This window comes from Melitaea cinxia, chromosome 5, assembly GCF_905220565.1.
Source record: "Melitaea cinxia chromosome 5, ilMelCinx1.1, whole genome shotgun sequence".
NCBI lineage: Eukaryota > Metazoa > Arthropoda > Insecta > Lepidoptera > Nymphalidae > Melitaea > Melitaea cinxia.
The window spans coordinates 13,188,116-13,249,271 of NC_059398.1; the positions used below are offsets into that span (position 1 = coordinate 13,188,116).

Here is a 61,156-nt window from a genome sequence, read left to right on the forward strand (position 1 = left end):
CAGAATATGCAGCAGCCTGACTTGGGTAGAATAAACAGACAACAAAAACATTTCCATCTATCATTAATTCATTATATTATATTCCCAAAGCGCTATATAAGTCTAATTGTGAACTTCCTTCTATTTTGAGTCGGTTATAACACAAAAAAATAACTTTTAAAATAAACATCTTTCACAAAATAATTTAAAGTCGAGATAAATTGTAAAAGAAGCTGTTATAAACTCAAGAGTTTTGCGCGTCTGGAGATAATTTACCCAGAGGGCTATAAAAGTCATTCGCTTAGAACGCCAATTTCGTTACTGATTCCATATCTATCCAGACGTGAACATCGTTTAAGATCAAATAAGTAAATCTTATTACGTATTTCGATGTAGGAAGGTACATAAACATATATAGACACGAGCATTAAATTTAGGTTATGTCTGAGTGTATTGGCAGTTCTTACCATCACGAGCCATGAAAGCATAGATCTTGCCAGTCATTTAAGAAAAAAGAGAGCGTTTGGATTAGATGTTAAAACAAACAAACTTTTCAGCTTTTTGATGCTCCACAACCTCCTCTATCTTCTAGCGATAGATAATCATATCATAAAAATCGGTTTAGCTGCTCTTGAAGATTAGCTCGGGCAAACAAAAAGACATACAGATAAAAATTTAAAAATTCATTGTTTCTATTGTGGCGTATCCAGACATATACAAACGTTTTATATCAGAATAATAATAAAATCTCGTTTAATGTTTTTATATTTTTTTATTAAATATTTAGGAGAGATGTCAAGAATTTATATTTTAAATTTTTCTTTATAATTAGTATTTTGCAATCTGTTCATTCTATTATATATTTTGCTTCGTAAAAATTGTTTTTGCTATTTTTATTCTTTAATAAAAAATTAATGGAAATGTCATAGATTTTATCATCAGCTAAATATGTCTTAGCTAAACCGTTCTAGTATCGTGTAAATAACTATATTATACTTCAATTTTATTTAAATGTTATGAACATAAGTTTTAAAATAATAATAACATAGATAAGTACAATCGAAAGTACAAACTTAGTTAAATAAAAAAAAAATCAATAATTATTATGAAATATTCTAATTAATACAGAGTGCAGTATCATGCATGAACTTTTAATCAATTGCTAAAATAGTTTGCAAATGTTCCACAACAGGACAAAAACTTCTACTCCATATAATCCGACATAAAAGGGCTGAAGATCAATTCGCCACACTTTTTCGCTGGGGGTTTTCGGGTAATTTCCCTACTAAGAGGGTGTTAGGAGTTTAAGATAACGACTGGGACAAACGGTTTTATGAGCTCTTTGAAGAACAATGGTAAGAGTGATAGCGCAACTCATCGTCATGATCAGTGTTAGGGGAACCGTTTTTCGCCATTTTATCACCAGAAACATTAATCATTTTTGGACTGCCTAATTCGTCAAGTCTTATAAAACATCGTTGAATTTTTTCATCCTAATATAGGTGGCTTAATTGAGTGATTTAGGTCCGTGAAAATAGAGGATTATGTTATTATATATCTTTCTTAACGTCAACGATCGCTATAAGGTGTGTCTCCAGACATTCTTCAACTTTAAACAAATGCATAGAACACGTCACATATAAACATGACAAATTCGCTACGCTCAACACCCTAACCTAAAGCCGTTAAATTCACAAAGATGCAGCAAGAGAGGGTGAAACCGCGAACGACGTGATTAATCTTAAATCCGCTAAAATCACATTTCATTGTTTCATTCACGTTGTTTCATGTGCGCCTGTTTACGCTTACCGTGACGTCATCATTATATCTCTTCGTGTCAAAGCGGAGCTAATTAGGTCGCGGATACCAGGTGGTTAACTTTGTTTTAATAAACCGCTAAATTCCGGTGTTCGGTTCACTGAGCTTGTACTGCACGTTGATATAATGTAGCCTGAAAAATATGTAGCTATATCCGTTAGATGTTATCTATAACACAAGCATTAAGTTGCTTAAATGAACAAATGAACGTATGTATATGTTGAAGACATTTAGTACAATTGACTCCCTGAGAAACGATAGGTATAAGGCGCGCGGCTTGTAAAAATGTGGGGAGTGAAACCGTGTGAAAGAACAATGAGTGTTAGCTGGCAATGATACTTTACAGCGCTGTTTGCTGTTTATGCAAGATATGGATAAATAATAAACATGAATTTAGACTCGATCCACATTACAGTGTTGACAGGGCCGGATTTAGAGGTCTGGAGACCTCGGGGCAACAAAGGAGTGGAGACCCCTTGGTTCTAAATTATTTTCGAAAAAATGTACATTATTTTTAAAGACAAAAAAAAATATGAAAGGAAAACTTGTTTACTAATGTTCATTAGTCTGAATTTGATTTTTTTTCCAAAGTCTCTATTGTGGGGGCCCCGGAGTTGTAGCCCTGGTAACCTTCCCCTAAATCCGACCTTGAGTGTTGATCTTAGATCGTTCTCGTTCCGGTCTCGATCCGGTTAAATTTTATTATATTCACAACACAGACGACAGAAATACTACCGTGGTTCACATTATACAATCTGATTCTATTTACGATACAGTTACCAACCACCTTCGATTGTAAAAATCGTGTTTATTTTGCTGATAATTAATTACTAATAAATTTAACGTAATTCAAGCATTTAATTATTAATTGTAATTAATAATAAATTAATTGACAAGCAATTTATCTGAAAATTATTTAAGTAATATTTTATTATATTAACAAAATAATAATTTAGGTAATGTAAGGTATACATTCAACAGTTCCACTACTCACAAGTATATCCGTTGAGCAGTGATATTTATGTGCTATATTTATGTTTAATCAGTGATTGGATGTATAAATAAATTTCGTTTGATTAAAGTGAAACATATCAATAATTAATTTTTAAATCATAATTAACTTTTTTTTAAATTGAACGTTTTTTGAGACCTCGTTTGTACTTGAAACTATATATCTATACAAAATAAGTAAAATTGGAGTGTCTGCTTGTAATATTAAAATAACCGCTTTTTACTAAATGCATATGGACGTATACACGGTACATATACCAAAATAACATTTTTTACAATTTTGGTCTGTCTGTCTGTCTGTCTGTTTATTCCGGCTAATCTTTGAAGCGGCTGCACCGATTTTGACGGGACTTTCACTGGCAGATAGCTGACGTAGTAACTTAGGCTACCTTTATTCTAGAAATTTATTTATTTTATAACTCTGCGAACTGAACAATTTTTTTTTTTGTTAAATTCCACGCGTACGAAGTCACGGGCATAGCTAGTTAAGTAATAATTTCTATTTAAATTTAATGATGCACTTGTTTTGACGTCGATCAAGTTTGATTTCGTTCAGTCAAATATCATCGTTACTAGATGATGTTGTGGTTTGATCGGAACTTGATTGTTAGGGATTGTATGAATACACTTATTGTTTCTTTAGCGGATCGACATAAAAAAAGCAAGCGTCAATTTGTGTTTTAATTTTGGAGATTTATACACACGTAAATGATGATAATGTTTTAGTTAATTATAATTTGATTAATTTGATAAAACATTTTAATTTCTTAATAAACCGGTTATCATTCTAAACTGACAAGGACGCTTTATTTATTAATTTAGCTTACAAATTTTTAAATCGTTTAGATGATACGAATGCATTACAAATATTAGCACTAAAATATTTCTTTATAATCCGTGTCCATCTCTGAGTTTACCTGTCTAAACTAATAATAAATTTCCAACACTGGACTTCCAACTTGGACCGATTTCGACAAATTTTGTTTTAATCGAAAGGTGGTGTGTGCCAATTGGTCCCATTTAAATTTATTTGAGATCTGACAACTACTTTTCGAGTTATATCTAATAATGCGTTTTTACTTGACGCTTTTTTCGTCGACCTACGTTGTATTATACCGCATAACTTTCTACTGGATGTACCGATTTTGATAATTCTTTTTTTGTTGGAAAGAAGACATCCCTAGTTTAGTACCGTGATAAGGAAACCAGGATCTGATGATGGGATCCCAGAGAAATCGAGGGAAACTCTCGAAAATCCGTAATAACTTTTTACTGGGTGTACCGACTTTGATAATTTTTAATTTAATCGAAAGCTGATGTTTATCATGTGGTCACATATAAATTTTATCGATATCTAATAACTACTTTTTGAGTAATCTTTGATAACGCGTAGTTGCTTGACTATTTTTTCGTCGATCTACGTTGTATTATTTTTCGACAATTTTTGTTTTATGTATTAATTATTTATAATTTTATGTATTAACTAAGAACTTTTTACGAGGTAGACAATTTCCGATACTTAATTGTTTTTTTAATCGATAATTCGAATTTAGGAATGAAATCAGATCTGACACATTTAATTTTTGATTGACGTATTTACTTGAACATTTAAAAAAAAAATTGAAGTCGTTTTTTTCGTTTGCGAGCAAACACAACTATGTAACTAATGTTTCTAAATTATATATTTCTTTTTGTGTGCAATAAAATTAAAATAAATAAATGATTTTTGCGCAATAGTAAGAGATTCGTTTTTAAAGTAGGTTATATACGATTTCAACTGGAATAAAGTCGTAGGCGCAATTCTTTGTATTTCCTTGCATTTTCAGACAGAAAGTAAAAAGACTTATCTTGAAAAATCAGTAAATAAGGTTTTCGGTCTAATTCACAAGCAAATTTATTTTCTCTTTCTAATTTATTTGTTATAGGTATGTAGTTGTTTGAAAGAGATACGCTATTGGAAAACAACCTCTTAATACTTAATAAACTCTATTATTAATTATTAAGAGTATATGATATTCTCATATAGGTTACCTATACGTTATACTTGAGTTCTTACATTTTGACAACGATGGCTAATAAAACGTCGAGTCACAAAAAAAACTGTTCGAAATTGTACTTCATAAAAAAAACTACTACTAATTAACAATAATGTTTTATTTTACTCTACAATACAATTTAATTAATTCTAAAAATACAAAACGGTTAGAACTTTCGCTCTAATTGTTTAACATGCATAAACTTTCACCTTCCAACTTTTTCCCGGGCAGCTCGTTCGTTAGAAGTGTCAGCCGGAACTAATTCGTAACTATGGAGCGAGTTAGTTTGTACGAAATTGGTGTGCACTTTACGAGCTAACGATAAAATTTCGTGCCTTTTTTGTTTGTGTTGACAGCAGTTTGTTTTTTGACTATACGTATTTGTGTAGTCTGTACATGTTTGACATGGTCTGGTTATTTGTATTTTTTTTTTAATTTTTACACAGATTACAAAAGTTTATTAAACATTATACATATTTACAATTCACAACTTAAGCACTAAATATTTATAGATAGTTTTGATACAAATCATGTCAGCGTGGAATCGTGCTAATAATGCTGGCAGTATATCCCCGTTGAAATTATCTGGCCAAAAAAAACACCAGCCCTCTCACCATCGGAGGCAATAAGGCGAGGCGAGTTATCTCATTTAAAAAAAATTTTAGCACTGCTTATTTATTTATTCATTTTTTATTAGGTAAGCATACAGTGATAGGTACATTTTGCTATCTCTCATTTGCTTGCTACTCCAAGGTCCAAGTATTTCGACTGCAAACGGCACAAAGATGTAATTTTTTAATAATTAATAACTTGTAATTGTGTTGTAATGTTTTCGTACGTGTGAAATAGGATTCTTCTCTTATAGAATAAGGTTGTGAAAATTTTATAGTCAAAATTTAAATAAAAATCTTCTTAATTCCATTTTTAAATCGTCATTTTACAGAGTAAAATTTGCATTCATCTTCATTAAAATAATATTAGTTATTGTTTTCTAATGTTTACGCGAATTTTACTCATTTAATGAAACAACTTTTTTCGGATTTTATCGCGGTTTATTATTAACTTTTGATTCCCGACGTTTCGGATACTTTACAGCAACCATGGTCACGGGAGTCCTCCGCGATAAAATCCGAAAAAAGTTGTTTCATTAAATAATATTAGTTAATATCGCGTGATACGTGAATAAAGCGCCACACAACAGGATTACCCATATATTTTTAATTCGGGATATTGATATGAAATTGTAAAATCTATACTAATATTATAAAGCTGATGAGTTTGTGTGCTCCGATTTGAAAAATTCGTTCAGTGTTAGATATTCAATTTATCGAGGAAACCTATAATAGGCTATCACGCTAAGATCAATAGGAGCGGAGGACCAATGAAGAATGTTTCAAAATCGAGATTTTTTTCTTTTGAGAGCTTCCGCTGCGTGCGCTGCGTAAACAGTTAATATTTCGCAAAAATCATGTATGACAGAATTGTTCCTCCACGCGAACGAAGTCGCTGGCAAAATCTAGTATAGAAAATAAATACACAAGCTTCCGCAATACAATACCATACAATGGCAAAATTAATGATAAAGCTCAAGGCCGTAAGACAATATAATTAAGTTGAATTCCAAAAACGTTCCGCCGCTGAAAGAAATAAACAAACCATTTTTGGTTATATTCCACATCAAAGGGAAATCAACCTTCGTTACAATAATCCCTTAACAAAGAAATGTAGATCCGCATAATGATTTCGAATACAATATATAGAAGAGTATTTTATCTGCACCTAATTTGTGACTCGTTTTGTTATGTTACCTTTTTTCTTTTAGTCTGGATTAAGTAGACAAAAATATATACCAACATAATTACATCAACGTTATGCATGTTTCACAGTCTGACAATATATAAAAAGTACTTTAGTTTTCAGAAAAAGAAGAATTTTTTTTTTCTAGAAAGAATATTAAAAAAATTCTGAATTCAAAATCTTGAGTCATAAGACCGGTCCGATAGTGACGACAGCCGACGAACGACCTCTGGTTAAAAATAAGCCACCCTCGCCCTTTAGTCGAAAATCCCTATCGGTTTCGGCCTGATCACTCGTCTGGAATTGGCAGGCTTCAACTCTCGTGCAATTGTTGTCTTTCCTTTCATAAAACTCCATTCAAATTCTTACGCCTGTTACACGTGTAGAGATTTTAATATGTTTTTGAACACACATTATCACAAAATAACGTCTTTTTTTAGTATAGATTAATTATAAATTTTAATTTCTGACGGTTCTTAATAAATAGATAAATAGAGTGTGTAACAATGTGTGTATAATTTTCCTAAATCATGATAATTGAATAAATCATGATCTTTACTCCTTAATTTGTGCACACCTTAACCGCTGCTACTGTATCGTGTCCTGTACCCAAATGTTATCTGGAAGAGATCGCTATTTGGCGATAAGATCGCCTTTGTACATCTTCTATTGTGTCTTTCTTTATATGTGTTTGTATTTCGGTGTACATTAAGAATAAATAAATAAATAAATAAAAATAATTGATTCCGAGATTAACGCATTTATAATTATTAAAATAATTATTAATCAATCACGTTATTGTTACTATTTAAACCGAATCTTCAGCCTTACAATAACATATACGTATTGTATTATTAAAAATCATGTTACGATTTCCTAAAGACATTTATTTCGAATTTTGATTACAGGTGTGTACTCATATTTACCTACAATAACACTGTGAATTGCCAACTAAATGCAGTTACTTAAAATTTAAAACAAAATTACAACAAGTCATAAAGTTAATAATCTAGTTTAGTGAACGCAGTCAATTGTTAAAGTTACTCGTCTCACCTTTAAACACTCCATACAACCTAATAACAAACGTTTAACTATCATGTCCCAAATCCCACAATGGTTAGTTGAGAAACTAATTAATACATGAATCCCGTTAAATTCCTACAGAACTGTGGTACATCGATTTCTGATAGAACACGGTATACACGCGAAGCCGAATAAGCTCACGGTTCACAAAACATTGAATGACATTTGATCATTATTCGTTTTAAACTATGTCTATGTAAAATATAAAAAACGAATTACGAAAGATAGACGAAGATAACTTCGTCAGCGTGGAATTTAACAAAAAAAGTTATTATTCAGTACGCAGAGCTATAAATAATTAATTTCTAAAATAAAAGTAGCCTAAGTTACTCCTTATTACTTTAGCTATCTGCCAGTGGAAGTCCCGTCAAAATCGGTCCAGCCATTTCAGAGATTAGCCGCAACAAAATGCTTTTTTAGTATATGTACCGTGTATACATCCACACGCATTTAGTAAAAAGCGGTTATTTTAATATAACAAACAGACACTGCTATTTTATTTATTTGTATAGATATTTTAACGTGCTTAAATGAAAATAAAAATAAATTAAAAGTAAAAAACCTTTTTAAAAACAAGCTTTTATTTGAATGTGTTAACACGAAAAAAATAAATTTGTACTTTAAAACTTTTTCTATCTACTTATACAGTCATTGCATAATTTATATGATAGAAAAGCTTGTCGCCGTATCTATCTTGAGTTTCTATGGTGTATTTCCAGTTTTGGGCCATTTGCCGATTGCGGGCAGCAACGTCATCGGTGCGATAAAGCTAACCCTGTGGTCACCAATACGCCTGCCCAGCGTGTGACTATGTACAAAACCCTTTAAGTTCGCGGCAGAATATCGGCCCTCAGTTTCCGATAACTCCACTATTTTCGGCTACGGTAGCGGTCGTGGTTCATTTTATTCATGTTAATGAGTTTTGAACACTTTATGTAATATATTATATAATATCTATATCTACATTCATAAATGGTTAAGTAAAGTACTGTTACGCTTTACTTCTTATTGAAGTAAAACTTCTTGACGCACGCTTGACTTGGGAAGTAATCTGGTGAATGCGTGACGAGAGCGTTACAAAAAGTGTGATAGGGTGAGGCGAACGCAAGTTGAGAGGGACATATAAATTAGTGAAGATAGAGAGAGAGAGAGTTACGTTTTTTTATTTTTATTTTTTATTTTAGTGATATATCCACAGGCTTATTATGCCCGTGCTTTTGTTATTCCATATATAGGTATATCTTTTTTTTTAACATGCATCGGTATAATCACCGCAACTTTAGAATCCTAGAAGCCTTAATAACTAGTCTTAAAATTTCTAAAACTCAACTCGAGTCCACTGATCAAGACTATTCTACATATTGCTTTTTTATATTTTTATATAGTAATTATTTTTATTATATTTACACTTATTTGCTAACTACAATATATGTACACTTATTTTCTAGCTACAATATATAACTTATTTACTTCTTACAATGTACACTTAACCTATGTTATTGTTAGTAGTTAGGTACTTTTTTTGTGTGCTTAGGTATCGTTTTATCCATTTAACTTTCTTTTTAACCGACTTCCAAAAAAGGAGGAGGTTCTCAATTTGACTGTATATATATTTTTTATTTTTTTATGTAGGTATGTTACTTCAGAACTTTTGACTGGGTGGAGCGATTTCGACAAATTTTCTTTTTATCGAAAGGTAGTGTGTGTCATTTGGTCCCATTTAAATTTATTTGAGATCTAACGACTACTTTTCGAGTTATATCTAATAATGCGTTTTTACTTGACACTTTTTTCGTCGACCTACGTTGTATTATACCGCATAACTTTCTACTGGATGTACCAATTTTGATAATTCTTTTTTTGTTGGAAAGGAGATATTCCAAGTTTAGTACCATGATAAGGAAACCAGGAGCTGATGGTGGGATCCTAGAGAAATCGAGGGAATCTCTTGAAAATCCGCAATAACTTTTTACTAGGTGTACCGATTTTGATAATTCTTTTTTTGTTTGAAAGAAGATATCCCTAGTTTAGTACCATGATGAAAAGGAAGAAGAGGAAATGATGAAGAGGAAACCAGTGGAAATAAAGGATGGATATAAAGTGGAAAATACATCACTAACTACAATTTTATAAGTTATACTAATTAGAGGGGTGCTCAGCCCGTTTGCAGATACAAACAGACAGACACAAAGTATATCTTTACAGACGTAAGAATGGGTTCCCTAAAAATGTGCTCATTGGTATGATTAATTATTGTTGCATTATACTGTATAAAAATGTTCCTATTTTACTATGACTTCAAAGCAAAGCTTCGCAAGCTTACTAAACAAGTTATAAATAAAATATAAATTCTAAATTATATAAAACCATTTTAGTTATTTCCAGTCATTACGGTAGGAACCTATTTTTTTTTTGTCATATGTAAATAATTAATCGCACACGTTCGTCAGTAAAAATCGATGAAGTAAGAATTTAAACTGAAATATAAAATTTTCTCTACCTTTATTCAATATGTCATACTTACATTATACAATACCTTGTTCGTTAATAATCTTTAGTCTGGAAAGTTTGGATTTACGCAAAATTTAAATTTGTCTAAATATTGACGACTTGATTGACGTTCTCAACAGAAATTTATTACTTTAGAAATCTCATAAAACTGTTAAGATTCAATTATAGAATATTTTATTTTATTTTATTAAAATACTTAATTCAAAATTAATAATATTTTGAATAAAAAAGTTTTTATATGCTATTTAGTTTACACTTTCAATATTTTGTTTGTTCCAATATAAAACGAAAACCGATACACATAAATGGGTCCCGTCTATCTCATATTACGATTCTTCCTCATCTCCGACACGCTGTTTGCTCAACAACCACACCTGTACGCGAAATAAAATTATATTTGCGAACATCTCAATATCCACTGACAAATATAAGCTTACTTCTTTAGAATATATGAGTTAAAATTATGTAAAGTTTGTTCATTTATTTGTCTGGAAAGTTAGTGTTTCACTCTTTAACTATTATTGTAATGAAACCTAATCGTAGTTAATTTAAGATCAAACTTTTAGATAGGTTTTTAATTCTAAACTATCCATGGGTCTGAACTTACTCGGACTCGATAGAAACATGTAGTTCATATGCAAAAATGAGTGTTATACCTAGGACAAACTGTAACATTCCACTACTGGGCTTAGGCCTCTTTCTCCATATAGGAGAAGGATTGGAGCTTAAACCACCACGCTGTTCCACTGCGGAATGGCGGATATGTTGCCTACTATGAGTAACGATCGCTGTCAGGTGTTCACGATAACAAACGGATCGACGGCTTAGCGTGCTCTCGAGGCACGGTGGGGAGACCCACAAGGACAGGCATCCAAACCGGAAAGAAATATTTGTACAAGTACAAATATCCACCCAGAACGGGAGTCGAAGCCGCAAACCGTTGGTGTTTCAGGCGACTACGCGCACCACTTCACCAGAGCGGTTGTTTGAAAAAAGTTTTATTACATATTATTATGTCAACGAGTATGTCAACAAAATTTATGTCATATGTCAAAAAAATTGCAACTTTTAAGTTTCGTGCATTATTGTTCTCATTAAATAACAATTTGTTATGCCAGTTTCAATAATATTTTTACAGCCGATGATTTATTGATTATACTTTTTGGGTATATTTCTGTGATCAAATAAAAACTTGTACTAAATTCGAGGTAAAGTACTATATTACAATCGTTAATAGTACCACATAGCAGCACTCAATCTAGGTTTTAAAATATGCAAATTGAGAGTCTGTCATTTATTAATCTGTCTGGTATAAACTTTGCGGTCTCATGAAGACTGGTGTCTTATTTCATATGTTTATATAACCTCTTTAAACTTGAGAGATTTGTCTAGACATTTTTGATATATGTAATATAACGTTGAGTTACAGCAATATGTAGTACCTGGAAAATATAAAGTAAAAGTATTCTAGAAAGTTCTATTCTCTTACATATTAATGATCCAATTTTATACAAAGAGTTCATTTTAACCAAACTAACAATATTTTTATGAAATAGAGTAGAAAAAGCTATTTCGGAGTGTGTATACTTTTATTATATGAAAAGTTGTAATTTGCGAAATGTTTACTCGACTATGATATGAAAAATTTCAAGTTCTCGTGAATTTTATAAAATACAAGAGCCGTCGTAGCTTTACAAACGATATGTCTCATTTTTGTAATTTTATATAGAAATAATTATTATATAAAATTTTATATCGAAAATTAGTGAAGGTAAAATGTACTTAGTACCTAGATAGGTACCTAATTATTAAGCACATTATTCGGTTCAAAATTATATTAAAGATAGAAATGTGTGAAATCACAAGAGTTACTTTTGAGTTTCGTGCCAATTCTTCTCAGCAGAATCCACTTCAGTCAGATATCCATTGCTGGACATAGCCTCCCCAAGTTTGCACCAGACATCCCTGTAGTTTTTAATTCAGGTGAAACCAACACTAATGGCCTATTTTACCTATATTATCAGCAATTCACCCTAAACAAGGCCCTCAAAGTCTTTGTAGTGTCGTTTATTTGTATAGGAATAGGTACCTACATACTAAGCACTCTATAAGGGATGGAGTATAAATTGTATATGAACGAAGATGCGGTACACTATAATATGATTTTAAAATAAAAAGAAGATCCTTCATCGCAAAATAATGTAAACATTATTTAACTATGCTAAATTGTAGCCTTAGTAATATTCTTTACGTACGTTTAGTAAATGTAATAAACGCATGTAAAAATGTTAGAAATAGCATATTTGCTAGCTGACCGATATTTGCAAATGCTTTAAAACTGAGTAATTTGATTGTTATTGCCTTAATCGATTCACTATAAAAAGTTAAAATGTGATCTAATAATTTAAAAATTTATTAATGAATCTTACATTCGAACGTTCTTTCGAAAATTTTGATACAGATACTGAAACCTATTTTATGACTATGTGTACCTATTTAATACTTATTTTAATGTTCTACTAACTTTAACGTTTTGTTGACTTCTGTTCGTAGCTTGTCTAAATTCATATAACAACATAACAATACACTTTATTGTTCACCAAAACAGAAATAATACATAATATGAGATTGATTGTAACAAAGTATCATGAGGTATAAAGGGCGGCCTTATCACTGAAAAGCGTTCTCTTTCAGACAACAGAGGGGCAGAGGAGATGGTATTGTGTTGGCGTAGGTGTACAAATTGTGATATACCATTTAAAGTGAGACATAAACGTGTAAATATATTTACATAATACTATATATATTACGTAAATATATTTACGCATATATAGGTATGTTAGTTTCAACTTGATGGAAGATAAGGATTTCAAAAAATAAAGTTTGAAAACCAGAACCGTACGCCAACATGGCGAATGATTATTAAAGAAATTAAAATCTGTGCCATTTTTTTAACATTAGAACCCGTTAAACCAAATGACTGATCGAGTTTAGGATTTTTTTATTTTAGATAAAAAAAACACGATACGATAACCTTAATATATTGTATTACAACAGAGACATTATTACTCGTGCATGCTTGGTCACGGGATAAGCCATTGGTTCGAACTAGGGTGTCCCTATTAGGGTCCTGTCTCTACTAGGGTGCGCTATCTTTTATTTTAAGCAAACAAATCAAATATTAAAAATAAAAAAACTATGGAGTAGAGAAAAATAAGTATTCAACGTTTTAATTTACTAAACGATGCCTTCTGTTTCTTCCTTATTCATAATTTGTGATAACAACCTGGACCAACAACTTAACGTCTTTTCCGAAGCATGGTGGGGAACCACAAGGACAGACATCCAAACCGGAAAGAACCGAGAATAGTGGAAATCGAACCCGCAAACTGTCGCAGTTTTGGGTGATTACGCGCGCCACTACACCAGAACGGTTGTATATGTAATACATTGTATTAACTTACTAACACTATACCGTAGGTAGTTCAATTTTCCTTTATAATCCGCCTAAGTGTATAAGCCTTAATGACTAATGCATTGAGTTTACCCTTACTACGTTTACCAAACTAACTTTAAATAAACAAAAATAGGAATAACTGAATAGATAATTGGTATATGAAGGTAAGAAGACATCTTAACTAGTAATTAATTAAATACTTTTTTGACCAACAAAGTTGTAATAAAAAGTTGAACTTATTGCCAGTCGGTACCCTCTATCCTTCGAGCTTTAGTTGAATTTTTATAGGCAAAAAATACAGCCTGTGACAATAAAAGTTCTATCCATTCAAACATATATAAATAGATGTTTTCATACGGAACACTTTATTTACATATACAGAGTAAATATGTTTCAAAGAAAAATAGTAGATAATATAATTACCTATATGTGTATTGATGCGTTATATTTGACGGCACCTGCGCCGCCGTACACAATTAGCAAGGACTTTATAAACAACAGATGCACCGATCACGCTACCTAGCACATCGTTCGATACTCACCTACCCTCACTCATGCTATTATTCGAGTCATTCTGACCTGGATAAAAGAACCGGAGCAACCGCGGCTAAGGCAGTCTTGGCTCCGGATTAGCACGGTCCACGTGTTGTATTCTGCTAGTACTTTTGATAATTACTTTGTGTAAACGCACAAAACGAAACAAGACGAACGAATTAATTGTTACATATTATATTACGATCTATAATTGTTAACTATGAACTATCTTGTGTTACCTTACATTGTAATTAACTAGTGTGACCTCCTTCCTACATATTCAATATTATTCCATATAAGTTTTCATATTATCATATAATATACTCCCGCATTTTCATTTTAGGTATTTACGTTGAACTTTCGGTACTCGTATGATTAGAGATAGTGGGGATCCATCTCAAATATATATAATAATAATAATAATAATAACAACAATAATATTTTTTATTATATTATAATATATTATATGATTATATTTAATATATTTAAATATTTTGATTAATTTAAATACACGCAAAAGTCAAGATCAGAAACAACTCAATTGTATGTTATGGTATATTCTGTTTCATAAGTTTTGCTAATTATAAGACTTAAAGTTTCATTAATTATCATGTGTATGTTAATTAAAAGTTGTTCGGATATTGAGAACTCATTATTAATTTATATAACGCAAATTAATTAGTATAATGTAATTTCAAAATTACTTAAGTCCGTTACTACCAGTTATAATGATAAATTAATAAAATCATGTTAAATAAATCAATAACAACCTTCTTATTAGATAAATAATAATAATTATGTACAAGTATTTAAAAATATATTTATGGAGTGAAACTTTTTTAGGCGCATGAGGATAAATTTTTTACGGATGAAACGCAATAATAATAATAACATTAGCATCACGAAGGTGTGCAACGTTTTTGTCGAACCATAGCCACCTAGCTTGTACTATAGAAACAACGAAGGTTGTTACATTAATATCGATAGTATTACATTGCAAACTAACTAGATGGCGCTGGAAAGGAAATCTAAGGCTTTTGATTTGTATAAATATAAACGAAACTTAAAAATTTAGTTTGCCAAAGAAGTTTCACTTCTGATATGGGTACTTTGTACGCACGTACTTTTTTACATATTGTCTACAAAACGATATTTATTTTGATTTAAAATTAATCTGCAACATTTCACTAGCATTATAAAACATCTATATTATATTTGTGTACATGCATTTTTCTTACAGTCAGTGCAAATACCAACTTTTATTATTATCCATCACATCTAAAGTTCCTTTGAATATTAAAAGGCTCGATTATTTGTCTAGATTTTTTCATAATTAAAATCAAGTCTTTGCCTCCAGTATCAAGTGATACATTCGAAAATCATTATGTTACAGGAGAGTAAAAACAAGGTTTAAAAAATTCCTGTTCGTGAATCAAGTAGGTTCAATTTGAGTATTTTCTTTTGTAGAGCAAAGCACTCGCTTTCATTACCATTTAAGTTTTTGTGGTAAGTACCTAATTTTGAAGTGTGCTTAAATTACTTTAAACCAATGAATGTTACTTAAAACAATACTGTATGGTACCATTTAAAATGTTCAGATCCTTAAAATCCTGCAAACTCTAGACGTGAACAAGGCCAGCGGACCGGACGGTATACCAGCGATAGTCCTGCGTACCTGTGCCCCTGAGTTGTCTCCACCTCTTACACGCCTGTACCGCCTGTCAATTAAGACTGGCAAAGTGCCGAAGTCTTGGAAGTTTGCCAACGTGCAGCCTGTGCCCAAAAAAGGTAGTCGTGCAGACCCTGTCAATTACCGTCCCATCTCGGTCACGTCCATACTCTGTAAGACTATGGAACGTGCACTAAACAACAAACTCTTAGCCCACTTGGAAAGTAACGATCTCCTCAGCGACCGGCAGTACAGTTTCCGCCAGCACCGTTCGACTGGGGACCTTCTAGTGTATGCCACACATATATGGAGTGAGGCCATTGACAAACACGGCGAAGCACTTGCCGTGTCTCTCGATATCTCGAAGGCCTTTGACAGGGTTAGGCACGCGAGCCTTATAAGCAAGCTTCCTTCATATGGTATTCCACCTGGCCTTTGCACTTGGATTTCTGACTTCCTGAGCGAACGTTCAATACAAGTTGTCCTTGACGGGTACTCGTCTTGTCCGCTACCCTCTTCCTGCTGCATATTAACGATCTGCTCGTCCCCGGTACCTTTGGGTATGCTGACGACTGCACAGTGACAGACAGATACTTTTCGAGTGCAAGGGCTAGTAAGGATGTTATCCAGTCTTGTCGAGAGGATATGGTCAGCCGCTTGAACGTCACCCTCCAGGCAGTCTCCGAATGGGGCGATGCCAATCTGGTCACGTTCAACGCTACAAAAACACAGGCGTGTGTGTTCTCCTCTAAACGGAGCCCTTTACACCTGGCTCCGACTTTCCGGGATGTTTCTGTGGAAATTACCGACTCCCTACAACTCCTCGGTGTAGAACTATCGTCCAATCTGAACTTTGGGCAACACATCGAGTCCAAAGCAAAAACTACAGCAAAAAAACTAGGTATTCTCTCTAAGGTCAGGCGATACTTCACTCCAGAACAGCTTCTTCAACTATAACAAGCACAAGTTCGGTCTTGTATGGAGTGTTGCTGCCATCTTTGGGATGGATCCGCCAAATACCAACTGGCAACTTTGGACTCGGTGGAAAAACGAGCTAAGAGACTCATAGGTGACCCTACTCTGACAGACACTAAGTTGCAGAGTCTCGATCATCGGCGTAGGGTAGCTCGTCTGTCGGTGTTCTACAAAATATATTTCGGTGAGTGTGCGAAGGAATTACACGATCTAATTCCCCCAACAACCTTCCGCCATCGGGACACTAGGCGCGATCGATCGTTCCATCCTTATATCATTGATATGCCACCTACGTGCACAAAACGCTTTGGCACTACTTTCCTGATGCGCACAGCTAAGGAATGGAACTCGTTGCCCGCGTCTGTGTTTCCCGAACGATTCAATCTCAAGGCCAGAGTGAATACTTAGGCTGTTATTAGGCAGGCATGTTCCACCTTCGACCGCATCGTCACTTAACATCAGGTGAGATTGTGGTCAAATGCCTGCCTATTTGACATTAAAAAAAAAAACAGTGTTTGAAGGTTTTAGTTTTAAAAGGATATACCTAACTCTAGATACTATAGTATTTATGAAAAATATACTGAAATTTAATTGTGAAATTAAATACAAATCGCACTTAAACCACAAAGCACGAAAAATAGTGTCGAATACTTTCAATGATTCATTACTGACAAAGGGACACAACTTGACAAATATCTATATTCAAGAATTACATAACAGTTATATCACTTTGCAAAAAAATATATATTTCAGTAACTATAGCAGATAGAAGACTGAGAATTAAACCAAAGTAATCTTTATTTTTTTCTGATTACCCACGTTAAAATCACAAAAAGAGTAAAACTCGACTTGTATTACACATTCCAGCACGCACAGATATATGAATTCCAATTCAATCATTATTATTTTACTTCATATTTAAGTGTTGTATATTTAGTTTAAGTAGTGACTTCATTTCTTTCTGGTCCCTGTAAGAACTCGAAGTGGTTCTCGAAAGCAGGATACAGAATGAATGAGTCTCACTAAGCTAAAACCAAGTACTCCCACTAATACTAACTAGGAATAACAAAACAATCCAGATTTTACCCAAAAAAATTTTTGGTCGTGGCGAAACACACATTTTTATAAATGGTCACATCACTAAAAGATTATGAGCTACTGTTCTAAACAAAATTAACGTTTAAATTTTTCCTACAAATGAGTTTTTCGCGGATCCCGCACTCCACCCTCAGCTAAATATAGCGTCGTACATAAACTCATTGGCCCGATTCATCCCCACATGAGTGTCTCCCTTTAATCATCGCACCGTGGAACCTTCTCTTTTTTACTTTTAATTAAACGCACGAGCGAAAGATAATTATAATACAACGTTTTACGTACAATTTTATGTTATTTATTCGATGTAATTATATGTAATAGGAGATTCGAACTAGAGAAGGACTTCACCTATCTCTTTAATGGATAAAATTATATTATTTATTTATTTATTGATTATATTAATTTTAGAAAAATTATCGTGAATGGTTTAGCTGAAAATTTTCTGACAAGACCAGCCAGAGCAGAGTTAATCAAAATTGAATTTTTTTTTAATATATTTACCTACGAGTTTAAGGAACAGAATTAATACTATCCGACAGTATGTAGCCTGTAGGAAATGCAAACGTTTTGTTGTCTATTGTTTTCCTGGCACAACTACTGTGTTGGTAGACATAAACAGATATTATTGGAAAACGGGATATTTACCATGTTTATTATTTTCGCTTTGCGGAGCTCGATATTTCGACATTGACTTCGAATGTCTTGATCACGAGATACATATCCCGTTTTCGAATAATTTTCGTAATAGAAGTAACCATGTTAATCTAAAATCTTATGAACAGATATAGTAGTACTTATAAATATTTGTAGTAGTTATTTTCACCCACATGTTTAATAAGTGAAACTTAGATCAAAACGAGCGCTGTTTCATTGCGAATACGATGACAATTAGGGTTGTCTGCTGAAAATGTTGTTTAAATGGTTGTTAACGAAATATGAATGCCTGACCAGGGATTTTCCAGTCAAACATTTTGCGGTTTATCTTTAATATAATTTAATTTTAATATAATTTTATCTATTTAACAGATGGGTGAAAATCATGTCTAGTTCGGATCTTAGAGCATTATATATTATTATGTAGGTATATAAGTAAACAGTTTATACAAATCTAACCCTGAGAATCGCCTTTAAGAGTATACGTTTATATTATTTTATTTTATTGAAAGAAACTTATTTATAGATTTATAATATTCTGGATCAGAATTATTTCACCGAGATTTTAAAGTTATTCTGACATTTTCTGATGTAAAGAGACAATGTTAACGTAGCCATATTTATATATCTGATGGTAAAATATTATAACGTAAAGCTTTAGGTGAAATACTAGTGCTCGCGACTTTGTTTGTGTGGAATTTAACAAAAAAGTTATTGTTTAGTTCACAGAGTTATAAAATAAATAAATTTTTATATTAAAAGTAGCCTCAGTTACTCCTTATTACATATTAAAAACAACTATTAACTTCGCCAACAAGATTGAATTTAAATTATTCATATCCAAAAAGGGATTAATGATGATGTTTTCGAAATCTTATAGATGGCGCTGCTTTAAAATTGTCTTGATACTACTTATATTAATTTAATTATGTTTATCGGCTTAAGTTACTTATATTGCGTGATTTTTATAGTGTGTAGCTAGCTTATAGCACGGTTATTAACATAACAACAACATTTAAATATGCGTCCCTAGATTACACGTTGTTACAGAATGCGTTAAAGAAATAAAGGTTCACTTATGGTTCACTGCTCGTTCCCCGTAGATGATAGCGTGATAATATGTAGCCTATACGTTGATCCGACTTCTTAATAATATTCGTGCCAAATTTGAAGTAAATCCATTCAGTAATTTTTAAGTTTATCCCGGACATACATACAGACAAACAGACAAAAATTCTAAAAACTATATTTTTGGCTTCGGTATCGATTGTAGATCACACCCCAAGTATTCTTTTAAAAAATATTCAATGTACAGTTTTGACTTTACTACCATTTTACTCGTAATATATATCTAATGTATAGATTATTTCAGTAATTGAGATGTTTGATACATTGTTTCTCTTATACTCGTAATTAAACAATTTTATATAAATTTTCCGCTAGATGCGGTTTTAGTATCGAAGTGCAATATAGACAATGTTATCTCAGCTCTAAAAGCCTCCTCACAACACAGCGAAATTTAATAAACGGTAGTAAAACGGTTGGAGTGCATAAATCCATTGGCAATTTTTTTGCTAAGCTGCTATTGTTTGTAATTCACAACATTGTCAAGCCTTTGTACTGTTTGTTTTTTAACTAGAGATAGATAGATAGAGATATCTTATTATAAGTACCATATAATAAAGATATTTTAAGATGTTTTCTTTCTTATGAACTAACGACCATGTTTGATAGACCAACATTTAAAAATTACTCCACAGCTTTGACTTTATTTACGTTGAAATAGTTAATTTAAGTAAAAAGTTTCTATGTAAAAAGTTTTTAAAATATAACAATTATTTTACAAAATTAAATGGCGATTTTTTTAATTTTTAAATAAAAGGAATGTCTAGTTTGTAAGTTTTGCTGCTATGTTTTCATAACAACATAAATACATGTTATAAAAGACACAAAGTAAGTTGCTTTTAACTTTAAAAATGACTCTCGTTTTCTTTACTATTGAAACTAGGTGACCCTGCAAATGTTGTTTTGCCATATATTTTATAAACCCCTCCTAACCCCCCCCCCCCGTATAATTTAGCTGTATGAAAAATAGATGTTGGTCGATTCTCAGACCTACCCGATATGTACACAGAATTTCATAAAAACAGTCCAGCCGTTTCGGAGGACTATTGTAACGAGCATTGTGACACGAGAATTTTATATATACGATTTTGCACTGAATTTTTCGTTCAATAATAATTAAATATAGCCTGTGTCACTCCTGATTAGTGTATTTTTCTGTTAGTGAAAGAATTTTCGTGATCGGAACAGTATTTGCGAAGATTACCCCCTACAAACAAACAAAGTTAGAAACTTTACCTCTTTATAATATTAGTATAGATTTCGGGAGATCGCTGATTGATATTAAAAAGAATTGTTTATCAAATTAATCACTGGTTAATTAGTGGATAAACTTCGCTCACCTTTATAAGAACAACCCGACTGAGGTACCTCAACCTTAGATAAAATTACAGTTAAATAATATTGCTCTGAAGTAGTGTTTGTTCTATTTCTGTAGTGAGTTAGGTATCCAAGCAATTGAGGATGCGTTATATAGACAGTGGAAGGTAAGGTCGGTAAGACATTTACGATTTTAGCAAGCGTCCATAGGTTACGGTAACCACTTACCATACCATACCGAAAAATATCTAAAAGTAATATTTTAAAATTTAACTAATTATACGTTATTATATATTATATGATATCTTTAATTATTTTTTGTTGATATAAACACAATATTTGGAACAAAGTTCCTTACGGCAGGCTTGACATTTGGCTGTGCGAGCGAACTGAAAAAAATGTGATACTAAAACCGTAAGAAAAATATTTAACGGAAGTGACGTAATATCAGTCACACGACTGTATAATATAACGTTTGTAAAACTAAAATATTACTAACTAGCAACTTTTTTTAAATTATTTATGTAATTTTATACTGTCGACAAAAGTAAATAAAGCCATGTTTTTTTATTTCACTTAATAGTTTGAAGTTTATTATTATTATTATTTTGTTTGATTTATTTTATTTTGCGGTATTTGTTATTTTCTAAAATACTAAATTTCCGAAATACTTTTATGTAAGTACTTAATTAAAAACCAATCAAAAAATTAAAAAAAAATCTAGAACTAGAAAATATATATAAAATTCAACATTTTTTTTTCACATTGTGTTGCTTCTATACTATCCGAAGGAACTTCGTTCCTACCTGGTTTGGTGGTACGACGAAATGAAATTTCATTATGTTTTAGTAATGTCGTGACTTTGTTACGCGTTCAACCCCTATCAACCCCTTGCGATAAGCACGACCTATCTATTCAGTATGTACCTATTCAATACTCATCCTCCATATGATTGTTTAATAAGCAGACCATTTAAGGTAAAAAGTGTCTTTTGAAATGTCTCGTGTGTGTGTTAGATTATAATATTATGTAGCCTTATTCCTATATTATTTTTAAAAATATTACATATGAAAATAATTATTATTTTTAAAAAATAAATCTACATTAAGGTAAATTTAATAAAAACTTTATTTTCGAATTTTTAGTTTCTAATATTAAATGGTATTTATTATTCCATTTTGTCCCAAGCTAAATCCTGTCAATATAAATTTGATGTAGCCTTCTGTATAAACATAAAACCCCGATCTAATAGCATTAAAGTGAAGCTCGTGAGTACATGACGTATAGACTGGGTGGTCAGACTCATCTTATTTACATCATCTCATCTAAGCATAGGATTATGTATCTAAATTCGGTCTAGGAGACCTTTTAGGGAGCCGTCTGCAAAATGTATAGACTTCATGGAAAAAATAAATAATTTGAATTTTATTTACTACTTTATATAAAATTTGTTGCTATATGAAATTTTGAATTAATTTTTATACAAAAAAAAAGGAATAAGACCGCTTTTTTGATTTATGTTTTCAGAGGAAATTATTTAAATAGTTGAGCAATTTACGTTACATAAACTAGATAAATACACTTGTAATATTTACGTATTCTCATATAAATAATATTCTGATACAAACAAAATGTTACTGTTTTTTTTTTTATTAAAAAACTTTTCTTTGACAACGTCAGTAGAGCTAACCTGTTTTCAAGACGTAATTAATAATATTTTACTCGTAAATTATTCTATCGAGTTTAAGATAATCTTAAGTATTTCAAACAATATACGTCAATCACAACTTGAGAAATTTAATTATTTGTATCGTGTTTCATTTTAGCTTATTTAATATTCTATGTCTATCATATAAAGAACCAAAAATATAGGTTACATTTTCAATAAGGATTAGGTATTTCATTTTTTAACCTTTTGGATTTTTGGACTTTGGACCTATTGGCGATTTTTTCTTAACCATCAAAATATTATGCAAAATCATTAAATTTTGATGCTTAATATTTAAATTATAAAACTAAGTCTAGTTTTGATTTCTGTATAGTAATAAAAGTTTTATCAAAACTTCACAAAAATTAGGAATCGGAAAAAAGATGTTGAACAAAAAATTTGAAACGTAATACGCTTACGAACATTTTATTTTATAAAGATTTATAACTTTAGTGAGCCTACATCTACGCAATATAATTACACAAATTGTTATTTGTAATCGATTCTAATAATTCATACGATATTTTGATAGGTATGGTAAATGATAACAATATTAATTCAATATGTTAAGATTAGTATGTTTGACACTACTGACACAAGTAGGCACCGATTATACGTGTTTGATACCTCTAATCTTAAATAATATAATTCGCCTATCAAAATTAAATACATTTGAGAGGACAAACGATTCGAATTGTTTAATGGAAACATTATAACAAAGCTTATTCAACTGAATCAAAACCAGTTTTGCTCTTTAGTGGTACTTAATAATATATCCAATTTATACTTATCCTACTTTGTGTTTAAAGATTATGATTAAAAAATGTCTGTTTTTCTTATTCTTAAACGAATAACTTACCCTTGCCAACAAGATTACTACAGCTAAACTTTTCAATCCGTATATGTATACAAACGTATATAACTATAAAAACGTACGTTTTTAAATGTGGTTGCTAATTATTTGAAATTTTGACAGAGTATGTAACTACTGTAGACGTTACCCCTGTTCAAAATCTAAAACAACTAAGAGTACCAACATACTTTAAAAGATCATGTTATATATATAACAAAAATAATCGGTCTGTGGACATTTTTGTGTGTATGAAATTCGTTTTTTTTTACCGACCTCCAAAAAAAGAGAAGATTCTCAATTTGATTATGTTTTTTATGTATATTCCTTTAGAACTTTATTGCTACTTTTCTTAACTTGTGTTACAAAAAGAAAAATAAAATCTTTAATCTTTTTAATAGTTTAGTCAAATAAATTTTCAATTTTATTAAATAATGTTCAAGAGCAATAAATAATTTTATCTTCCTTTATTTTACCTTCAGACCTTCAGTTTGTAAAGTAAAATAAACTTTGAATTCTAAACTAATATAAACTCCCATTAAGTAAAAGTAAATTAAAACGTTTCCAAACTTTATATCTAATTTTCTATTTAGTGATAATTTTATTAAAGATAAAATTTTTATTATACTTTTATAATTCATTTATAACGTGTAATGAAAAATATACCTGCAGATATGAAAACTACCTAATCACACAAAGGGTAAGTAGTAATTTTTTTTAAGGCATGAACACAATCGTTTTCTTACGAATACAATACTCAGTGCACTAAATTTTACTGTTATATAAAACGCGTTGCGTTAGTATTTTAAACACGTTGCTTGAAATAACCTAGAACAAAAATTAAACTGGCGGAAAAAAAATTCTTAAATATATTAAATATATCAAAAATAAAATCAAATGAAGTTAGTAAGCACGTATAGGAATAGACGCTAATTCATAGGTTAGTTATTTAAGCTACAAAATGTTTCTCAATATGATAGTACGGTTTTTAGTTTATGGCACTGTGAAGTTAGACGAAACACGCAGTTCACCCGCATTTGGGTACAATTACCATTCGGTTTTCGCGGCTCGTATATAATATAATTCTTTATAATTTAAGTAATTTATAAAGTATTTTTTTTTTTAAATAATCAAAAGGTTATGTTACGCAGTATGTTACATGATAACAGATTACACGATATACTATGATAAAAATGTAAATGTTAGGTCGGTAAACACGTGCCACTAACAGCTTCTAGGCTTCCTGGCACACATTCACATCTGTCAACGTCAGTAACCTCCAGCGAACAAGACAGGGGACGACAGGGGAATAGACACATTCATTTAGAAACACAATCGTCTATTCCACTTAGAGTTGATATGGAACACTTCCTGTGATAATAAATGCGTGTGGCGCATTATTTTAAAAGTGTTTTGTTATAATTTCCTTTTAATGCTGTTCCGTTAACTTTCTAAGGGATAAGTCTCTAGACTAGAATTTTTTGCAGATGTTAAATTTCGTATTTTATTAGACAGTAATATGGATCTTACTACATACTACACCATATTACACTATTATTTGAATATATGTAAAATGGCGTATTTTCAATTTTTGTTGTAAGTCATTTTGAGTAATCGTTGCCGATATTTCGGTACTGAGCGCCACGATTACGTTTTTATTTTACAACAGAAATTCAAAATAATCAACCACAACTATATTAAACTACCCATTTTTATATAAATTATATTGCTTTATCCTGCTTTCTTTTGCTGCTCTTGTATTGTTGGATGTCTCAAAGCTTGTCCTAAAGTTTGCTGGTAACGATCTAAATCGATAATTAATACGAGATACGCTTTTTAGAGATGAGACAAGTATGGAACTACCGAGAACTTTTCGCAGACTCACTTATCAAAAAATTTGAAAACACAATAACTGTACTGTCACGTACAGTTCCATAGACTGACATTTGCAGTCATAATTAATACGTTCAAACTTTGAGTACTGTTGGCAAAAAAATATCGAAAGAATATTAATAAAGGTAAAAAATATACACATTTTTAAACTAAATAATATTTAAAAAAAAAATAGAACGTGGTTTAATAATAATAATAATAATAATATATTTATTTCGGGACTAGCCCATATAGTGTTAGTAATAATTTTTCTTATAATCTAGTGTTAGTACAATTACAAAGTATAAACTATAAAAAATACATTTTAATAATAATCTACGTGTTAGGTACACAAAACTTAAAACTAAACTTACAACTAAGTTAGTAAAACTTTTTAATGAGAGCATTTATTAATTAATTGCGAAATTGTACGAGACGAGACAAATTTACAAAAGTAAAAATACATACAACGACAAATTCGTAAACAGTAATAAATATACAAGTGTCCACTCTAGTACTGCCTTGTATTATCTAGTAGCGGATAAAATGTCTTCGGTGCGACAAAGCCAGTCCACCCATCCACCAACCCGCCTGCCCAGCGTGGTGACTAAGGGCAATACACATGAGTTCACGCCATTTTTACCGCGAACTTGTGGAGGCCTATGTCCGGCAGTGGACTTCAATAGGCTAAAACGGTAATGATGATAAAGCTTTTGCGGGAAATTTGCATTTTGTATGACTCAATAATGTTTGTCATTTAAAAAATGCGGATGAGCCATGAAACGCAAGTTATCTATTTAAAAAGTCACATTGTAACTGTATCATCTGACCCTACCTCTTTCCTATAGACATATGTAGGTACTCAATCGAATTATGATGGAGGGTGCTCAAAGGCCGAGTTAGCGAGCTAAGCAATGTTACCCCATCTTGTAACACGGTTGTAATAATAAAATTATTAAGTCAACATTCTCGCAAAACTACATAAATTCTATCAATTTACCTTCTTTGTTTTCGGAAGTTATTGACTTTAATAAATTTATAACTTTTCGCGTATTTTGATTGAACAAAGCTGTAGTATTAAATATTGAAATACATTGCTCTGTAAAAGCTTTGTTTATATTAAATTTGAATTTCATTAGTGATTGATTGAAAATATAATTATTAACTTAAATATGATAGTATATTTCAGTTGCGCTTTTAAATGTTTTATAAATTAGTAATTATTTAGTTAGTAGATATTAAGTAACATAGGTATGTCGATTTAAGCTTACTTTCTTTAGTATTTACGATTTAATAAATATTCAAAAATAAGAAATACGTACTTTAATGAGATATTATAATAATAAAAAATAAGACGCATACATTTTTAAGCACGATACTTGTATTTTATCTATAATTTCTTATTGGTTTTGAACAAAAAAACTTAAAATAATATTGTTGATTCCGTACGTTTACAATGTAGTTTTAACTTAATTATTGTACGTTGCGTAAATATTTGTACGTTTCCGTGCGCTTAAAATACATAATTATATTAAGACTTTTTTGTTTTTTGGCCTGTGATAGTCTCGGCCATTATACACACGTTTATATCACTGATCTGACTGAACTTAATCGTAACTTAATAGTAGTAATTACTACAAATTTGTGGTTATTAAAATTATGTATATAGTATGACTAAGGTAAAATGTTTTTTATAATATAAGTAACTTGGTCGTATTTCAATACAACCGTTTACTTATATTTTCAAATCATATTTTAAAATATTATCCTATTATTTAACCAAGAGCTCTTTATGTATATTTTTTAGAAAGCTTACAAAAAATAAAATACTACGCTACTGACTTCTAGACGAGCAAATAATAAAAATATATTATTTAATCATGAATGCGAATAAAACGTTCTAGGATGTAATCTGTTATGAAATAACGATAAAGTAGTCTATATATAATAACGTTGTTACCGGTTAATGTCTGTACAGGAGCGATACTAGAACTAATAAAAGTAAAAAAAAAACTGTAGTTTTTTTCCTCTCCGGCTGGATTATATATAGCCTCTGCCTTCTTGGTAATACACAAAGTTGACATGAAATTCAGTATAATTGTAACAATTGTCAGATACAAGGTTTAACTTAAAATTAGATGCAAGTTTCATCTTGTTACCCGGTCTAGTAGTAGAGTTATTTGTGTATAAATGATTTTAATGTTTATCGTAACGATTTAATTAATATACATATAAAAACCAACGCAGACGATGTCGCAGCTATCAGCTAGTGATACAGAAAATAACCTTTAATAAAGATATATATTTGTTTATTTCAAAAAAAAAATACTCAAACGAGACTGAATATAATATTACTTGAATCGAGTTCTTCGGCTATTCAGTGCCTACTTTATTTATCGTACCATATAATCAGTAAATTGTTATTGGACTCCGGCAAGATTCCACTGAACAAAAAACGAGACATCGGAACCGGGGTCGAATTTATCAAGAATTATTAAGTCTCGGGAGTTTGTTCCGTTTTACCGCCATTAGGGATAGATATTTGAGGGTACTTGGATGAGATACGTTTAACTTTTTAATGATTACGGTAAATGTTATTTTTTTTTTCCTTTTCACATGTTTTCGTAATTTGTTTGGGTATGAGAATGTTGTTAGACTTATTTTATATCTTTTTTAGGGTCTTGTATCAAATTGTATGAGATGGGATCCTTCTAAGATCACAATGTCAGTTATAGGACGGGGCAAGTTAGAACAAAATCGCTTCCCGCTGTCTGTATGCTTAGATCTTTAAACTACGCACTGAATTTTGATGCGGTTTTCTTTAGTAAGTCGAGTGATTCCAGAGAAAGGTTCATATTTATAATAAATGCATAATATAGTAGAGGAACACTGATAGTTTTTGAAAACGTGCGAAGCCGGGGCGGATCGCTAGTTATTTATAAATCAAAAAGTTGTTAGTGCAAAAAAATTATAGGCTATTATAAAAATTATTTAAGTATATAGGTATCAATAAATATAACTTACAGTTAAATATTACATGATAAAAAAAATAAATATGTAAATACCAAGTTGGTTAAGGAGTAACAGGTTATTGAATTTACAAATAAAACAAAGAAAAATTTAATTATACGTTCAAAAATTGCGACTAAGCGACTGAGATGAAATGATTAATGTTTTTGCCGCTAGCTTTACGTTTTGACCTTTCTCAAAAAGGAAGATCGTCTCACTGAAAGAATGGTAAATCCCGAAATGAATTTTTATAAAATGATAAGCGTGTCAATAGCGGATGACGTGACAGTTTGATTATATTCAATAAAATCATATTTTGTTACAAATTATTTAAATAAAAAAAGCTAGTATTTTTTTAAATCTTTCAATCTGTCTTCATCGATACATCTAATGAGAAAAGTTTTTCCAATCACAAACCACGATTTAGATCTCATCTTTGATGTCTTTACTGCGTTGACGTTTGAATATTATATACCTAAGTATATTATTTCTTTAACGTTGTGTACGACTAAGATTTAACAACGTAGATTTCGTTTATTCGGAGATAAGTTACATGAAAATAATTTTGTTTAATCATTGAACTCTATAATAACAAGATAAATACTTATTTCTTAAAATGAATCAATTCAGACGAAATAATTGGCGACAGCACTTCTCGGTAATTCTTTCAGATGCTGGTTAGTTAATGGTGATCGGTGTTTGGATTTCGAGAATTTTGAAGTGGAATAAAATAAGTTCGTTGATGCGAATATTAAAATAATTCGACAAGCAGCCTTCTTAATTCAGGATACTTCGATCCTTGTACAAATTTCGAAAATTCAATAATTTACACGATTACGCCACTTTTTATGTTCGTTTGCGCTGTTTAACATTCTTAACTTCGACGGAAATGAAATTTGTTACAGCTTTACACTTAATTTTTCATATTTGTTATCAGTAATTGAAAAGACATTTCGAAACATCTATAGAACGATAATATCTATATATTAATACGTGATGTAAAAACTTTGTACCCCTTTTCACGAAAATTACGCGGATGGAGGAGTATGAAATTTTGTACACTTATAGTTTATATAGAGAAGAAGTGCAGAAAGCTTATATTATTATTATAATATTTTTAAAATTATGCAAAATAATATATTAAATCAATAAAACAAACACTACAGACACTACCATGTATATGACACACACACGCATAGTTATACTCTTTTCATCATCTCTTCAGCCTATTGCAGTTCGCGCTAGACATCCCGGTTTTCCGCAATCCTCATCCAGCCTACACCGGCAATCTTACGTAGATCGTCGGTCCAACGGGACGGAGGACGTCTCACACTACGTTTGCGGTCTCCACTCCAAGACCCGTCTACTCCAACGGCCATCGGTCCTGCGACACAGATGACCAGCCCACTGCCACTTCAACTTGCTAATTCTGTGGGCTATGTCGGTTAGTTTCGTTCTTTCGCGGATAATCTCATTTTTAATCCTATCTTTGAGAGAAACCTAAAGCATAGCCCGTCCCATTACACGTTGAGCGACTGTAAACTTGTGGACCAGTCCCTTCGTCAGTGTCCACGTCTCGGCTCCGTATTTTAACACAGGCAGGACGCATTGCTTGAAGACTTTTGTCTTCAAGCATTGAATGCAGTTATAATCTTTTGTTTATTGTTTAAGTCTGTGGTAAATTATGGTCGAATTGCGACCACTAGGTGACCACTAGTTTTTTTTTTACATTTAATAACACAAAAATGAAAGGGAACTCGGGTACATTTATCGAGAGCCACAAATAATCCTTCAAAAATCCGCATGTGGCTCGCGAGCTGAAAGTTGACCACCTCTGGTATAGTATAATGTAATAAAGTATTTATTACTCGTGGTCACAGTGATATTGTGAATTAAAATAATTATTTATTGTAAATATTATATAATAAACAACACATGTGAAATCGCAGCTTAGTGTACCAATAAAGATGTAATTTACTAAAAAAAATTAAAAATCTACCTAAGTAAGGATCTGGTGTTTTAAAAGGTTTATCAATGCGAGAACGTTCTTGTTTATTTATTTTTTTCTTTTTTAATTTTTGTTTGAAGTCGTTTACATGTTTCTGCACTACCGTAATCATAAAATTCTTATAAAAGTTTCTTTTCAGATTAGATTTGCTAAGCGAGCTTTTAGCTTTTAAATATACTTTGCGTATGTAAACGTTTTAAGTTGATAGTCTGAGATTAAATTGTCTAAATATCTCAAACGTTAATGTATCAAATTGATTCTTATTTCAAAAGAGTAAAATATATTTTGGAAGTGTCGCAATAAATGGTCGAATAACCGCAGCAGTACGATCGTCTGCGATGGAACGGTTAGGTTCAATCACTCGCTTAATTGACGTTTATTTGGTAGAATGCGGTGTTCAATGAAAAGGCAAGTTGTCCAATTAAATGGATGTTTCGCCCAGTTGACTGGTACAGACACAAAACTCGTATGGTGTTCCAGCCTGTAAAATGCATAAGAAACCGCATAACTCGAACATTTAAAATTTCCAATTATTTCTGATAATTTTGTAAAATGCAAATACATACATGAATTTATTCTTCTTTATTTAACCTTTCATTTCGAATCATTTTTATAATATGGCCTCTAACCGTATACAGCTGTACAACCGACTTCGTTCGTAACTGTCATCCCCCATGAAAGTCATCAAACCTGTCTGATAATGTACCTACAATCGTCATTTCGAGTTTCAAGTTTATTTTGGACCCGTGCAAAATATTTTGACTATAATCACTTCTTATTTCTTTTTCTTAAATAAACAGAAACAAATAAATCGATTAACGCGTCAATGAGTTACATTTAAGAAAACTTACCTAAATCCTTCTCATGGGAACCGTGATGAATTTCGACATTCTAGCTTTTCAGTTGAAATCAAATTGTGTCTAATTTATTTAATTATTTTAAATCAGTTATTTTAGCATAATGCGAGACCAAGATACAACAACACACAGACAAAAAAATATTTTTGGCATTAGATTATAGAGTGTTACAGTAACGTTATAAGTATATAATACTCTTTAAAAATGGTACCTCTGTAGTTTCCAATAGGTATATTGTCCATTATGGTAGATATTGGAATAATAACTCGCCACGTTGTTTCAGAATTATTATTACTACTGCAATATCGTAGTCAGTGTGTCTGTTTTATATAAAAGTAATTCGTCTGTGCTAGTACATCAAAGGCGACTGTAAAAGCTTTTAAGTCTAGCCGTATTTTCCCTGTATATTAAATTTCCTTTCCGAGGTCCTTTAAACATTTTTTTTTGTTTCCGTTTTGTTAAAACAACGAACTCAGATTATTGTAGATAAATAGAGTATCATTTTATGCGGTTACATTATATTTAAAGTGATTGTTTTAAGAAATACAACTATGTACCAACAAAATAATAGGGAAAATACAATGACATGTTGGGTATAAATAAGTAATTCATGTTTCTGGTGATAAAACGGCGAAAAATGAGTCCTTCAAACACTGATCATGACGATGAGTTGCACTATGACTCTTACCATTGTTCTTCAAAGGGCTCATAAAACCGTTGGTCCCAGTCGTTATCTTAAACTCCTGACACCCTCTTAGTAAGGAAATTACCCGAAAACCCGTAGCGTAAAGTGTGGCAAATTGAACTTCAACCCTTTTATGTCGGATTATATGGAGTAGAAGTTTTTGCCCTGGTAAGAAACATTTGCAAACTGTTTCAGCAATTGATTAATACTGCACTCTATATTAATTAGAATATTCCATAATCATTCATAGTTATACTCTTTTCGTAATTATTATTTGTTGTGTGGCTACGGCAGTAAAGAATATAGCTACCCCCTCTCTTCCCGTGGGTGTCGTAAAAGGCGACTAAGGGATAACACAGTTCCACTACTACCTTGGAACTTAAAAAGCCGACCGATGGTGGGATAACAATCCAACTGCTGGCTTTGAAATACACGGGTAGAAGACGGGCAGCAGCGTCTTCGGTGCGACAAAGGCAGCCCTGCGGTCACCAACTCGCCTGCCCAGCGTGGTGACTATGGGCAAAACACAGGAGTTCGCGCTATTTTTGCGTGAACTTGTGGAGGTCTGTGTTCAGCAGTAGACTGTAATAGGCTGAAATGATGATGATGAATGATGAAAATGACAATCTAACTATATAATTAAAAACAATGGAGATAACTTCCTTAATATGTTTTTTGTAGTCTTTTGCTCAATATTTAGCAATTTTTAAAAAAGAAGGAGATTTTCCATTTGATTTATTTTTTAAGTGTATTAAACCTTACTTTTTTATTGGTTGTACCAATTTTAATTACTTGTTTTGTATTTTAAATCTGGCGCTTGTGATGTATTCCTATTTTAATTTGGGCAAGATGTGACGAGTAGTTTTTGATTATTCCTCGTAATACGTATTTGAAGATTTTTTTTTGTTCGAGAACTAACACAATCTATACATCTTTACATTTATACAAATAAATAAAATGGAGTGTCTGTTTGTAACATTAAAATAACCGCTTTTTACTAAATGCATACCTATGTACGGATACACGGTACATATACCAAAATAATATATATATACTAGCCGACCCGTGCCCACTTCGTTGGGCGTTAATTATTATTATACTAACCAAATAACATACTTTAAAGAACAAATTTTATAGCACTTAAATAAATAATATGTTGCTCCAACGCCATCTATCAAAAATCGAGAAAACGTCGTCGATAGACTAAAATAAGATAATAACGTCGAAAGACTAATAAATTGTTTTCTAATAGCGATGAATGGCGCTAGTTTATTTACTATTTTGATATTATATTTTAATCTTTTTCTTATTTACTGAATTTTTCGTTCAATTACAATAAAATATAGCCTATGTCACTCCTGAACAGTGTAGCTTTCTGTTAGTGAAAGAATTTTCATGATCGGATCAGTATTTGCGAAGATTACGCCCTACATACTAACAAAGTCATAAACTTTACCTCTTTATAATATAGATATATTTTTAATTTTTGATCTGTCTGTCTGTTTGTTCCGGCTAATCTCTGAAGCGGCTGGACCGTTTTTGACGGGACTTTCACTGGTGGTTAGCTGATGTAATGAGGACTAACTTAGGCTTCTTTTATTTTAGATATTTATTTAATTTTATAACTCTGCGAACTCAACGAAAACTTTTTTGTTAAATTCCACGCGGATGAAATCGCGGGCACAGCTAGTCATAATATAAGCCTTAAATAAAGTTACATTGAATCCCTTCGTCATTAAGTCTGAATTGAATTCTATTTCTATTTTTAAATAAATATTGTAAAGAGTTCGTCTTTAAAGGCATCAGTCTTATTTTCTATTTAATATCCGGGGTCAATTTCCTGTTGCCCTGGAGCCCGTAAAAATAATAAATTTATTATTTAATCATTTTATTGAATGTTGGAATATAATTTGAAAGGCTTGTTGTTATATAGACAATTTTTATAAAATAAACAGGTATATTTCTAAACTAAATATAATTTAGCATAAAAAGAAAAATATTTGTATTTTTGAATGAAAGCCTGCTTTAGGTCCTTAGCAACTAGTAAAATCGTGTAGTTTGAGCCGCGTTGACTGATGTTACTCTGTTTACATAAGATGTTTTCATTAATATGATTACCTAATAAGACATTAAAGACAATTTCGCTGGGTGCCTATCTATCTCTGTATTGTATGGTAGGCAAAAGTGTTCAAATTCTGACAAAGTTCATTTGAAACATGCGTACTTAAGCCCTCATCTTCTTAAATCTATATTTTTTATATTTTTGTAAATCACTCCAATAGTTCTTTATCCCTTCAAATATACCTAATGATATATTTTAAAACACTTTGGTGACAAATAATCTGCAAGATTGTAAGTAATTACCGTAGCTTATGTAAGCCTAAAATACCTATATTTACATTGCAGACACATTGCCATTCCTACTCCTGTGTCCTGTGCTGTCAAACAGTACATACATCTTCAGGAACACAGGCTATTTTTTTGAGATTTTATGACCTGGTATTTACAACCTTTAGGTTAACTCTTATTATTCATATACGTAATAATACGCCTATGAGCACATTCCATTAAATTGTTTTAGTTGTATTTTTTATGTATTTATAGATGTGCTTGTAAGGTCGTCTTGTAAATTTACGGGCGGGAACACAGGCTATGTTTCTTACCACAGATAATATATATATTGACAGAAATTATAAATATATGACAAATTGACAGAAATATCATTAAATAATAAAAAAAATAATGCGAAATAGTAAAGAACAAAAAATATAAATAAGTATAGGTTTGTTAAAAATAATTACACATTAATGTTTTAAAACGTACTTTAGGTAAATAAAACAGATTCTCGGCTCCGATACCAATAAGATTTAATTATCGAAGTTAAATTATAGCGTCTTATCTACCTCGTCTTGTTTGAGAAGGGTCGTCGGGAGATGAAAGGTATGTCAATCTTCAGGTTAACAATGACGAAATTACTGGAAACGTACTTGTTTATCGGAAAATTGATAAAGTATTCGAATTTACGTATTTACCTTAGTAGTTGAACTATTCATGTTTATTTATTATACTTTAAATAATATATATACTAGCCATCTCGGCGCACTTCGTACCGATCTTTTTTTTCATTAAAACCTACTTTTTAAAACCTTATCCCGATATTAACGAACACAAAAAAAAAATCCAATTTATAGCAAGTGTTCGCTCGTGTCAGATTTTTGTACAAATATTAAATTTCTGGTCTGGCTTTATGTTCTTGTGGGTTCGTATTTCGAACGTGGAAGGTATCTACTGAACTCAGGGTAGAGACAATTATCCGATTATCGATATCTTGATTTGATAAGGAATTAATATCGTTTTTTCTGTTGTAGATAATTAGAATTTTTAGTAATTTCTTATTGACCACTTTATCTTATAGTAAAACAATTGCATTAATTTCATTTCACTATTGAGTTAAGTACGTACGCTGTAATCGTAAACACAGGTGAAACCATGCAGGCGATATAGTTAGATATTATTATGGCATTTGACGTTATGCTACATATATGCGTTATTTTTATGCGTCTTTGGGAAATTTTATAACAGTAGAATAATAAAGCCTAACTTTAGGATGTAAGTAGGGTACCTATTTTGATAAAAAAAAAAACAAAAAAAAATAATACAAGCACCTTAATAAATAATGCTTATACGTAAATAAAAAACTCAACCATAAGACAATAGTTAATTGAAATATGCGAGTGAAGGTTAACTCATCTAAATATAAAATCCCTACGCACTAAATATGAAAGTTGAACACAATCAAAGTGCAACTCCGTCATATTAAGTGACTAGTTTTGATGAATAAAACTGAGGAATAAAATTCATAGGTACATCATATGCTTCGCGGCTAAAAATATAGTAATAACCTTTATTTCAGGACAAAACCAAAAATGTTTCTAAATACTAATTTTCATATAATAACAAATTTAAAAATAATACTAACATTTTTACATTTACAACATAACCTATTCATCATTTTATACGGAATTTCATTCATGCCATGAAACATAATTCATACGGGTTGGTAATTACTTATTTCAATTTTTTTTTTATTTACCAAATACTTCATTAGGTATGCAAACATAAAACTAACAATGGACTAAGGTTACAGACAAAAATAACTAACGTCTAAATAAAAAAATAAAAAAAGTGTTTATAAAAATGTGGAATCCAAATTCGTTGGAAAATAGACAAATGGAGAAGAGAATTGTGGTGGGAAGAGTCAGACCCACGTGGGCTCGGAACCTTCCAGAAGCAAGAGACGATGATGAAAAGAGCGAGGAAGTTGGCGTAATGCCTCACAGTGACCCCCCATCGCCCACAGAGACCTGGGATCAGGCGAAACAGGAAGAGAATTATAATGTATTTGGAAAGGTAGGCTTTTTAATTAATTAATATTAAACATAATTGTCGATATAATTAGTCTGTTATTAAAAGTATGAAAAGTTATTAAAAGTATTTATATTTTTAATGCAAGTTTTTAGTAGGTAATACTTTTAATTATAATTTTAACAAAGTAAAATAAGTCGAACTTAGTGTCAATATTCAACATCAAAACGATATCATCGCTTTGAACGTTATAGGTTGTTTATAAAACAGGTTTATTTATGGAACATCGTATTATGTAGAACAATATCAATTTCCAGGTGATGCTACTCGGCGACAGCGGAGTCGGAAAGACGTGCATGCTCGTTCGCTTCCGGGACGGAACTTTTCTCGCCGGCAATTACATTTCCACCGTTGGAATCGATTTCCGGGTATTTACTATCTGCTTCCAAGACTAAAAACTCCTTTCCCTACTCACATTAAAGAAGGTTTTATATCAATAAAACATTTCTCACGTGTAAATATTATTCGCTCTATATTTCAAGAAAAAAAAAAAAACAATTAAACCGTCGCGTCGACAAGGGTTCTGAGTTCAAATGGGCCACTCACGGGGTTATGAGACTGGTCGCCGCTACGCTATTGGTGTTAAAGTTTGGCGCGCTTTTTCTGTTCCCGCCCCTTATCCATGACAGCTGTGATTGAATCGACTTCTCGACTGAGTGATTTATTGCAGTCCCGTACTTTTTTGAAATTATTTTTACGGTTTGATTTTTAGTAACTTGGATCAAGGTATTATGCCAGAGAAGTTTTTAAAGTTATACCTACTTCCTTTGGCGCGTTAGGAAAAAATTATGAGAATAAATTTTAACAAAGCATGCGCACAACGTCACAAAACACCGACACTCTGAAGTTAGCTAGTCAACGAGGACGTTAGCAACGTGAAGCTAGGTAGTCAATAAATGCGCGCCACATGCGCGCGGACACCGTCACAAAAAATACAATCGAATTGAGAACCTCCTCCTTCTTTGGAAATCGGTTAAAAACCGACATCGACACCCTGAAGTTATTAACCAATCAACGAAGACGTTAGCAACGTGATGCCAACTAGACAATGAAGTATAACTTCTTACGTGCGTACATAAGTACACACACATTTTTTTATAGAAAATTATTATGCGGAATATTTTTTTACAGCTTTAGACCTAATATGTAACATTACAATTTTGTTACTTTTTATTTCCATACACGTTAATTTTTTTTTATATACTTTACATTCATCTAATTATAGTATCTAATTAATGTGAAAATAGGAACGAATTCGTACATTTTTAACTAAATGTAGTTACTTATCTAAATTACAAAATATTATTTTAAAGTATTCAGTAAGTGATAGCATATTATGTAAAGTATTTTTGTTCTCAAATTATAAGTAATACAAACATTGTATGATAAAGACTACTAACGCCATCTGTTTGCAGAACAAGGTAGTGTCGGTGGACGGCATCAAGGTAAAGCTTCAGATATGGGACACGGCGGGACAAGAGCGCTTTCGCAGCGTCACGCACGCTTATTACAGAGATGCACATGGTATGAAACGTTTAAATATCACAGTAATTAAAAAATTTATGTATATAGATTGTATAAAGCTAATTTTAATAAACTTACAAATATATTAGATGCCATGTGAAAAGTAGTGCTTTGGAATTTACAAATAAGAGCTACTGGGGGGATTGGGGGTAGGGTCGGCAACACGCTTGCGATTCTTCTGGTATTGCAGGCGTCTATAAGCTACGGTAATCGTTTACCATCAGGTGAGCCGTTTGCTTGTTTGCTGTCCTAGTTTTATAAAAAAAAAAATATTCGTATTATTAGCCTCTTTTGATATGAACTCAAGTTTGAAATGTTTAAAAAGAACATTTAGAACTACAAATCTGTACATTTTATCATAGCTGTATGAGATTTATAGGGTTGTTGAAAAGAAATTGACAACGCATTGGCGCAGCGATCACAGCTATAGCGCTTGCGCTCGCGGACTCGATTCCCGACATTCCGACGATTCCATGACAAACATTTTTTGTATTGGCCTTATTGATGTTTGTCGTGAATTGGGCGTTTGTGTTACATATGTATGTATATTATTGTGTATTTCCGTACCCCAGAAACAAGAAAATTATATTAGAGGCTGTGGAGTATGAAGGATTTACGTTTAAAGTTTTTTTTTAAATAGCTCGTAAAACTTAAATCAGAATGCTATTTGTAAAATCAAAATCAAAAATAGCTTTATTCAAATAGGCTCTAAGAGCACTTTCGAATCGTCATTTTACAAATTAAAACTTTAAAAATAAATTATTATTTTTGTAAAAGTGAAGCTACCACCGATTCCGCACCGAAACTCCGCACTTACTCTTTTGAAAAATAATATATAAACTGTGTTTTAGTACAAAATTAGTAAGATGTTGCATAAAATACAACCTCACTACGATAGTAAAACCTAAAATAATTTAACAAAACAACCACTATCCGTTAACATATAATAAACTAGCTGTGCCCGCGACTTATCCGCATGGAATTTAACAAAAAAAATATTGTTCAGTTCGTAGAATTTTAAAATAAATTTCTAAAATAAAAGTAGCCTACGTTACTCTTTACTACATCAACTATCTGCTGTGATACTTCCGTCATAATCGGTCCAGCCGTTTCATAGATTAGCCGGAACAAACAGACTGTACAGCCAAAAATTGTAAAAAATGTTATTTTGTTAGAAGTATAAACAAAAATAATTATGTGTCATAAATACTAACTGTTCGCTCCTCTCCGTTCACCTAGGTACCACGTTGCCCTTACACCCTTGTGTTATGGTCTAATTTGCGATGTGTAGCGCTAACTAATTAGAACCCTCATATATCACGACATACCAATCCCAGCCAATCACAAGCGCGCTCTCGCATGCTTCACCGGCGATCCTTCAGGACTGGCAGAACAACCACGCCGGTGTGCAAACATTTTCCAACCCTTGTCTGTTCAGAAATTACATGTATTTGAGAAGAATATCAAGTTTTAATTACCTCCTTGTTCCTATATGGAACAAAGTGGTGACCGCGAAAGATCCTGCAGCAACTAATCGGATCAAAAGTCTGTTTCACAAACTATCATTACTCTGAGAGTCTAGAAGTGGACACACCACGGATCCTCTGCGCAGCGCCTAGATTCGCGTGGATTACAACATAATGTAATCTAAAGCCATGTTTGTGGAGCTCTTGTGATACAACAAAGTGAAGCTTGGGCTCGTACTGTACGAAGTAGTTGCTCAACAATCTGAAAGTACTCGGAAGCATAAGAAGCTAACGCTAACTGATTTTTAAATTATCGATTTTGTATGGTTTCATATGTAATACACGCGACCACTCCAGGGTTAAATAGAAGCAAATAGGTTAATTAAATGCAGCCTATATACGTATTTAATAATGTATAAGTATACATAGAAACTATTAGATCAATTTTAACAAATAGGTTTTATACTGTTTTAGTGTTTTTTTTTTGTTTTTTTTTTATTTTTACTAAAACTTTAGGCCGTTTTTATGAAAGCTCAATCGCAATTAAATAAAAACTAGGCATATGACGCCATCTAGCAGCACATATTGTAATTAATTTATAGTTTCTGTTAAGTTGACAATATTCTTAAACTACTTTCATAATTGAATCGAATGTACACAAAAATTTTGTTAACTATATCATACTTTGTGACAAACACAAACACTAAATAATTGTTTTAGTAAAAACCTACAGTTTTTAAAACAGCGCCACCTACCTGTACATACTATAACTAAGTTGCCAGCTTGTACCCATCAAGGGCCTATTAACTTATTACTAAGCGGACTTTAAAAAATTAAATAATGTATTTGGGCGGAGAATAAAAAGAAGTATCTAAATTGAAATTTAGATATACACTAGAAGATACTATTAGATAATATATAATAAAAATAAATTGTGAAATGCTGATTAAGTCGTCGTTAACTCAAACGAACGCCATCTGTTATAATTTTATGGTTACTTCACTAAATTGTCACCTACGACATCTAAAATTAGCTTTTCACCGATTATAATCGCAGAACAAAACACCAGCTCAAATTTTGACTTAAAAATTTTCTTAATCTGATTTTTAATCTACCTTGAACATGCTATTATATTAGCGTTTAGAAAATAGTGACTCTCCTCATTTAGCTCGCAATAAAATTAGCCACGCCCTTTAACCAATTAAATTGTTGTAAAGTAAAACGCTCTAAAAGAAAAGGCTCACATCGTCTGGTCAATTGGAATACGACATTCTAAGTGACTACAATTTAATTAGGCCAGGGGCGTGGCTAAGCACATTTGATTGACAGCGATGAGTTACTATTTGCTTAACGCGAATATACTATAGATACAAAATAACATTATATGCGCTGAGATGGCGCTGAGATTGTTTCAGATCGAATTCAGTAATAAGTTTTATGTGATTGGGTACGTAATAAAAACTAAACAAACGGTCTCAGGTGTTGAGATCGGTCTCGAAAAAACTTGCCAAAGTTTTTCGGTATGTTAACTTCTTTAGAATTTTAGATACACCTTACAAAAGTGGTACGCCTAATTGCAGAGTCTTATACCTATGTGGACTGTATAGGCTGTAATGATGATGATGATGATGATGATACCTATGTGAGTAATGAGAAGGTAGAAAAAGATATGTGATAACTTTAGCAATAATAGTAGTTTATGCAACTGTCATATAATGAAGGGTATTAAAACACGAGTGTGAGTTTATGAAACGAGCGCAGCGAGTTTCATAATAGTAACGAGTGTTTTAATACCCGTGTTATATGCAGTTGCATACACTACTTTATCTTCACTAATGCAATTAATCAAACAACAAGAGTAAAAGCTGAAAATAGTTTATTTATAATAATTGTTCAAATTTTGGATGGTACAATTTTGAAAGTTAATGTTAATTATTGATCCAGCTGCTGTAGCGGTCGCGGGGTAAGCAGTAGAGCTCATAGACGGAGTCGGAATAAGTTATTATATTCTTTTTCATATAATTTTCTAGATTTTTCTGGCAAAAGATTGTGAGTTAATTTTGTTGCCAATTCTAGAATATCCGGAGGCGTACAAATATCATCGTCGCTATCCATTTTTAACTTTTAATTTATTAAATTAAATTCACGCGTACGTGTATTGTCACAGTGATTTTGCCGCCATTATAATCTAACCAATGAGAGCGCAGCTGCGCGCATGCGCGCGATGTTATAATGAGATTTTACGATATCGATGTGGATAATAAACCATCATGTGAAATTGCTTAAATTGAGTGTTTTGTTGTCTGCGCTATAACAGTAGTAATTATAAGTCAAGTATTGGAAACATAAGTAGAATGTTACAACATTAGTGTAGATAAAATGCTTTATAGTTTTTATACTTAGCTATTTCTTTAATAAATCGCGCCCTTGCGCTTACGAATCAATCAATATTATTCGAACCATTACCAACCCAATAAACGAAATGTTTCGCAACCATTGAATTATTTATCAAGTATGTATTTAAACCAGAGCCTGCTAATATTTTGCTGGTAGATACATTCGATTAACATTAGTGTGCACCTGTAGTAACAAAAGAGCTTATTATTGTAAGAAAAATGTTGCAATATGTAATAATTACCTATGTATGCAGCTACACAATTATCCTGATTTATATCATTTTTAAGGTCTGAACAAAAACACCTTAAAAAGTCAAGAATATAGTACTATTTATGATATTGTACTCGATATAAAATTTTATGGTAATTGTAAATCACAAATTATTAAGATTATTTATAATGTTAACAGCTCTTCTGCTTTTGTATGACGTTACTAACAAGACAAGCTTCGATAACATCCGGGCATGGCTTGGTGAGATCCGGGAATACGCACAAGACGACGTGGTCATCATGCTTCTAGGTAAAAGATGTTTATTTATGTAAACAAGTAACATACTCCAAAATACCATTCTGCTTAAAATGTCGTAGATGTTAACTTATACATTTTGCTTTGATTTCAACAATCTATCTATCTCTGGTTTAGCCTACTAGCAATTGATTTTTGACACAATTTTTATGGAGCTTACGTCAAAATTTTATAATAATAAGCTAATTCAGAGAAAGATAGAATACTAAAACTGGTCGTAAGTGTTTAAATTATCTTGATTCTCCCAAACAGAACAGTAATAAATTTAACACGAGTTTTAAATAATAACCTAAAACCAACGCGTAACAAGCGGAGCGGCACAAATTCTTTTCCAGGAAACAAGTCGGACAGCGGGCTAGAAAGGGCAGTACGGCGGGAGGAGGGGCAGCGGTTAGCGAGAGAGTACCAAGTCGCCTTTATGGAGACTTCTGCGAAAACCGGCCTGAACGTTGAAGCCGCTTTTGCTCACGTTGCGCGCGCTTTGGTCGCGAAAGCGAATCCCGTCGACCCCTCCAGGCTAGCGGTGCGCGCGCAACCGTCACAAGAGCAACGGTCCTCGTGTCCGCCATGCTCGTAGATTTCGCGCGCGTTTTTCGAATTCCGAAAGCGGTTGTTCGTGGACCAAATTTAACGGTCTTTATGACGCGTGTTTATAAATGAATCGGCTCATAATAGAAATTCGTATCAATGAAACGCATAATTTGGTTATTATTGATGCTATTAAAATGTATATTGCATGTATTATGTACAATGTTTTTACAATAAGGCTGAATATTTTCATTAGTTTCGATAGTTTTTTTTTTTATGACTGTACTGTATCTAATATTATTTATTTCTCCTTAATTTTTTCTGTAAATCAAAAAAAAAAAAAAGATTTGAGTTTTTTACTTAGCAAATGTAACAAAAATGTTGAGACACAAAGCACAATTTATTTTATTTTATATAAATACCTAATGCTAAGTTACATCTAATACGCTAATTATATCAATAATATATAGTTAATTATAAGTACATAATATGTACATTTTTGAGATTTTAAATTAATATAAACTTTGACATAAATATAAGTAATAGTTACCTAAGTGACCCCAGTAATACGATTGCCTTTATTAATAAATGTTCTAAAAAATTCAAAAAGCTATTTTTGTTGATTCATAACATGTTTGTAAAATAATAATTATGTAACTGGCATAAAGGAATTATTTTAATGTACTTATAATGTAAGAAATCGATGTTTAATGTTCATATCATATTAGTATCTAGTTTATATAATACTTTCATGATGTTAAATACTTACCTGCCGGTATATACCTACCTGCCGGTATATACCTACCTACCGGTATATACCTACCTGCAGGTATGTACCCACAGAACGTTCAACTCCTAACTACATTCTTTCAATTGAGGGATTCTAAAGGTGTTATAGAGCAAGTTCCACGTGAAAAAAAACTGTATTTTTATTTTTATTTTACTTCGTCTTCATATACGAGCTACTCTGGCTGGCGACGTATTTTTGCATAACCGACTAATACTATTTTTCTTATCACTAAAACATTTATAAAGCGAAATATTAACAATAACTGCCACAGACAACTTAAGTACAGCATACGGGAACGAATTCTTTTTCTCGTAGAATGATAACGCTTCAGCCTGTAATATCCCACTACTGGACATAGGCCTCTTTCCCCATGTAGGAGAAGGATCAGAGCTTAATCCACCACGCTGCTCCAATGCGGGTTGGCGGATATATTCCCTACTATGAGTAACGATCGCTATCAGGTGTACATGATAAAAACCGGGACCGACAGCTTAACGTGCTCTCCGAGGCTCGGTGGGGAGACCCACAAGGACTACACAAACACCCAGACCACGGCAAACACCTGTATGGCCAATACAAATGTTTGTCACGTGCGGGGATCGAACCCGCAACCGCCAGCTCAACTGGCACAATCATGGCTGTGACCGTTGCGCCAACACGGCGTCGAATACGTACGTAACGTAACGTTGAATGATTACTTAGTAATAAATTATAGCCATAGGTACCATGCGGAACGAGTCTATCAAAGTAGCTTGTCTATTTAAGAAGTAAAATATAAAATGTCTACTAGAATTTTTTGTTCAGGTGGAACGCTACGAGGGCGTGGTGAAAAGTTTCCGGCCTGATAAAAAAAAAAAAATTTCGGTTTTTTTTTCGCTTTATTATTCAACATAATCTTCGTCAAGATGAATATTTTTTTAATAACAGTGCTCTAATGCAGTGATACCATTTTTATAGTCTGATTCATCAAGTCCCTCAAAATACTCAGTTGTAGCATCGATCACTTCCTCGTTGCTCTCAAATTAAGTAAATAAAGTAAGTAAAACTCGTTGCTCTCTTATTACACCTAAGCCTAAAAATAGTTTGGAGTCAAACATTCTGTATATGAGAATATATGTTCTTCTCATCCTATTACGCAACGCTATATGTACTTATGTATATTTGTATTATGTATGTATGTATAAATGAACATGACACTAAAACTCTACTATTTAGATAATAATAAAAATTGCAAAGAATATTAGTAAATACTATCCAGGGATTTTACAGATATGACATATCGGATACGGGTATGCAGACGGATATTTGAATAATATTAATCCTGTTTCAGTTACGGTTAAGGAACTCCATAACGTCCCTAGTAGGTACCATTATTAGCAGATATATTAAAAATTACCCGTTTACACTCGCTAGGTGCTCACTGTCTTGCTCACTGCAGTAAGCTAAATGTAAACCTGACAATTACAACCATCTCAACATTATACATAGTATCAACAAAATAAAACAAAACACTATAGTGTCCCTAATCACGCTATTGTGATAGAAATTGATATGATTTTGTATTTATACTAGATATAATTGCGACTTTGTTCACGTTTCTCATCTCTTTCGACTACTTACTTATACGATACAGAACGTACCTAGGTAAGCCGTGACGTATGAACCGTATGTTTAAAGATTTCTGTTTCGAGTTTCAACTTATTTTTGACGCTTTTCGTCAATTGAATATCGGTAATTTAAAATAATTAACAATGATAACTCGTATCTTTTCATAAATTTCGTAACCATTAATGGTTAAAAAGTGGTATGATATACCATGCCATAGCTTTTGGTGTCGTGTAGTATAAATCAAAGACTATTACGCTTACAGCAACTGCCTCATTTCTTTGTAGTGGCAACTTATAACCTAATGTTTTAATTTCCATAAAAAAATCTAAAGTAACGACTTTGAAAACGGACAAATAGACTCTTACAATGGTGTTACTATGACAGGAATAATAAGTAAAACTCTGGCGTCTTAATGTAAGAAAACCTTTGAACACAATTATTGGTATCCACTCATAAAAAACTAACCTCTCGTACTACTCGTTTTCGAGTTTTTTTATTATTATTACATAGGTGACACAAAAGCATAGGTTGGGTCCGTCTGATTTAGCGGATACCGTAGGGCGTAGCTTATGGACGCCAGCAACGCCAGGAGACAATATTTTAATTTATTTAACGTTTATAAAAATATATCTATAGTATTGGAAATACGAGTATATAACTGTGATTGACTTTCTTCGCATCAGTTGTCTACAGCGTGAAAGTATACTGTACGATAATACAACGACATCCGTGAAAATAGTAGGTTAAAGAACTTTTACGTGAAGACCAGATCTAACTGTATCAAAATATCTTAATAGTTCTATAAGCAAAAATTAAAGTCATCTGATGAAAAAACCCTTGTAAAGTCATTAGAAAACTTTTGTTATTTAATCGATTGAAAGAACGAAAGTATAAAAAGAACGATTAGTATACCTACATGTACCTACTACGTTTTTCCATACTATAGGTATATATTGATAAAAGTTAATTAGTAAAATATATGTAAATGGGTTCGAACATTTTTGTATGGAGCCTGGCATATCTAGCCGTCGCCATCTTGATTTTTTTTGTGTGTCCTCTATCCAAATATACTACTTTTACCGTGCTCTGAAATTTTGAAAAAAAAAAGATGGCGGCGGCTAGATATGCCACAAAGGTTCGTACCCCTTTAATCTTTCCCTGTGATATATGAACAAGTCTTCTTTCTGTATTTACCTAAGGTATCAAAAGTTCCTTCCTAATTGAGTATAAAGAAAAATATTTTTTGTCTAAAACGACATAACAGCTGAAAAAGTTATACCGTTTATTTTCTATACTTGTACATATACCTAAATATCAAAGTAAAGTCTAAATTATATGTTTTTAAATTGTCTGTTTTAATTTTATTTATCCATCGACAATTTGAAAAAAATCTATTTACTTATCTATAGTATTGTGTAAGCAAGCAAAATATTCTGTAATCATTACGTACTTGTTGTGCCACTAAATGTTGCTTGTGAGTAAATAAAATGAATATGAACTTGGAGATCGAAGTTTTTTTGTCCAGTTTAACATGTTTCGGATTATTTATATTTGTTTTCACTTTATTGGTCAATATTTAGAAATAAAGAATTTGTATCAAATAATGGAATTGAAAGAGCTCATAAACGAGATAAGCAAATATATTTTTTATGCAAAATAGAACCCGAAAATTTATCTACCTGAGCGAAAACAAAAAGTCTTTGTGCTGTCTTTTTCACAATAAAGAAAGCCGAATTCCTTAACGTACGCCTTGCCTTTTTAACTCATAAATTGCAACGACAATATTTAAAAAGTAACCTCACTTGAATATCTTTTGGATCTAAGTAGCAGTAGACTGATCATATAAATATATTTGAGAAGGTTTTAACTACAAATACGAGAGACTCGTATAGGCCATCGCTGAACTTAAAAAAATGTTTCATTTACGTTTAAAGTTCTAGATTTACCTAATTATTTCATTTTTTTCGGGACGGTAACAGTACAACTACAAGAACTAGTTTATTTCAATCACCTATAGTAAAGAAAGTCTTCTAATAACATTTTTCATGGCTGAGACGAAGTAGGTACCAAGGCAAACACCAAAAATTAATTGAGCTTATTGTTATTAACCTTTTGAACGCCAAAGTCATCTATACTTGACAAGGGCTTGCGAGCCCTGTGCGCGTAGGCGACAAAAAACCCGGACCACAAAAATATTAAATAAAAAAATGTAAAAAATATTTCTAGTATTTTAATTCAACATTTCTGAAAATAGAATATACCAGCAACATTCAAGTATAAAAAATAAGTCTGTTAGAACTACACGTACTGAGGAATATTGAAATAAAACATGCATTCTTATTCCACGTAAATGGTATGTCCAGAACGCCGAAGTCGTCCATAGTTGACCGCTAGGAATGTGACGCAAGAGGTATAAATAAATAATAAATAAATTAATTAATTAATATTTACAACATACACACACGGTCATATGTTCCTAAAGTAAGCAACTTAATGCTTGTGTTATAGGTAACAGCCGACTGGTATAGTTACATTTTTTTTTTAATAAACAACATATTAATAATACATAAACAAATATATATTACACCCAGACCCGGGGTGGAAATCAAACCCACAACCCCCGGAGCAGAAAGCAGCATAGACGACACCCTGGTGACATCATAAGCGAATAGCGAGAAAAGTAGTGAAGTGCAACATGAGCGATACCTTAGGACATCGTCGCATTTTGGAAGGCGTCGATGATTTTAATAATATACAATTTACAAATTAAAAAAAAAACATTTTTTATCTAAGGTTAAGAGCGAAGATTACGATTTTCTTTCTCATTCTTAAAGTCATCTGGCAGCATCAAAATCATCTCTAACCCCCATAAAAACTTTTCTTCTGTGCTTAAGTTAGCCTACGCTTGTGTGCGCTAGACTCACGGCTTTGGTGTCGTAAAATCAAATGGCGGGATCTATTACTCAGTACTGTTTTAGTACTATTTGCTACCTAAGCAAAAAAAAAGTACTTCAGTAGTTGATCCGTTGAAGCAAATCAATATACCTAATCGGTGCGGTCGGTGCCAGCCTTAGTTTAAAAGAAATATTTATATGCGTTAAATATTAATGCTGGCACCGACACCTCTAAATAAATAGTAGGCATATTTAGGTAAGTATTTTAGATTTTTTTAAATATTAAACTTTTATTACTCCCTTTTTAGTTATTATCTAATAAGAAAAGTTACAAATTAGAATTTCCTTATTTTTTAAAAATTACTTTGTTTTACATGTATATATCGATTCGATTCGATATCGATATATAGCGTGCGGCTTCCTTGCGTGCAGCACAGCACGTCTCTAAAAGTAAGGAAGTTTGAAAACCGTAGGTCAGCTGCGCTGTAGTCATCCAGTCATGACAGTGATGTCATGTCGAATCCTGTCATATAGAAAAGAGTGTTGTGCTTTACTACGATTATTTTTCTGATGTTTGTTTTTTATTTATGTTATTGCAAGTATATACAACGAGTGCAAGATAACACAAGAAAAATATTGAAAAAATAAGCCTTCCTAGATTATAAAAGTAGCCATTTATTGCATAAAAACCAACAAAAACAAGTCACTGTGTGGTACTCGATAACGACTCTTGGCAACACTATTTTCTTCGTAGGTATTGTTGTTTATTTTATGCCTTGGCGTTATGGCGTACAGGGCACGGGAATGGATTTGAGGCGTGGCGCTCAAAAGGACTTGATTCAAAAGTTCAGTTTTATCAGTAGCTCGTCTATAATAATACAAAAGATTTCAAACAATCTTTATATATTATAAATTCTATTATAAATTTTAATCAAATTTGTACACCGTGTGCAGTTAGAGTGACAAATTTAATAAAATTTTACGAATGTAATACAATAAATTAGGTAAGCTATTCTTCATAATATACAACTAACGATTTGTGAGGAAAAAATACATTAAATATCAATTGAAACATCTATGTTCAGCTTTATCTTCAAATATAAAAACTTATTTTTGAACAATAAAATGTTATTAATTTTAAATATCCCGCCACAAAATGTAAAATGACAAGTTTGTCGAAGTTTAAATGTCGCGCCATATTAGATATATATGTTAGAAAGAGATGGATAATACAAGTCAGGTGCTGTCAACATTTACTCAAGCTACGGTTTTACATTAAAACGTGAAGTTATTCTAGTTTTTTTTTTTCATTTACACGTATAAAGGCAAAACTTTATATTATCTTTCATTATTTTTACACAAGTAATTACAACAAGTAAATACTCAATTTCTTTACAAATTAAACAATTAGATAAGAATTATTTAATTTTATTTATTATATAATTGCATGAAATAGTTAATTTAATGAGGCTTTTTAAACACCAATTGTGATTTTACTATAGCAGATAAAATATTTAATAATGATAATAAACAAGACTTTGATATGACAACCAACTTCTTATTATTATTATTATTTAGGAACCATCCATAAAATGGCCACGCGGAATTTTACCATTTTAGATCTCTGCCTTACCCTTTGCCATCCTAAAATTACACTTCAGTGACCCCACTAACAAAAATGTCGTCACAAGAACTAGTCCCCTCCCAATAAATGAATTTTTATCGTCACATTAACTTAGACGGTATCTTTTCCCCATGTTATTTTTCATATTGCTTAACAAAGAACTTTTTCTATCTTATTTGGGAACATATTTTATAGATATAGACGACACTTATTATACTTACTGCAGTATTAATTTAAAGGTTCTAAAAACATAAAATAAAATACAAAATCACACAAACTTATAAAAAATATATATAATAGTAATTAATATATGGATAATCTTTTCAACTTAAATATTACAAGTCAAATAAGACTATTAAGTGACATTTGCTTAGGGATATAATATTTAAAGAAAAACAATTATAAATATATAAATAAATAAATATCTACACAATACACACACGGTTGTCTGTTCCTAAATTAAGCAACTTAATGCTTATGTTATAGGTAAAAGCCGACTGGTATAGCTAAATATTTTTTTTTCGATAAACATATTTATAAATAATACGTATCTATATAAATATATGTATTACACCCAGACTCGGGGTGGGAATCGAACCCATAACCCTCGGAACAGATTACACCACAGTCTCGGAGAGAATTAATTAAAATAAAAGTTCTTCTTTCAATATAAAATAGAATAACAAAATATTTCAAACGATTCATTTTGTAAGTATTAACGGTTCAACGGTTGACGATATCTGGAAAGACACATTTTTAGTCTGTGGAATGTTGGTACGCTTGACGCCATATTACGCGCACATGCGCAGAACGACAGGTGGTCGCCGAGTCGACCCAGCTATTCCGACCGAACATCGACTTCTCATGCTCATCATCAGCCGCTATCGTACTCAAGCAAGAACGATATGCAGTGCTTTGTGTTGAAGTGGTCGTGGTGACATGACGTCTGTGTTTTAAATGTTGTAGAAAGTTTTAATCATTCAAAATTTTGTTTATTTACAATGAGTGTGAATTATGATAGTGTTTGTAGACTGTGCTTGTCATCTCAGTGCGAATTACTGCCGATATTTTCTACCACCAGTTCGGATGACTCGGAACCTCCTGTCCTCGCATCTAAAATCAAAGATTGCGTGTCCGTACAGGTTAGTAATACAATAAATATGTGTCAGAATGGTGTTTTAAGTGAAAGTAGACCCTTGGTGTACGTGAGAACTCGTCATCCGGCTCTGTTCGTATAATGACAGGCAACGCTGCGTCTAGGTGAAGATGTCGTAAGAACGTCCACCATTTTGTAATGTTCCCCGGTTATCGCTCGACTCATGGCCGTGTCGCGTTGCATTTCGTGCAGCCGGCTAGGGATAGCTCATACGAAGAGGGTCGGATTTGGCAATATTCCCTTAGGTTTAGCCGGGAGGTAATCTACATATCGTTAGTTAGGCATGGCGTTGGACATCGGGGGTATTGATTTATCGGACGACCAGGCCAGTGCAGCTCGTCTCTCGAGCGAGCGTCGGTGTCGGCGTGAGTGCGCTTTAGATGTGTGTGTGCTTATATCGAGCGGTAACCCTCGAGGGGCTCGCTGGTTGCCACTCGACTCGCTTCTACTTATTCGGTCGAGAAGCAGGCGCTCCGTGTCGCGCGGTTTTACCTACGCCTACCTACTTAGTTTCTCTTCGCGCCATTCAATATAGTCATGAGGCGCGGTTCGGCTAATGTATAGGGAGATGATGAAGCTCGCGCGTGTTTTTTGGCTTCAATAAAATGATTATTGCGCATTATTTTTTCAGATAAGCGAAAATGACGAACTGCCAACCAATGTCTGCAGGAAATGCATTGACAATGTTAACAACTGGTTTATATTTAAGTCAGTATGTGAAAGGGCACAAAATAAGTTACAGACATTAATTAACAAAGACAGCAGCCAACTGGATGAGGTGGGCATTTATTCTTAATAATATGAGTTTTAAACATCTTGCTCCTGTCAGGCATTATTTATAAGGTTGCTATGTATTTCCAGGTCAAAATAAAAAGTGAACCTTTATCAGATGAAGCTTATGATGATGGAGTGGTTATTGATGGATCATATCCAGATAGTGAGGTATGTATTCCCATGTAAATAATATTGAATCATTATATTCTAATCTGAAATTATAATTTTAATAAATATGACTGATTTCATGTCAAGGACATTTGAAAAACACTTGCCATGTCAGCACACTACAAAGATCATTAAATACAATAATTCTGTAGTTATATAAATAATGTTATAATTACAATTACAGTGATTATAGGTCCGCTTAATTAATAAAATTTTCTCATTTGTAATGTAAATAAAATTATTTTATTGTATGTTGAAAAATTATCTTTATTGTATGTATCATAAAATAAATTTTTTATACTTAATTTTAGAATGCAGGCTCATCAGCTAGACTGCAGCCTGAAGGGCCACCTATTTTGGCTTCACTTGGACTTACACCGAGAAGTGATAAGGTAAAGATTAAGTGCCTAAGTTTCTTATCTCTGAGTAACTCAATTGTATATTGTTGATACACATAGATAGATAATATGACGTTTCACTTTTCACCCAGTAATCATCTATACGATGTATTAGTTTTAAAGTATTTAGGTCACTAGTGTGAGAATAGTTCAATTGAGTTAATTTCATCCACAGAAAAATATAGATCCACGCATGGATTGGCATCGAGTTCATGCTATACTGGATATGGTCCAAGAAGATGAGGTCATTGACTCCCTACAATCTATGGAGGAATGTGATGTAGTACATCAGTCCGATCATGACTCCGACTCTGAGACGGAGTTAAACAGCCATGATATACTAGATGACTTCATTGATTGTAAGAATGGATATGTGTGTAAAAATAGGAAAATAGTATCAAAACATCCTAAACTATCAATTACAGAGTCTGTGGCTAAAATAAAGCAAGTTACTAACTTGCGAAAACGAAATCATAGTTCATCCAAGAATTGTCCTCAACCGAAGGCAGCTTGGCAGTTGCTTTTTACTGATGATTTACTGGAACTGATTGTCAATTCAACAAATGAGAAAATTGTTAAAAATAACATGAGAAAAAATTTTAATACTACAAATGTGGTTGAAATCAGAACACTTATAGGAATACTATATTTCCATGGAATAATGCGACCTACACATCAGAAATTCAGTGACCTCTGGCATAATGAATATGGAATACCTTGTGTTCGGAATGCAATGGCTTTAGAAAGATTTAAATTTCTTCTGCAAAACATGAGTTTTGATAATGAGGATGACAACAGTATTGTGCAGTTTGATGTTATGAAGCGAATGAGGAAAGTTTTTGAAATATTTGCTTTGAACTGTAGGACGTCATTAGATGTCGGTAATTTAGTAGTTATTGATGAGATCGTAGTACCAACCTACGGTCCTTGTCCATTTCGATATAATATTGTGAAGAAAAAATTAAAATCTGGACTTAAACTTGTACTGCTAATAGATCCGGTGAACTTTTATGTAACAAATTTGGATGTTATAACTGACCCATACTTTGGATGCGATGAAATAACTACAAAATTAGTACAACATTTAGCTGGCACGGGTAGGACCGTGATAATGGATAGCTGGTTTACATCAATTTCATTGATGAATCAACTTAACACAGAGTACAAACTATTTAGTATCGGAGCTGTTAATCCAAAAGACGATATTATTCCACCAATCTTTTTATCTTGTTATAGAAAAGAAAAGAAATTCATCAATGGTTTTTTAGATACGGAGATGTCCCTCAGTTCATATGTGGATCAAAAATCAAAAGTCATCAATGTCTTGACAAATGATCCGAATTTCTATAAGAGATTATACAATAATAAGAGATCCGTTACTTCTCTGTATAAAAAATATCAGTCTTCAGTAGAAGTAATTGACGTTTTAATGCACTACTACACAACTATGCAGAACACTAATGATTGGACTCTTTCTTTATTTTTCACACTTTTAAATATTGCATCTGTCAATGCCCAAGTCATATGGCATTCAAATAATACAAGTGTTGTTCAAAGACGTGTGTTTATAAGAGAATTGGCATTGAGTTTAATGGAAAATAAGGAACAACTGCCTTCCTTTAGTAACATTGATGTGAAAAGAATAAAATTTTCTACATTTGAACACGTTGCCCAGTTTTATAAAAACAGAAGGCGTTGTAAAATTTGTTCACAAGTTAATAAAATAGATCGTAGAACCAAACAATTTTGTCAGAAATGTGGAACGTTTATATGCAGAGAACACACTATTACCATTTGTACCCCTTGCATATCCCCATAAAATTTCGAATATGTCATAATTGTAAGTTTTTAAAATAAAATATTGATATTTAGAAAATCCTTATTAAGTTGTTTTATAGTAAGAAAATAAATTATTTTTAAGCTTAATTGTAGTATAATTGATACAATTAATAATATTTTGAAATTAAATAGAAAAAGTAAAAGGTCATATTATTATCAATAATTATCAGGTGGGTTATTAAGTAAAATAATTAAGTGAAATTGTTACAAAATTTTTTGTGTATTTTTAAAAATTAATATTTACTTGGTACAATTTAATATTTTAGAGATGCAGTTTAAAGTACAGAAAAACTTTATATATTATATATGAAATGTTATATATGAAAACAGCTCTGTTTAAGACTAGCGCTCGGATCAATAGCAGAGCTCAACAAAAATGCCGCTGGAACCTTAAGCATGTTTAGACTTGTTGATTTTAATGTTTACCATTCAATAATAATATGATTTTACTCAAGGTCTAATCCATATGTATAATTGATTATATAATAATAATAGACCATTGAACTGTACAATTAACTAAATAATTTGATATGAAACATGTGATTAAAAAATGCATACTCTTTTCGTTTTGCTTATTCTTTTCAAAGGCAGCTTTATTATAGACACTTTTATTTAATAATAATCAATAATAATTTACTCTTTATTATACTCATAAAAATAAGTCTACAATTTATAAAACAATACACAAAAAGAAATGTACAACAGATGGTCTTATCGTTAAACAGTGATCTCTTCCAGACAAGCAGCGTGGAGGATATTATACATAGGATATTTATACATTTCTTAACAAATAAAAAAAGAAATGAAACAGTGTTTTAGATAGATAACAACATAAGTTACTTGTTTACAAGTTTATCAAAGTTAAATGAAATTAATTTACATCAAAAATTAAGTAATAAAGTTGTACTTCTATTTATATTTTAATTATTTTGGTAAATAAAGAGGCTAATTGTTATTTTATAATTTTTTTCCGGACATTTAAATTCTTTGTTGATACACGTTATTGAAATGTTATTACATTTTATATATAAAATTCTCATGTCACAATGTTAGTTACAATACTCCTCCGAAACGTCTGGACTGATTTATGAAATGTTGTGTGCTAGACTCGGGTAACTCATGAGTGAGTTATAGAAATGAAACATCTTTTCAAGTGAGCTAGTCTCTCATCAGCTCACTTGCCTTTCAAATATATCTCAAGCTCACTAGGTTTATAATTAATTTTCGAAATACTGACGTACTGAGCGAGAGTAAACGAGGCTGAGCTAGTGATCAACTCGATCGGACGATGGCGTTTATCACGTGAAAGAGAGAGATAGTTAGCTATGGCTCTGTATCTTTTCGATGTATATTTCACAAGGTCATAGACTCAATCATCTTGCTTTGAACGAGCGAAAAAGTATTTTTTGTTGACAACATTAGGTTGCATTTTGTTTGCCTTATAAAATTATTTCACTGAGCTAAATGAGCTGAAGACCTAAATGAGTGATATATATCCTAAGATCAAATATATCAATATATCTCTCTTCTTTTTAGTGATATAAACTTAGCAGGGCTATTGTGTGCATATCGGGTAGATCTGAGAATCGGCCAACATCTGTTTTTCATACCCCTAAGTTATAAGGGGAGAGGCGATTAAGGGGGTTAATAGCTTATATGGTAAAACAAAGTTTGCGGGGTCAGCTAACTAGTTACATTGTAAAATCTAAAGCATGATTTTTGACATATCATTATTTTATGATAAAACTTTCATTTCTATATATGTTTCATTGATTATTTAATGCTTCAACAAAATTTACTTTATTTTATAAACACGTTTATATATCATTTTTACAGGGTATGGAGAGCGAAAAAGACGAAGATTACGAAGGTGAAGATGAAATGACAGAGCAACAAACATTTACAAATATGCCTAACATGCCAGAAGTTTCTATTACCGTTATGCGCCCTACAGGCGAAACCCTTCATGCTCGCCAAGGTATTCAACAGCTTGCTTCTAAGGATTGCTTAGTGTGTGGTCGATCCTATAGATACTCACATAATGCTCGGCGTCATGAACTTACAGCACACAATTTCGATAGATATACAAATAAAACTGCAAATAAGAAGTCACATTCACATATGCAACCGAAATTTAGACCAAATCCTTTCAATCCTAAAGCAAGATTAATGCCAAATCCTATAAGCCACAAAATGCAACTTCATTCTAAATCAATGCCCAATAGAATGATGCCTCAAAAGATTGTCACTCCACCAAAGCCAATACCAATTAAAACTAATAAGGCTCAACAGAACAACTTACCATATCCGCTTCGTATAAAGGCTCTTAAAGACTTACAAATTAAGAAAAAAGAACCGCAGATATTGAAAACATTACTTACTGCCAAACCAGAAGTCCTGGTATCTGAACCTGAAATAATCAATTCGGGGCCCGAGAGTCCAGAAACATTAATTTCGGAGCCAGAGATAGCCTCTTTTCAAGTTGAAACGATCTTGTCAGAACCAGATGGCTATGTAAACCAACATGATGACGAAATTGATGAAGATAATAACCAAGGACAGAATTATGATACTGTTGATATGGATTCAGAGAATGAAATTGAAATAGCTCGACAACAAGCAAATGACGATGTCCAAGGTGATGAACACCTTGATGAAAACGATACGAGAGATAATGGACGCGATGAAAATAATATTGAGGACGTTAATGAGGATAACGAGAAAGAGCATCGCGATGATAATGGTGAGAGTCAAGATAATATGGACACGGAGAACAATATTGACGAAGAAGCAGACAATGTCGATAATACTAAGGAAAATGACGAAAATGGGGAAAATGAGGAACTTAACCAGGAAGACAATGAAGAAGACGATGATTTACCTCCCATGACCATTGCACCTGTTGTTGAAATAAACGAGGATATGCAAACAAATTCTTATAATAGTGATGGAAATGAGGAAGAACTTGATGAAACTGTTGATCCTAATGATACAGTTGACGGCGATGAAGCTGAAAAAGATGTTGATCCGGATAAAATTTACATAACTAAAACCCAGAGAGATTTTATTCTCAAGTACCGCGATATTATTGAACAAATAAATACTAAACGTTGTCTCTGTTGCCACAAAGAACACCCACGTCGAAAAGCTGTCATTCAACATCTACAGAAAAATGGACATAAAGTTCCTAAGCATACATGTTATAATTGTGTGGTAACCTTTACACACATAGGAGCATTGCTTAGTCATATGAGATCCAATACTTGTACTGATCTTTGGAAAATAATTTATAAAGAAAATGGTATCACTGATGATATCGTATTGGAAGACGAACCCAAAGACGTAAAAGTCCAATACAAAGATATTCTTAATGCTAGATCGTACGTGTGCAAGTTGTGTCCAGCCAAATTTCAATTGAAGCAATTTATAATGAAACACGTTCTTGATGTACATGAAGACGGTCAATCTCGTTTTCCACATTCTTGTGTGCACTGTGGCTTGCGATTCAAGGATAAGAGCATAGGTAAAAGACACATTCGTAATGGCGATTGTACAGTCGAAATTTGCTGTGAATTATGTTCAGAAAGGTTTTTAAGTTTGCAAGATTTTAACGAACACGCCGTAGCCATTCATGCTGGCAGTTTTGATCCTGACAATCAGAGTAAATGTGTCGATGGCCGACCTACAGATTGCCCTATATGCGGAAAGAAGAACAGTAGCTATCCGAATCTAGTGAAACATTTAAAAATTATACACAATGAGGAAAAACCACATCACTGTCAGCACTGTGATGCTAAATTTGAACAAACGGCCGATCTTAATAAACATATATATGTCGAACATTCTGATAGGTCATTAGGCATGCAAACCATTGAACCGGATATATCTCTTGTAAAAGAGGAAGCAGAAGAGTATCATTATTCATGCACTGAATGTAATGCTATATTTGAGACGGTCGATGCTTGGACTGATCATCAGGTAGCTGAACACAACCAAGTTGCCCATCACTGCGATCAATGTGAAAAGAAGTTTTTGCGTCCATCAGAACTGGCTGAACATAAAAATACCCACTTAAGAGTTAAATTTTACCCTTGTAACATTTGTCCCAACTCATATAGTACACCGCAAAAATTGTCGGAACATGTACAACAAGCTCACCCTGGAGCCCCTATGCGCACGCCTGGTGAATCTGAATTTTATTGTGACATATGTATACGATCTTTCAAAAGCCGCCAGGCTTATTCTAACCACATGCGTATTCACTCTAAAGTGCCTACAACTAATAGAAAACCTGGCGAAACAAGAGGTTTCGGACCTCAAATTATTGGAAAACCAATTCGTCATTTCTCTATGCAGCCTGGCTTTAGTCCGTACGTACCAAATGCACCTTACTCTTGTGATATTTGTGGCAAAGGATTTATGCACAAGAAAAACATATGGAAACATAAAAAGGTTCTCCACGCAGATCTTCTTAATGACAGGAACGATAGTGAAGAAAACACTATGCAAGCTTCCACAGAAGAAGATGAATACAATGTAGATGAAAACGGCGCAATTTTATCGACTCCCCAATTTAATAGTTTTAATTTTACAAATCTTACTAATAATATGCAACAGACATCACAAGACGCCTTGCCGTATTCTTGTGAAATATGTTACAAAAGATTCCCGCTAAGGACTAGTCTATGGAAGCACAAACGCGCTAAACATGGTATTATTAATACAGCCTCTGAAACACAAACACAGTCTTCGGGTGAAGGTAGATCGAGCTGTACTATTTGTAAAATAACTTTTTCAGACAAAAAGTCGTATTATAGGCACAGAAAAACGATCCATAAATCTACAGTTCAAATGTGTAAAATATGCGGAAAACCTCTTAATTCAACTTTAGAGCTTTATGAACATCTTAAAGCGGCTCATGCACGAGAGTTGTTGGGATACAATGCTAATCAAGGATCTAGTAAATCTCAAGACATGGGTCAAGAGATGGATGTAGAGTATGATGGAGACCAAGATTCAGCTGATCCCACCCAAGACTACCAAGCCCGTTATCCATGCGACACCTGTGGCAAGCAATTTGTCGGATTATTGGCTCTTCAAAATCACCAATGTATCAACCAGCTACAAAGCCAACCTCAGACATTTGATTGTGAAATTTGTCATAAGAGTTATACTTCTATTGCTGCATTGAAGAGCCATCGGGGTTGGCACTTGCGTTCTCCCGACGGTAAAGCCGCAGCCAATAACACTGGCCTTTGGATGCCTCAGAACAAAGTAACCAGTAAAGTGAGCAAACATGAAGTAGTAGAGACAGTCCCTAGGGCACAGACATCGACACCGGCGTCTATAGCTAAACGGAGACTACCTCCGGAGGTAGAAGTGACAGTCGTAAATCCTAATAAAAAACTTCGGTCGGACGACTCAGTCGAAATGGACCACCAGAACAATTTATCAGGTGGAGCCGAGGACAGGTATTGCAACATTTGTGACAAAGAGTTCACAAAGCGAGCGGCTTACCAACGTCACATGGACGAAGTTCACCAACCGAATTCCGTCTTTTGTCCCGTCTGCGACAAGAGCTTTACGAGGAAATCAACTCTGATCGTGCACATGAAGAAGCACTACGAAGGTGGGGAAGGGAGTTCCGCGCAAATGGATGACGACTTGCATACTTGTGACGTATGTGGGGCCCAATTCGAAAGCTCGAAGGCTCTGAATTCCCATCGGACTATGCATCATGGAGATGAATCAGCGGAGTCCGAGGACGATGGGGGAGCCCCCGCGGCGCCGCCTGGAGAGTTTACATGCGGTCAGTGTGGTGACGGTGTGGCCACCCCGAGGGACCTCATAGCCCACCGATCAATGCACGCCACCCCCACAAAATTCTTCTGTAACATTTGCAAGGTTTACTTCGCTCGAGCTCTCGACTTATCGTCTCACACGCGAGCCAGGCACTCTGATAACGAGAAAGTATTCTTCCCCTGTGCTATGTGCGACCGATTCTATATGAATAAGAAGAGTCTGCAACGGCACATCGAGATGGCGCACTGATTCTAAATTCCGTTTACTGGACCATAATTTGATATCTTTCCTCAATTTAAGTGAAGTTTTATACTAAAGTGGTGTGACCGAGTGATATTAAGTGTCATTTTTAAATTATATAATACTGGTGATTGTGCCTGGGTTACCTAATATCAGTTGTACGGTAGTGACGAATTTTTCTTTAATTTATGTTGTCATTCCTTGTTTCTCAGCCATTAGGCTATTAGAATTTTAATTATCTATTTCATTTGCTATTATAAGTATTTGCTCACATATATTGTTATTTATTTTTATAAATTACCTTTATGATTATTCTTTTTATTCATAGCGATGGTGGCTAATGAGCTATCATTGGAAACAATGAATAGGATTAGTAATTATAGTTATTATTAATAATTAATACTATGGTATGTAAGCGAAATAATTTTTCCTTTTCTTATATTTTCTACTTTAGTATTGGGCCAAAATTTTGATCAGTCACTACATGTTAAAATGTATTTGTAAGAATGGCAAGTTTCGCTCATTATGTAACTGCGTAGATTGTCGATATTGTTTAGTTTTAGTTTGCGTTTTCACTTCAGTGTGTAAATAAACGCCTTAAACGACTTGAATAAGGAATTTGATTATTTAGTTATGATGAAGCAAACAGTTCGATTAAGTTATATTACAATGTACTGATTATTTTATAGTAATTTGAAATGTATATTTTATACAAACAAAGTTGACCACTAAGGGCATCTCTCCTCATCTATGGTATATTATTTAGAACGGCCTAAGTATTTTATTTTGCGTATACTTACGAATCAGTCTTAATTGTTTTATTATAGTGTTTTTTTTTAAATCTGGGGATTTTTATGTTCTCGTCGTGAACTTCTGCCGGGAACACGATATCTACTCCACAAATTATACTATTATTTTATGTAGCTTAATAATGACAACTTGCTT

At 32.5% G+C, this 61,156-nt stretch overlaps 2 protein-coding genes across 2 annotated transcripts; both read left to right on the forward strand.

The window, feature by feature from the left end:
* Positions 1-36,060: 36,060 nt before the first annotated feature.
* On the forward strand, positions 36,061-43,246 carry LOC123653628 (ras-related protein Rab-37-like). The gene is made up of 5 exons (XM_045589622.1): positions 36,061-36,463; positions 36,736-36,846; positions 37,894-38,002; positions 42,274-42,384; positions 42,726-43,246. Exons 1-5 carry the CDS (start codon positions 36,251-36,253, stop codon positions 42,965-42,967), a joined length of 786 nt encoding a protein of 261 aa, XP_045445578.1. The 5' UTR covers positions 36,061-36,250; the 3' UTR covers positions 42,968-43,246.
* A 7,432-nt stretch (positions 43,247-50,678) lies between these two features.
* LOC123653629 (zinc finger protein 91-like) lies at positions 50,679-60,220 on the forward strand. Its single transcript, XM_045589623.1, has 5 exons — positions 50,679-50,976; positions 51,622-51,768; positions 51,852-51,932; positions 52,244-52,324; positions 56,006-60,220. Exons 1-5 carry the CDS (start codon positions 50,836-50,838, stop codon positions 60,218-60,220), a joined length of 4,665 nt encoding a protein of 1,554 aa, XP_045445579.1. The 5' UTR covers positions 50,679-50,835.
* The last annotated feature ends 936 nt before the right edge of the window (positions 60,221-61,156 follow it).

Coding starts and splice junctions, on each gene's coding strand:
- LOC123653628 (XM_045589622.1), top strand. CDS start 36,251: ATGTGGAATCCAAATTCGTTGGAAAATAGACAAATGGAGAAGAGAATT. Junction 36,847..37,893: donor CCGTTGGAATCGATTTCCGG/GTATTTACTATC, acceptor ATCTGTTTGCAG/AACAAGGTAGTGTCGGTGGA. Junction 42,385..42,725: donor CGTGGTCATCATGCTTCTAG/GTAAAAGATGTT, acceptor ATTCTTTTCCAG/GAAACAAGTCGGACAGCGGG.
- LOC123653629 (XM_045589623.1), top strand. CDS start 50,836: ATGAGTGTGAATTATGATAGTGTTTGTAGACTGTGCTTGTCATCTCAG. Junction 50,977..51,621: donor AAGATTGCGTGTCCGTACAG/GTTAGTAATACA, acceptor TTATTTTTTCAG/ATAAGCGAAAATGACGAACT. Junction 51,769..51,851: donor ACAGCAGCCAACTGGATGAG/GTGGGCATTTAT, acceptor ATGTATTTCCAG/GTCAAAATAAAAAGTGAACC.